This window comes from Cryptomeria japonica, unplaced genomic scaffold, assembly GCF_030272615.1.
Source record: "Cryptomeria japonica unplaced genomic scaffold, Sugi_1.0 HiC_scaffold_317, whole genome shotgun sequence".
NCBI lineage: Eukaryota > Viridiplantae > Streptophyta > Pinopsida > Cupressales > Cupressaceae > Cryptomeria > Cryptomeria japonica.
In genome coordinates, this window is record NW_026729139.1 from 107,759 (window position 1) to 178,238 (window position 70,480).

The 70,480-nt window shown below is 34.0% G+C and overlaps 1 protein-coding gene across 1 annotated transcript; it reads left to right on the top strand.

Annotated features, from left to right (window-relative positions):
• Positions 1-50,937: 50,937 nt before the first annotated feature.
• On the top strand, positions 50,938-57,698 carry LOC131044996 (putative leucine-rich repeat receptor-like serine/threonine-protein kinase At2g14440). Its single transcript, XM_059215873.1, has 15 exons — positions 50,938-51,508; positions 54,217-54,744; positions 54,920-55,055; positions 55,143-55,215; positions 55,291-55,358; positions 55,468-55,539; positions 55,681-55,749; positions 55,978-55,991; positions 56,086-56,100; positions 56,303-56,451; positions 56,629-56,752; positions 56,832-56,900; positions 56,994-57,180; positions 57,264-57,372; positions 57,450-57,698. The coding sequence occupies exons 1-15, from the start codon at positions 50,938-50,940 to the stop codon at positions 57,696-57,698; spliced, it is 2,433 nt and encodes an 810-aa protein (XP_059071856.1).
• Positions 57,699-70,480: the final 12,782 nt, after the last annotated feature.

A 70,480-nucleotide genomic window follows, 5' to 3' on the forward strand; every position in this document is an offset into this window, starting at 1 on the left:
GAAGAGATCAAACCCACCACCCAAACAAAGAAAAAAGTAGTATAAGTGAAAAATTGTCTAAAGAAACATACACTACATTTAAATGAGTTCAAGAGCCAAGGATACAAAACCTATGATTTAGAGAAGCACAAACACAACACCCACAATCTAAATTTAAACTAGAATAAGATATTTAGACACTATTAATATTGATGAATAAAAGACCACTCTTGATAGGATGAAATACTAGCATTATCACATGAACTCATCAACTCTTATCGTAAGGGTTTGTAAAAACCCTTTCACACCTTAAAAAACCAAAATATTGACCTACCTCCTTAACCTATACTGTCAGCCTTAATTCTATCCTTCACAATATGGACATTAGAACCAACACCCTTAACTCAAAGCCAAGAAAGAAGAACCTAGATTGTACTAGAATAACCATATCAACGAAATCCTCCATAGCAGTATTGCTCATATGAATTAACATTTTAAAAAATTAAAATAAAATTAAAAAAGATGGCTCTTAATATTTTCCAAATACCAATGGGAAAAACTGGTAGGGAAATTTAAGGAAAAGTTAACACAGTTTCAGTTTTTATGAGGCAATAAAATGAAACCTTGGGCATTCGTGTTTGTTTCGATGTCTTGTTCATTTAGAAGTTAGTTTATAATGTTCCTTAAATGCAGTTGATAGGAAAAATTATAATTTTTCAATAGCACGGAAAAGGAAATTAAATATTTTATTCTTAATCATGACTAAGTCATCGTATATTCCTTCGGCCTTCATCATTTTTCTTGTCTTTGCTTCCCATTCAAAATGATTTTACTTTTCTTTGCCCGCATTTCAGCAGAGAAAATCAATGACGATATTTTAGGTTAACGTAAAATAAATATATTTTATTTCCTCGATTTCAGCAGAGTAAAATATGTAAAATTGAAACAGTTGAACACTGGAATTTGGTGAGAATCTATTTTCATTTTGTTTTTTATTTATTTAAAAATGACTTTACTTTCTGATTTGAACAGTGAAGTATGAATCTATTTTTTTTATTTTTTTTCAAAATCAAAATAAAGAAAAACATTGGTAATGATTAGTAGAAATTTCTACCCCCTCTTTATTCAATGGGTCGTGCTCTTTCTAAATCATTTTTCTTTTTTTAAGTGGGTGTATTTCTTTTCTTCTTTCTTTAATGACATGTCTAATCTTATTCTAAACATTGCATTTTTTTTTATGGTTTTATCAAATATCTTTCAGTAAGTTAATTTTTAAAATTATTGTATTTTTACGAAATACTTTTTAAACAAGTTAATTGCATCTTTTATCACATATTTTCTAAATTAGTATAAAATTTCATATTTTGTCAAATATTTTTAAATGAGTTATGTGATAAAAATTGTGATTTTATCAAATAGCTTTGAACAAATCAGTTTGTGAAAAAAGTATGCTCTATCAAATACATTTGAATAAATTATTGTTAAAATAAACTATAATTCTTTCAACTATTTTTGAACAAATTAATATGGGAAAAAATGTTGCTCTATCAACTACCTTTGAACAAGTTAATTTGTGAAAAAAATTCATAATCCTATCAATTATATTTGAACAAATTAATGTGAGAAAAAATGGCATTCTATCAAATACCTAGTTAACAAGAAAATAGGATGCTTATCTAACTTCAACTCCACCCTACAAATGAACACTAATGCATTTATTTTTCTTCTTATGTGAAAGTCATTTTAAATTGAATAATCTTACATTTACATAATTTATTTTTAGTTTTTAATGCTCCACATCTCCTTCGCACCTTACAAATTCAAAATACCCTTTATTTGTGAATTTTAACAATTTTCGTTACCCACTCCTCATCTTTGTTGAACCTACATGTTTCAAGGAAGTATCTAATCATATTCCTTTAAACAAAGTTAGAGTTTAAAGAGTTCTAATTCTCATTGCAATCCCCAAATCATGGTTTCTCACTCTATGTATTCTTAAGAACCATGTGTATTATTTGTTTGGGCTTTCAATTTATAAAAAGTCATTTATTTGTTTGGGATTTCAACTTATAAAAAGTCATTTATTTGTTTGGGCTTTCAACTTATAAAAAGTCATAGCATGGATGGTTAAACATTCAAATAATTTTTTCAATTTTTCATTTTATTTTACAAATGATCATTTTTGTGCATTTGCTCTAGTTCTTGTAGTTCTTTTTTTTCTTTCACATGTTAATGTATTCTATTCACCTTTTTTGAAATTTTTAATTGTTTTTCTCATTTATTTTGTTCAAAGCACAAATATTCTAGTAATTTATCATTTTCAACATTGGGTGCAAGCCAATCCTTAATCTCCGCTACTTATTCAATATAGGATTTTTTAAACCAAGAACTAATAAATAGTTTTTACATGGCACAACCTCATCTTTGATCTCTACATAAACATGAGAGTTTCATAGTTTTCTAGCAAAAGAAAATAAATTGCATGATGTAACTCAAATTTTGTCCTTTATGTATAATGGTGGACCATGAAAATACAAAATTTATTCGATACTTCAAACCCAAAATTTTACCTAATACAAAAATTATTGGATTTTTAGAGTTTCACAACATAATACAAATACTTGCAAAATATATTTAAAACATCGAACTTCGTACCGAACTACATTGTCAAGATTATTAGATTCTAGAACATATTTAAACTAGTTGAAACTTCAATTTCATATTCTAAGTCTTATCACCATAATATAGATCTAAACAATAATAACAATTAAAATAATAACAATAATAATAATCATTTTTAAAAATTTTAAAATGGCACACTTTCGAGGCGCAGGAGCAGGAGTTGACGCGAGAGCAGGTTCAGGTTTGAATTTGAATGACTCTGGTTCTGGGAGTCTAGGGGATTCCCCTGTGACTCGCCCCACAAAATCGGCCCCTGATCCTTTGGATGGGGCCTCAAATGATACATGGGATGGTGGTACCATGCAAAATACTGCCAATGGTAAATCTGTCATTTTTGACAAACCTGGTGAGGTTGAGAGCCCCAATAATAAGATTCCCTCTATGGAATGCAACAAGAAATGGGCTTCTCTTTTTGCAACTAAGCTTAAGGGTAAGGCCATTTTGCCGGTACCGCATAAAGTTGACCAGGATTCTAGTGCTTGCTCCATCTCTATCCCGGACTGTATTGTGGATCAGAATATGGCTCACACGAACTTAGTCTTGGTTGGAAACTTTGTTGGACCATGCCATAATATTGAGGCTATTAGATCCTGGGTGTCTAGGAAATAGAAAGGTAAGGGTCAAATTGATGTTGTGGCTATGGTTGGTGGCTTCTTCTCCTTTTCATTCGCTTGTGAAGAAGACTTTTGATTTGTTTTGGCGGGAGGTCCCTGGATGCGAGGCAAAGCCTCGCTGGCCCTTAAAAAGTGGGAACCAAGTTTTAATCCTAAAGATTGGGAATATAATGAAGCCCCTATCTTGGTCAGACTGCCAGGTTTACCCATGGAATTCTGGGGAGAAGAAATATTTGCAGGTATTGCAGCCTATTTTGGTGAGCTAATCTCAGTCGACCCAATGACTGCAGTAAAAAGATGACTCATTTATGTCAGACTGTGTATCAATGTTAAACAATCTACAAGCCTACCTTTTGAGATAGATATTTTCTCTAAGTTGGGTAGATGGGTGTAGAAAGTGGAGTCGGGTTTCCATCGCAGATGGAGCTTAGAGAACGTTACCAAAAATGGGGATGGGATCCCCCTCTCATGCTAAATTATAATAATCTCATGGAATATATGGGGTTTAAATCACCCCCACAAGAATGACCTGCTATCCAATTTGGTTAGAGATCATAAACCAAATATTTACCTTGTCCAAGAAACTAAAATGCCTGGTAGAAAAGTGGAAAAAATTAAATTGGCGATTTTTGGAGATTGTGATATTCACTGTGTGGATGCAAATGGTGCTTCAGGCGGTATTTCCACCCTTTGGAATCTGAGACTACTATGTGGTAAGGTGGTCCTCTCTTCTCCTAATCACATTGTTACTAGATTCTTTAATCTTAAAGATGGATCCTCCTATATTATTTCAAACATCTATGCTCCTAATGGGAGATCTGCAAGGAAAGTCCTTTGGTCTTCCATTTTCCATGCTAGATTGCTCTTCCTTAATGAGAAATGGGTTCTTCTGGGCGATTTCAACACCCCACTCTCAAATTTGGATAAATCTGGGGGTATGCCTATCTCTATTGATAGTAGACAAGACTTGGCTGACATGATCAACTCTTTGAGCCTTTTGGATCTAGACCTTATTGGTGCTAAATTCACCTGGTCCAACAAACACAGTGGGGAGGATCTCATTCTAGTTAAGCTTGATAGGGGCCTTGTATATCCTGATTGGATTCAGAATGCTTCATGTAGACTCAATGCCTTGCCCCGTGTTGTATTAGACCACTTCCCTATTTGCCTTTCGGTGACTTACTTGTCTAGCAGAAAGGCGTATCCCTTTAGATTTGAGAAAATGTGGTTGATGGCCCCTGACATCCAAGATAAAATTATGAAGTGGTGGAATATTGATATCCAGGTTGTACGGCCATGTTTCATATAGCCAAGAAGTTATATAATGTCAAGTCCAATATTCAACGTTTGAACAAGTCCTCTTTTGGCAATATCTTCAAAATTAAAGATCAACTCAAACTGGATCTTGAGGAGGTTCAAAAGCATACAAAAGTTTTCAGGTTTGATAAAGATGTCTCGAACAAATAAATTGAGATTTTAACTAAATTGCGTGATATTATTTCCAAAGAAGAGGAATTTTGGAAAGAGAGATCTAGAGATTTATGGCTTAAAAGTGGTGACAAAAACACTAAGTTCTTTCATATGACGACCCTTAAGCACATGGCTCCTAATAGAATAAATAAAATTCAGATTGGCCAGAGATGGGTTGATAAGCATGAAGAGATTTGCCAGGAAGCCATCAATTTTTTCTCTAATCTCCTTTCTGTGAATGATCCTCTTGACCCTCTAGCTCAAAATGAAATCTTGCAGGAGGTCCCCACCATTATCTCTCAGGATATGGACTTGGAGCTTACCAGAATCCCTTCTCTTGATGAATTTCACAATGCGGTCTTCTCTTTTGAAGGTAAAAAAGTCCCTGGCCTTGATGGCTTCCCTCTATTTTTCTTTCAAAATTTTTGGCAGATTATTTGCTCTGATGTGACCTTGTTGTAGCTCAAGAATTTTTTGGTTCCTGCTCTCTCCTGAAGGAGTTGAATGTCACCTTCCTTGTCCTCATCCCCAAGAAATTTGATGCCTTCTCTTTTTCAGGATGTTAGACCTATTAGTCTCTGCAATTCTTTATATAAAATTTTCACCAAAATCCTGGTGCTCAGACTTAAGAATTCCATCCCTTCTTTAATTTCTAAGCATCAAAATGGGTTTGTTCCTGGGAGGCAGATCTTGGATTCTGTTATTGTGGTGCATGAGAACATCCACTCCCTATCTATCAATAAAAAATATGGCTTTTTTCTAAAATTGGACCTATTGAAAGCTTTTGATAGAGTCAACTAGAGTTTTCTTCTCTGAATCCTTAGGGTGTTTGGATTCGGAGATAACTTCATCCAAATCATTGAACAATGTGTGTCCACCCCCAAATTTTCAATGTTGATTAATGGATCTGCCTCTAGTTGATTATTTGATGATTTCTCTATAGATTGGGTGGAGAGATAAAAAAACATCATGATTGATTTCTTAGAAAAATTTGCTTTGAAAAGTAATAATATCACTTTGGCAAGGATATCCAAGATTGATGTTAAAAATAGGCCTTCTATTCTAGACAAATATTTGCAACTGGAAGGTTTTTAATGTTGATGATGATTTATTGAATTTTCTTCATTGCATAGATGAGTATGAGACTCTATAAATTGATTTCAATGCTTTTGTCGAAGTTGTAGATGGTAAAGAAATTTTATTTGTAAATGAAATACTACAGCTAAAAATTAATAAAATCCCAAAGAGGTTTGTAGCATTGGAAAGAATGTTCAATGGTAATGATGGTCAAGCAATGAAACTTTCTCTTGTCAGAAAACAAGATTTAGAGGAGGTAAATTTAGTGAATAAGTCATCTCCTAAAAAAGTATACATTGGAAATAAAATCAGTTTGAAGATATGAGCAATGCTCATAGCATTATTGAGGAAATATAAGCACATTTTTGCTTGGCCATATGATGACCTGACAACTTACAGAGAGGATTTATTTCAGCACAAGATTCCTCTCATTCCTAAGGAAAAACCTTCTAGATACAAGTAGAGACATATTAACCTAGTGTTAAGGCCAAAGATGCAAGAGGAACTCATGAAACTAAGGGATGGTGGGATAATTAAGCCAATTATACATTCCAATTGGGTCTCTAATTTAGTCCCTATCAAAAAGAAGAACAAAGATATAAGTTTGTGTGTTGATTTAAAAAATTGAATATGTCTTTGTTGAAAGACAGTTACCCACTCCCAAATATGGAAGCCATGTTACAAAAGGTGACAAGATGTGAATTATTGTCAATGATGGATGGCTTTTCTAGGTAGAATCAAGCAAAGGTTAAAGAGTCTAAGCAATACAAGATCGCATTCACGACCCCTTGGGGAATATATGTGTAAGTAAGAATGCCATTCTAGTTAATAAATGATGGTGATACATTTCAAAGAGCTATGGATGTGGCATTCTGAGATCTTATTTATATCATCATGGTAGTTTATCAAGATGATTTAACTACATTTTCTAAGTGAGAAAACAATCATTGCTTTCATCTTGAGAAAATATTTACCAAGGCTCTAGAGTATGGGATTTCTCTAAATCCTAAGAAGTGTAACTTTTTTTTTACTAAAGGTAAAGTCTTGGGTCACATTGTTTCAAAATGAGTCTAAGTAGACCTAGAAAGAGTAGAAACAATAGATAAAATACCCATCCCTAAGACTACAAAATTTATTCAGTTCTTTTTTGGCCCAATTAATTTTGTTAGAAGAATCATCTCTAACTTTGTTGAAATTGTAAAGTCTATTTCCAAGATGTTGAAAAAGGGAACCAAAATTGATTCCTTTTTAGCCATCTAAAGATAAATTAAGGAGGCTTTCTCTAGTATTTAAATCTCCAGACTTTAGAAAACCTAAGTTAAAAATCCTTCCGTTCACATCATTTCACACAATTGTACCTGTTATGCTTCAGAAAAATGATGAAAGATATGAGCAGCCTATAGAATTTTATAGCAAATCTCTCTAGGCTACAGAGATGAAGTGTGATATAGCAAAGAAATATGTATATGCGTATGCTATTGTAATGGATATCTTTTCTCAATCAATGGTAACAAGAAGAAGGTGTAGATGGATTAATAAAATCTATTAGTTTAATATTGACATTTAGATCACTAAATTGGTTAAGGGGCAAGGATTAGCAAAGTTATGGTAGAGGAAAATTTGGAAGCTTCGTACGTGAATAATCTTTCTACCTTGGTAGATAGCTTTTGTAGTTCATAGAATACTTCCTAGTATACAAATGTGTTATATTTTTTGAAGCATATGAAATGCTCAAAATATCTAACAGACTATTAGAAGGTAACATTGAAACTTCTGGCTCAGAAACATTTTTTTATTAATGGAGATTTGTTTTGGAAAGACTGTGATGACCTATCTGGATAAATTTCCTTGATAAGAATCAAGATGAAGTCATATTAAAATACATAAATGCAAGAGTATGTAGAGGCCATTTCACTACCAAAACCACTACTCACAAAGTTCTTAGGGTAGGTTATTATTGGCCCACTTAATTTGTTAATTCTTACACATATATGTGAGTAAATGTGAGCCTTATCAAAAACAATTCAAGGAAGTTGATGTATTCAAGTGCACTACCTCTTAGGACTATGTAGGTTGAAGCCCCTTTTCATCAATGGGGAAGTGATTTTATAGGTGAAATGGTTGAGAAATCCAGTGGTGTTTTTTACATGGATATTGGTAGCAATAGATTATTTCACTAAATGGATTGAAGTGATCCCAACAAAGAGGCTACCAGTAAAGTTATTATTGATTTCCTAATGAAAAATATAATAATTAGATTTGGAACACCAATCAAGTTAATCATTGATGCTATGTGTTTCAGATCTAAAGAATTTTCTAAATCTTGTGATTCTTATGGTATAAGAGTTTATTATTACTCACCATATCATCCACGGGGAAATGGGTAGGCCAAATCAAGTGATAAGAGCATATTGAAGATCACTAAGAGGACACTTGAGAAAATTAAGAAGGCTTGAGACTCAAAACTTACAATGGTATTCTAGGCTAATAGAATTACAATCAAGAAAGCAATAAGGAAGCCACCATTTGAGTTAGTAGATGGGACACAAGCTAGATTACTTGTAAACAACTTGTTGTTAGCATACAAGTTCATTTAAGAGAATGATTGGGATATACTCAAGCCAATGGAGAAAAGAATTGAACAACTAATGAAGTTAGATGAAGTCAAGAATTATACTCAGAAAAGAAATACAAAGTTGCAACAACAAAGCAAATATTTGTTTGAAAAGAGAGATTTTGACAAAAAATTCAACATTGATGATCTGGTGTTGATGTGGAATGCAAGAGGATAGGAAAACGGTATGTATGGGAAATTTGAAACTCTTTAGTTGAGCCCTTTTGTTGTTGCTTTGAACAATGCAGATGACTCACACTTTCCAAAAATTATGGAACGTGAAATTCAAGAATTTCTAGTGCATGGAAAATTCCTTAAGAATTTTTTTGCCTAAAATTTTCTTTCCATGCATGGTATTTTAGTGTAAATTTTGTATAAATTCCTTTTGTTTGTTGTTAGGTCTGTACCCCAAGAGATTCTACATTCTCATCTTGACCTAGGTGATCAAGCGTTGCCAACTAGAGTCATTGTTGGGACTATCAAAATTTGTAGACAATTTTTCCAGGTCAATTATTTGGCTCTCATATGCTTGAGTTGGGGTTTTAAAATTTTACCCAACTGTTAGGGGTTTTGCCTCATATAGAGTTCTCACTTCCATGTTTTTATGATCATTTGTTGAGTTGTTGGTCTGGTGACTTGGGCTATTAGTCATGATTTTGAGTCTATATCTTGTCATTTGTTTACCAACCCATTTATATTAGGATTTAAGAAATTCACTATTCATAACAGCTCCATGGGCTTAATGTTTGATGTTGTTCTAGATTTTCCCTAATTCCTAGGAAAAATTGCCCCATGACACTTTATTAAATCAAAGCAATGCTTATGTGCACAAATATTTACTTAAGTTTCCCCATGCCCCCATGTTTTTTACTCTAGTCAAATTATGGATTGTGGACTAGTGGGATCATACCCTGCTATCCCAGGAGGTATGTGATGTCAGTAAAGGAAAGGCCGCAAGCTATAAAGATAAGTTGAAGACAAAGGTAATGTATCCCCATAGCTTTGTAGGTGAAATACTAGTTAAACATAACCTACAGGTTGGCAAAATCAATGGCATGAAATATGTAGTGGTTGAAGGCTAGTGTACCCTATCATCCTGCATGGACAAAATAATGTAGCTTTATGAACTGTGGGCTAGTGGGTTGTTAAAGTATTCACCCCGATACCCCATGTAAATTGGCAACAAGTAAAAGAGGGACCATGAGATAGAGGGAAAGAGGAACTAAACGGTAAAAGTTTTCTGCTACCCCACAGGCCTTGACTATAGTCAAGGAATGGGTTGTGGGCTACTGCGACTAAGAAATATAGAGGGAAATTTTCCTTGCTATCTCACTTGAAGAAAACATAAAGCATAACTATGGTGCAAGCCCACAAGACATGTCATTTAGAAGAAAGAAAGTATGCACTGAATGATTGATCACCATGACATCCACTCAACTGTAGTCAAGATGAACAGTAATCGTTTGATAGAGAATCAATGGTGAAATTTGAAATCGATGTATTTACCACTTTTTGACATTCACATGAACTAAATTAATGGTGATTAAAGGATGTATGAAGACATATATATAAGTTCTATTTTTTTACTTGGGCATTCTCAATTTTCTTTTCGACAACTTCAATGTGAAGAGATGGTGAGTGAAGAAGAGCATTGTGCACCAGTGGAGTAGGGTTTTTAAGTGCCAAAAATCCCAATAATTGGACTCTATTTCCTACCTTATTTTCAGATAAATCTTGTACTATGGGAATAAAGTAGAGTTAAAATTATTAAAACCCTAGTGTAGTTCACTGTAATCACTCAAAAAAAATATCCTACTATTGAGAAAGCACTTGCTCAAGGTGAAAGCTCAAAATCAAGGAGGAATAAGACTGCTTCTTCTAAGAAACCTATAAATTCACCCCCACCTACTGCAAAAAACCCTCCTCAACCTACTAAAGACCCCAATCAATCCACTCAAGTCCCAAAAACTAAAAAAGAAAGCTAGAGGAGATGTTAGAGGTCTTAACTAGGACATGCACAAAAGTTTACAAGGGTTTGCTATGGAGGACAGTAAAAGGAAATTTTTCACTAACCGATGTTCAGGGTGTAGGAATTCCATTATAGACAGCAGAGAATAGGATATTTTTTAATACTTTTATGGGAATAGGGATAAGGATGTGCTAGTATCAAGTCACTGGACATTAGATATTAGAAAATTAGTGGTCCCTTATGTCTTCATTGAACCACAATTTGTTATTTTCTTAGCTAGGAGGTATCATGCAAAGACATACACAATAAGAACACCAAAGGGACTAATTATGGCAGATTTAAGTGGTGAAGCCATTATTTCTTTTTTTGGTTTAAATAGGTCCGAGGATTTAAAGAAAATTGATTTAGAAAAATTAGAATAAGAATACAAGGAAAGAAGAGTGATATCGAGTAGCTTTTATTATCAGATCAAATTAGAAAACAAGAAGATCTTGTGTTTATTGTAGACTTTGATAGTGTAAGACAAGTAAGGGGAATTGGATATAACCCCACACTAAAAGAATTGGCACAATGAACAAAGGTACCGAGAAATAATAAGCCAAAGTTGATTCATGGTGTTAAAGAAATGGTGGGAAAGGTAGCGACAAGAACCTTGAAAGATACATAGATGCATTAGAGGTAGCCACTATCTCACCACATTATATAATTTTTTCTTAAGCTAGAGAAGAGGACCAACAAAAGAGAATAGATGATTTAATGAAAAGACATGTATATTTGAATGAGTCATACAATAAGGCTTATATGGAAAACATAAGATTGAAGAAAGCCTTAGGAATCATTGATAAACCTCCTACTCCTGAAGGCACTATAGCTATTTACCATCCTCCAATAATGAATCAGGATGAGTCTTCTACAAATGAAGTAAGCATATTGAGTTATAAGCTCAATCACTATGCACAAAAATTAGATGTCATTGATGAAGCATTGCACAATGCTATAAGAATTGCAATGGAAAAGGTCGTAGATGTCATGATAAGATTTTTGAATCATATGTTTTGAAAGATACTAAGTAAGATTGAAGAAGTGCATAAATAATATCATGCCCTCGTATAGGCAGAGCAACAATTTAAAGAAATGATAACATTTTTTAAACCACTTTTTGAAAGGTAGCAGACCAAAGTTCACATATTGAATACTTTAGTTCTAGCCACACAATATGCACCAACATCTCCTTCTTAGATATGACATACTAATAAGATGATTACTCTATTAGTTGAGGAATTACCTTTTATTTAAACAAAAGAACAATAAATAAAGAGAAAATTGGAGTTATTCTGGTCCTTGACACACTGGTCTATCCTAGATATACACAATAAATGATGGAAATTTGAGTGAATTTGAAGATTGGATAAATGAGTTTGAAATGTGTGTGCCACTAATTATTTCCATGGTACATGATGGAAGCAAATTATAGATGGGTGTCTTTAATGGCACCGCGAATAAAATCATAGAGGTGAATGCAGGATACATCAAATTAATCAACAACACTAGAGCCATCCTTGATGATAGAACCATGGAAATCCTGGCTAAGGTATGTCAACTCCAAAAATTCTAATGGCCTAATGAGTTAACAGTTTTGGAGTGGGAAAACCAATATTGCACATACATAGAGCATGAAGGGAGAGACACTATGCAAGGAGAAATAAACTATATTCTAGATACAACTCAACTATATATAGAAATAACTTGATAGATCATGAAAATCATGGGTACCTTACAAAAATTCAAAGCAACTAGTTGTTTCTACAATATAGATTCCTCGGTCAAGCAAATTTCAATGCCTTGGTCATTACACAAGGCTCATTTTCAATTATTCCTAATTTTCTTATTTTTTAATTTAAGCACTTTGCACATCAACACTTACCACCTCATCAACAACCTTTTTCTCTAGTGTAGTGAACAAATATGACACATTAGTATGCTACGTCAGCAAGCCCATGCAACAACAGTTTTGTGTAAGAATATGGTTATCTTTGTATTTCCCTTAAGGACACAAATATTTTTTGTCATATATGAAGATGTAATAGTACCATGGCATATTCGTGTTTTAATGAATCAAATTTTGACACATATGCAATTTGGTCCGAAGCTTGTTTTGCTCCCTTCCTTTTTACAAAAGGAATTTCAAGGCCATTTACAAAGGGTTTTGAAATGTTTGAGTAATAAAATGTTGTTCATTTGCAAGAACTGAGTATTTTCCATGAATGTCAGCCATTTTAAATGAATTAATAGAAATTACTCCAAATTATCTCCCATTCTATTTTCTTTTTATATGCACATTTTTTTCCATTAAAGATGTAGTGATTTATCTCTATAAGTCTAGTTGTAGATGTGGAATATATTTGTAGGTTTCTTTTAAAGAGAGGATTAAATTTTGTAAATGTGTTTTAGCTATTTAGAGAATACAATGGTGATTAATAAGTAGAGTTTGGAGTGATTTGCAAGTTTATATTCATGTTAGGCATGAGTACATATAAGGCATGAATGGTTGAATTATCACATAAATGTGAAATGCTTGTAGTTGTTTCTACTTTGACTATGTTACCCAAAATTAGGCACCAGTCTTTGAAGGTTTGATTGAGTTTCAGATACCATTCCAATAATATTGATTTTATTTTCCCTTTTTTGTTAGTAGGAGTAGGATTAGAGTTAGAATTTACTCTTAATTGTGCAAATTTGTGTTAAATAATCATAGATCTAGCCAATTCAAAGTTTAATGTAGGTTGCCTAATTGAAATTAATTGAAAGTCATTTGTTTTTTTTTGTGATGTTCATTGTAATTTGGTTCATATCCTTAAATATTGCAAAGGGTAACCCCCCTAATTTTTGCAGAGCTTGAATAGTAGGATATCCTTCAACATCTAGGTTGACATCTCATTTTTTGGCCACTGATCCGGAGGTCTATTGATTGAAGTAGGATACCTTATATGAATTCTTCATGCAATAAATTGGAAACACCACCACACCCAATTAATGAAATCAAAAGAGACCCATTACAAGAATTTGAAACAAAAGGTATCGAAGTTTGAATTATGTTTTAACAATTGAAGTATGCAGAAAATTTTGTAAGACTATGATGGCTCAAAGTAAGTATTAAAATAAGCTAATCCAAAGGTCTAATATACAAGATTGTAAAATAGTATCAAAGAATCAATTATACCAAAATATACTTTCTATTGATAATAGCACTACAAAAGTATATGAGACTTTGTATAGAGAGATGACAGGAAGTTTGAACTTCTTAACCACAAAAGAACCTAATATTATATATTGAATTTGGATGCTTAGATAATTCATGTCTAGACCTCTTGAGACTAATTAAAAAGTAGCAACAATAGTTATTTGATAACTATACCGATATACTAGAAATTTGGATGTCAATTTAAGAGAATATTCAAATTTTTTATTGGGTCTAGGTGATCCTAGGATACACTTTATTTTTCCAAGAAGATATCCTACAAAAGACTTACAAGAATTCTATAGTCATCTATCTTGACAAATAATTAAAAAACACATCAATAAATAGACACCATGCACAAGGAGATAGTCAATCAAGGTTGAATATACCTTGAATAAATCGATCTCTAAATTTAATAAATTTTATTATAAACTTGTTATAAACCCAAACAATTAGGATACCTAGATTAAAATACCACGATATGAAAACTATGAACCTTTTTTTTTTTTTTCATATTTCTTCTCTTTGCTATGATTTATTCCAATACCAAAAAAAAATTCTCTAATATCTTCCTCTTCAAAAATAATGACCAAGGTAGATATAATCATGAAAAGAAGGCATGCAAGATGTAAGAAAGTTGTGGCACATCAGAACACCCTAATTGGGAGCTCAACTGACCCTCAAACAACAAGTGTCCTCTACAACTCTATTCTACAAATTAAGAGGTGTGAAAGAACATTCCTTTGATGCTCACCATATCTAAACTTGATTATTTGTGGGTTTTAGTGTCATATTGAGCGGAATCACCCATGAAATACATTATAAATTATTAATCTAAGAATCATGTTCTAACAAAAAGCCTCTTACTACAAATAAATAAGGTATAGGGACTACTTTTCATCCTTAGTTCATACCAAAATGTATTTAAGACATTTGTATAGGTCCCTTTAATCAATATTTGGTGTTTTTAGGTATTAGTGAGCAATAATGATGCTCAAGAAAAGAGGGGCATGTTGGTGAATGAAAAATCACAATGAACTTGATGCATGAGCATTTAGGTCCATAGGCAATCTTGCATCACCCAAAACAATTTTAGTTCACTGCTAGTTTTTTATTAGACTAAGTGGGGAAGAGCTCCAAGACATTACATATCAGACAATGTACAATAGAAAGAAAGAAAAAAGAGTAGGGTTATAACTAAGCAACCCAAAGTAAAAATTAACACAACTAAAATACAACAAATTCTTAGAAATCAGACATGGGGCAAAGACATGGGCCTAGGAGAAAATTTAGAGGTCTCTACAAAGTAAGAGAATTATATGTTTTCTTTTTGCAAACAACAACCCACTAAGAATATTTGACAAGACAAGAAAAAGGCTAAGTATTGTTCGAGCCAACCAAAGCTACCACATAGTCAAAAAGGGGAGCATCAAAGCCCAAGATGGGAACCTGGTAGTTAGGTGAAAGAGAATCTAGGACCAAATAAGGGATGAGTCTTGTACTCAAAAGAACCCTAAAAGTATCCGACAAGAGATCAGCAACATGCACAACAAACAAATAAATAACAACCAAAGGACAAACCTTAGCAGCCTGAGGAGTAGGTGACTTTGTAGGAACCACTAGGGCCAAAATATCATGAGTTGAAGAATCTAGGGGAATCAGTGAGGAGGGTTCCATTTCAAAAAAAGAGCCTGAGTTTGAAATCACAGGAAATAGTTTGTGATGACATCTATCTACATCCTTCCACCGGGTAGGAGAAGACCATGGACAAGAACCACAACCTTGGATAGGAAGAGGCTAGGTGCCTCATCGCAAAGCAATGACAACATCTGAATGGGAGCCCTTCACAGTCCAAGAATTGCCTCCACTTGATCTATTTGAACATAAGAGAGATCTCAACAAGAAGGGGTTTAGAGAGATCAAGATCCACTAAAATTCATGCAAATGAAGTATAGAAGAAGACACTAGTATTAGGGTCAACCTTGATAAGGTGGCCTAGTTTGTTATTCATGGATTCATAAGCAACAATGCAACAAAAATGAAACAAAGGTTAGGAAGATAGACCTAAGTAGGAGAGACATAACAAAGTCCACCAAGGGATTAAAAGATGGAGTCCAAAAAGATATTGACAAAGCCTGAGTGTCCCATTTCCAATGGCCCATAGAGAGGATAAAACCCCTATCATCTGTGTTATCAAAGTAGATGATAGAAAACTCACAAGAGAAAAGATAGATTTCCAACTTACTAGAGAAGAAAGGGTTCCACTAAGCCAAAATCTAGGAGTGAAATGAATGGAGCGCTGCCCACATTTGGTTGAATCTACCAATTGGCATAATTTATTTGTAGTAGGAAATACAGTCAAGAACCTCCTTGCCCAGAGTCACTTCTGGAACAAAGGAGGCTTGTGGAAAGAATTTTGTTAAAGGAGTCGAAGGACTACACTAGGTTTTTCAAAGCAAATCAACAAAAAAAATTTAATGCAACAAGTTTACCGAAGCACTAGCTTATAGGGCAACCAAGTGGATGTGCGACTGGGAAGGAGAATTGGAAATTTTGAAAACAATATTGCAGGTAGGGGAGTCTTCACAAATAGGGGAATTGTTGCAGGTGGCAACAAGCAGGAGCGTCAAGTTTGAATTTCACAGTGGAGAGGCCATGGTCGGGACCCATTGCAGGAGTATCATAATGCCAGTTCACTAGTTTTGGAGTGGATTTTAGTTTTTTTTGTAGTTTCAAGCATCTCTCTATAGCAAGAATCTACATAGTTGATAAAAATTGCAAAATTCAAGTTTCTATATTTGTACAATTTCATTACCAAGGGAAAATCTTCAATAAAAAATTCATTATTTAAAATTGGTGAAAGTTGGGCTCAAATATTTTTGCAAGGATAATACTAGGGAGAATTATGAAAAGAAAATTAAGTAGATTTTCAAGTGCATGATAGAAAGGGCAGAGAAATATGATAAGTAGACTTTGTAGGAAAAAACATAAAAAATCAGGTGAATAAGACCTTGAAAAAGGTTTAGTTCAAATGAGTCTCAACAAAGGGTTGATGATGTCATTATGATAGTTATCAATGAGAAGGTTCACAAAAAATACAAGTGATCCAATTACTTAAGTTTAAAAGTTGTAGTTCAACTAGGAAATTTGCATATATTCATAATTTAAATAGAACTTATGGGAAAACCCAACTTGAAAATAATTTGCAAGAAAGGTTATTTGAACTACATATGGGTTAATCAAAAGGATAAAACTTGCAAAGGCATAACATTCTTATCTTAGAAAATTTAATAAAAAACTCTAGAAGAAACTAGGCCTAACATTTTTTGTTCTACCCAATAGTGTTGAGAATTTTGGCAAGGGATCATCTAGATTGGATGTATTAGATCAATTATCAACAAATGGGTAAATATGGCCAAATGTAGGCTTATGACATATATAATAATGAAAAATGGAACACAAAAAAATGTAGTTCCAACAATGTCATAGAATATTTGACGATATTTTTGCTTAAGCCTCTAAAACACAACATTCATTAGTTCCCCAAGTGTGGTGATTTTTTGGTGATTATTTTGAGAATTTTGTTTAGGTTGTCCTTGAGGGACTAAAATTATGTTGACATCATGAGATGTTGTTGTACTTTTATTGATTTTTTTATGTGTTTATTACTTGTACATGTTTAGTATTAATGACATCATTACTAACAATATTCTTATTTTCAACCAAAAATTATGGCTTGTCAATGAAGTATTTATCATTAGTTTCCTTGTATATATTGACTAAGCCTTTACCTATAAAATATTGATGAGTTGTTTTTTAGGTATTGACCAAGGAATGTCGCTAATAAGACCTCTCCACCATTGAAAGTATGTTGCAAAAATCGTACCATTTATATTGTTTGGAATTATAGTGATCTAGGATATTGATCTCATGTTTAACTTTATAGGATAGATGAGAAAAAAAAACTCTATATAAATCCACAAAGATTGAGATGGAACCTCGAGAAAGATGGATGAACCTATCAAGGGCTTTTCCTACTAGGGTATGGAGAAAAAATTGAGGCAAGTATTTATCATTGCATTCTACTTCCTAGCTTGCCATGAAGAATTAGTTAATATGATCTTAGGAGTCTCATATTCCTTTGTACTTATCACATTTGGATGTTTCAAAATATTGGCAGAAAGGCATAATATTCATGGATCAATCAAATAGATAATGATACATCTGTGCAAATGTATTGTGTTTCTTTTTTTTTCCTCCAATGTCATTTACTTTTTTCACAAAGTTCTTCGAACATCTTTATACCTTCATGACCTATTAAGAGGGCATTATCACATCGTCATTTTTTATTTTATTTTAATGTTATTTTGAAGAAGGGAAAAATGTAGACACCTAATATCAACACTTTATTGATTTTTTTATTAAACCTAAATCACCTATCATTTTCCATAATAATCCACCATTTCAAGCACTTCCATTAATTAAATAATATATTATTATTTACATAGTATTCCCTCATCACTAATGTTGATCAAAATATTGCATTATTTAATTAATATGCATTACCACATATATTAATTAAATTTCTTCCACTAAAAAATCACCATTTCTTTCAAAAAATTAATATTTTCCTAAAAAATTGCTTTCATGTTAAACTAAATAAATGTCCTACATTTATTTAATTTTGATTTATGTGCACACCATTTATTGATTTCAATTTTAAAATCAAACATAGACAAGTGAAACCTTGAAAGTTGTCCACTCGTCTCCACTTATCCAACTATATGTACAATAGTTCATCTCTTCATTCTTGACAGACAAATTTTAACCTCAGCCCTTGATCTTTTCAAGAAATCTCAACAATTCATCCATTAATCAAAAGTCCTATAAATCTAACGCAATCCTAAGCCATTTTTCAGTATCAATCAACTTAATACAATTAAATCCTAACTATTTATGTACTTCAATAGTTGAATCATGCAAGAGAATATCATGGACATATGAAAGGGCAATTCAATAGTATTGCATGCAATTTTATTTAATTTTAATATTCTTTTTATCTAATATTGATTCTTTGTTTTAGCTACAAATTGAAATAGTTGTTTTAACTTTTAAACTTAACTAGTTTTGATAGTTCATGACATATTACAAGAATACATATTCCAATAGATAGTACATTAAAGAAATTCCTCTCTTAGGGATACAAATAACACCAATGTTGTCTATTACACAAGTTTCGAGATAGCAAAAGGTACCATCCCAACCACCCAATCAAATAGTACTAATCGAGTAAAAGCCTTGAAATTGTATAACTTATAGAAGTACTATAAATAAAAACAATACAAAAATAAAATAAAAGTCTAAATAAACATACACTATATTTAGATGAGTTTGAGATGGAAGGAGACAAAACCTATTATTAAGAGGAGCACAAAAACTACACCTCCAATCCAAATGAAAACTAGAATAAGACATTTAGACATTTAGACATTATTAGTATTGATGAAAAAAAGACTACTCTTAATGAGATGAAATGCAAACATAATCACATGAACTCGTCAACTCTAATTGACATTTATAATAACCCAACCAAAATATTAACCACCTCCCCAACCTAAACTATCAACCTTGATTATATCCTTCACAATAGATACATTAGAGCCAACCCCTTAACTCAAAGGCAAAGGAAGAGGACATATATTTCACTAGAATAACCATATCAATGACATATATATTCACATTCTAAAATAAATGTAAATGAAAATTAAACGATGCCTTTTAATATTTCAACAGCACGGAAAAATAAATTAAATATTTTATTCTTAATCATGACTAAGACATCATGTACTCCTTCCGCCTTCATCATTTTTCTTGACTTTGCTTCCCATCCAAATGATTTTACTTTTCTTTGCCCGCATTTGGAGTCGCTATTTTGGGCGACATTTCAGCAGAGAAATCAATGGCGATATTTTAGGTGAGTAAGTCAATTAATGGTGGAATTTTAGTTACTTTTTTACAACAAAAAATACATTAAAAAATGTATATTATTCCCTCAACTTCAGCAGAGTAAAATATGTAAAATTGGCTGGGAAGAAGAAAAAGTTGAATATTGGAATTTTGTGAGAAAAAAGCCTTGCACGGCCGCATTTAATTTTTAAATATTTTCTTTTAATTTTTAATTTTTAAATCATTTTTTCTCTTAAATATTTGAAGTATTTTCTTTTAATCTATAATTAATTTCTATTTAGTGAGAGTATTATTTATTTTTTAAATTGAATACATAAGAATTTTAAAAAATATATATCAATTATTGAAAAATTATAAAATAATAATTTAACTTTCCAAATATCAAATGATCTATTTTCTCATATATAGTTAAAAATTACATTTAAAAGTGAGTAGTTATAAAATGCAAATAAAATAGTTATTATGTATCCATGTCTAGATGTAGTAAGTAATTTAATATCGTTGAAATATGAAAGCATAAAATAATTTATTTTCTATTGAACGTTAAAAATTGCATTTGAAAGTAAAAAGTTATGAGTAAATAGTTAAAGGTTTTGAATAGAATAGTTATTAATAAAAATTTAAAATATGCCTATCCATGTCATATGTAGTAAATAATATGATAATAATAAATTATTCTTCAATAAAAATAAATTTATTTAAATATATATATTTATTTTTGATAAATAAAGCAGCCAAAAACGAGGGGGTTGACCCATAGATACAATTAAGAGAACAGTGGCAGGACCATTGTTCGCATAAAATCAGCAAAGTAGCAGCCTTTTACCTCTATCAAAAACAAAAACCATACTATGAGAGTTTATCAGTGATAAAAAAAATACCAGTCAGAGTATAATTCATATGCCACGCAGGGCTATAAACAGCAAAATATAAACATAAGCCTAAACTGGGCTTATCCAGCCCGCAACTACACAACATAGACAAAAAACTTCTCCACATGCAGACAGTTATTTATTTTTCCCTTGGCTCTTCTTAGGGAGTAGCTTTCTAGTCCATTCCTTCATGAGGAACTTGAACAGGCCTTTGTAGTCGTCGTCCTCCTTACCTTTCCCTTTGGCTGTGGTATCCTGCAACAGGCACAGCATAGTAGCCGAGCATCTCATGACATTCAGTGCAAACTTGTACACATCGTGCATCTTGGACTCTATCGCCTCCAGTCTACTGGTAATCACTTGCACATTGTCAGAGAGGGCCTCTATCTTTTTCTCAAGCTCAGCCAGGTTGGGATCTTCATCCTTCACACTACTAGCCTCTTCAACCACGAGCATTTTTTCAATCCTGAAGGCCGGGGATGGGAAATTGGCTGGCTTCGGATTCATAGAGGAGACGGGGCTTTCAGAAATTTGGGTGGAGCGCACAGAATGGGGGGTCTGTTTGTGTTGGGTCAGGGGCATTTTGACATTCGGAATGGAGTTGCCTATGTCATGCGAGGAGGAGGGGTCTCTCAGGGATTTCTCTGAGGGTTTAGAGGCCAATGTGCTAGAGCAGCGGGGGGTGTTGGCTTCTTCAGTAATGTCCAAATCAGAGTCAATCTCTTGGATTTTGACTCTTTTAGGGGTTCTGACCTCCTCCGAGGAGTGATTCTTGGTTTTCTTGCTGGAGGAACTAAATTTTGGGCACCGAGGGCTTGAATCATTAATGGCCAGAGGTTGGGTCGAGGGGCTAACATTCTGCACAGAAATGGAATGGGGCGAGCAGAGCGCAAGGTGAAAGTTATACAGGCAGAGCATAAGGCCCTGATGCAGGATGCGAAAATATTTCCCTTTCTTCTTAGCTTCAGCTATATCTTTAATGTTAGCATCCATCAAATGCAGTAAAAAGAACGGAATGGAAATGAGGTCTTTGTTCCTCAAATGGTTCAAGAACGGGAGATGGTAGTAGTAGAAAATGTCATACCTGCCCTCCAGCGTAAAATACTTCATCATGATGTAGCAGACTTCATCCCACGGGTGAGGAAGCTCCTCCCTGTTGAATCCCCCAGCCCTCTTGATAGGGTTCTCACCTTGGCGGAAAAATTGGTTGAGGCTGGTAGAATCTGCAATGCGGCTCTGCTTTTTCCATTTTCTGCCCTCCATTGAAAGGCCCGTCGCTTGAGAAATGACCTCTTCGTTGACTTTGAAAGAGATTCCCCCCATGGTCACCCTTCTGTCCTCCCAGGAAGTCACGAAATGTTTCAAGAGTCTCTCGTCGTTGCCCTTCATATTTTCCTTAAATTTGTCAATACCGCCTTCAGTGCACACAAACCAGGTAGCGAGTTTGGCTTTGAACTCATCCACTTTGTTGGGTTCTAGTCTGAGCCTATCCCCCCCCCCATTTTTTAATCCTCCGGTTTCACAGTTTGAGAATGACAAAAAACCAGAACACAGAGCCAAAGCAAACTCAAGATGGAATGGTTGAGAAAAGAGTGTCGGACTTGAAATAAATGATCATAATAATCAGATTGATTATTATCCCTTAAGATCCCATAGATATCGATGGCCAAAGAAATACTCAGAATGTGTGAGCCTTCACTCGGGTCAATGTGAGTTGACAGATCCCCAACGCCACCTTTACCGTCGCCAGTTGGCTCTGTCCGAGTAATAATTAGAGGGTAATCATTCCCGATGTCAGTACTTTCATCATAAATCCATCCCATGTGGTAGTGGTGACTTAGCCTGCCCTTGATACGTGGTCGTCTAGGGTAGAAATTGGCGGGATCTCCGCGCCAATTTAAAAATTGCAAAAAGGTTTCCTTCATCATTGAGTGGATGGGACAGTCCTTTCTTGGATAAAGGCCTTTTCCTTTTCCAAGATTTCCTTAATGGTGATTGGCAGTAGATTGGGGTCCCTCCAACATCGTAAGCCATTCTACAGCCTTCCTTCAGCCGCCATGGAATCGGAGGCTCTGTTTCCTTCTCTGAAGATGTGGCACATAGTGAAGTCCTCCATTTTGACCAAAAAGCACCTGATGTCCCTCAGAATAGGTTCCACTCTCCATCCCACTGAAGCATTTCCTTTGGTAGAATCAATAATGATTTGAGAATCTTCTTCAATTTCTAGGTGTTTTATTCCTATAGATTTAGCCATTTTCAGACCCCAAAGGAGGGTCATTCCTTTAGCTTGAGTGACCGTATTATCCCTTAGGTTGCCAGCATAGGCTACAACCATGTTCCCTAGATGATCCCTGATGACTCCACCACCTACCTAACAGTTGCATTGAGTAGAGCCATCAAAATTCAGTTTAAACCAGTGAAGCCTGGGGGTTGACCATCTAGTCATTCGTCTCTTTTTCTCTGTGTTGTTGTTGAAGCGATCAAAGCTAGGAAGAGCTTCCAGCAAACATTGATCTTCTTGTTCGCCTCATTGGGAGGATAGGGGGGAATTTCCATTTTGTAACTTCTAGATTTTTAGTAATCCTCTTAAAGAAAATGTGAGCCACAGAGTCCGGGGGGGTCTCAGTGTCTCTAAAAAATATGTTATTTCTTTCTTTCCACAAGGCACAGCAAATGTGCAGTGGAATTTGTTTCCAAAGTTGAATGATGAGGGGATGATGGGAGGGGGGGTCCAATCAAAAGTGAAATTTTTTATATTCTTCTAGAAGACCCAACAGAGACCGCATTTCTGAAGAGCAATAGACCAAATATGAGCTGGAAAGGGACAGAGAACAAAAAGGTGGTCAATAGATTACTCATCAGCTTTACACAAACTGCATCTATTAGGGAGATGGAATCCCCTCTTTTTTAGGTTATCAAGCGTGAGGATTTTACCATGCATGAGGGCCCACCAGAAGAAATTAATTTTAGGGATTAGCTGAGGATTCCAAACTTTCTTCCAGCATTTTACGTCCATAGGGTACTTAAGGAGCTGAGTGTAAGCAGATTTGACCAAGAAATAGCCTAATTGTGTCTCTTTTCAGATGAAGCTATCTTCATTCAAAGCCAGGGGGATTCTGGTTTTCGACAATATGAGTTGCAGATCCTGAGCCAGGGGGACCAAATTAGGTCTATTGCTATAGATGAGAACAATGTCCTTCCAGCCCCTTCCTGGGACCAAATAATCCGTAGCATAATCCCCCAAGATACCTTTAAGGTGATTCATGATTTGATGGAAGCGAGTGTTGAGGAAGGCCTGTCCTCCATCCAAAAATCCTCCCAGAATCTCACCTTTTTACCATCTCCCAGCTGCCACTTTAGACCTTCTCTAACCATCACTCCATTCTTCAGGATGTTGTTCCACAACTTGGAACCTTGGGGAAGGTTAGTTGTATTCAAATTATAAAAGAAATGCTCCCGATCCAAGTACTTAGCTTTGATGATGTTGCACCAGTCTGCCTCACCTTTAGCCAGGGTCCATCCAATCTTGGCAATTAGCGCCTTATTGAGGGCATTAATCTTTCTTATGCTCAAACATCCCAGAGATTTGGGTAGACACACAGTATCCCAATTGACCAAAGCAAGGCATTTTTTTTCCTCTAAGCCAATCCATAAAAAGTTTCTTTGGATTTTTTCAAGTTTTTCTCCCATGGTCCCTGATATTTTAAACATGGAGAGGAAGTATACTGAAATTCCCTGTAGGGAGGCTGTGAGAAGCTGGAGCTTCCACACACTACTAAGGAATTTCCCTTTCCATCCCGCAATTTTTTTCTGTATTCGTTCCAAGATAGAGTTCCAGAAGGTGGGGGTGACTTCCTTGATCGTGAGGGGGAGACCCAGGTAGGTCCTTGGGAGAGTTGCCACTTTACATCTGAGGATGGAGAGAATTTTGAGTTGGAGGTCATTTGGAGTGTTGAAGAAGTAGATATTACTCTTCTCATAGTTGATGCATTGTCCCGATGCCTTGGCGTAGTCCGTCGGTAGGATCTTCCATCCTTTAGCCTCCATGACAGAAGTCCTACCAAAAAGGAAAGTGTCATCCATGAACTGTTGAATATTAGAGGGGGGGAGCATGGAGGCTGCTTTGAATCCTTGGAGCCTACCATTGGTGACCAGATGGGTCATATTTATGTTTAAGACTTCAGCTATCATGATAAACAGATAATGGGGTAAAGGATCGCCCTGTCAGATATCTTTCTCAGCTTTGAAGCATCCCCTAGGAGTCCCATTAATCAGTACTAAGAATTGAACCATGGTCACACATTCTCAAATCATATTCATCATTTTTTGGTTAAATCCCAGTTTTAGAAGCACTTTGAAAAGAAACTTCCAATTAACCTTATCATAAGCTTTTGATATATCAAGTTTAAAGGCCATACCTAGAAATTTGCTCCTATCCATGGAGTGGATTATCTCATGAGTCGCAATGGTAGCATCCAAAATTTGGCATCCCGGGATGAAGCCTTTCTGAGACGGACTGATAATTTTTTCTAGGAAGGGTTTAATCCTATTCACAAGGACCTTGGAGAGAATTATATAAATGATATTGCAGAGGCTTATGGGTCGATACTCCTTCAAGTAGCTGGGAGTAGTTGCCTTAGGGATGAGGACAATGAAGGTGTTGTTGATCTTTTTCAGCAGTCTCCCCATTTTGAAGAAATCTTGAGCAGCTTTGGTGACATCGTAACTAACAATGTCCCAAAAGTCCTAGAAGAACGTTGGGGGGAAACCATCCAGGCCCGGTGTCCTATAGGCTCCCATAGAAAAGACGGCCTCATCGGTCGAGATGGGAGCCAAAATTTATCGGTTGTCATCCTCATTGATGGCCATTGGCAGCGTACTAACAAGAGAGTCCTAGAGCAGAGAATCCCTTCCACTATCTGCATACAGTCTGGTGAAAAATTCCACCGCATTTTGTCCAAGCAAAGAGTCCTCAGAGATCTCCTGGCCAGTTTCATCCTTAATACTTTTGATATAGTTCCTCCTCTTGTGGATAGAAGTCGATCTGTGGAAGAAAGCAGAATTTATGTCCCCTTCTTTCAACCACTGGATCCTGGATCTTTGCTTCCAGTACACTTCTTCCCTGGAGAGGGTATCTTTCCAGCGCTTGTGGCAATCTTCCTCCTCCTTCAAAATGGGGTCTGGGGGGTTACCGATAGCCATAATATTATGAAGTTGTTCCAGTCTGGCTCCCAGGTCCTTTCTTTTGAAGATATCTCCAAATGTGGTCCTATTCCACCCTTTGATTTCCCTGCTAATTAACTTTAGTTTCTCCATAATTCAGAACATGGCAGTCCCTTGGATCGAGGTGGTCCACCAGCATCTTACCATTTCCCTGAAGTCTAGGTGGGAAGCCCACATGATCTCATAGCAAAAGGGGGGGACCCTGGTAGGGTCTGTCTTTCCAATGGAGAAGAAGGGAGTTGTGGTCAGACACAGTGCTTAAGGGTTTTCAGGTAAGATCTATTTCCAATGTCCCAATTGGTGGAAATCAGGCATCTATTTCCAATGTCCCAATTGGTAGATCAATATCCATAAGGCTTGTAGCATTGATGAAACTGGCTAGGTCGCCCATGTTGTTAGAGAAATCTTCCAAACCACCACACTTTTCAGAGGGGTAGAGGGGGGATTCAAAATATCCCGCAAGCATAAACTGGTCCTTCTGGTTAGTCATAATGATATTAGAAATTTCCTCTCACAAGAGCCGTCTCCCCGATCTTGAGTTGGGAGCATAGATATTGAACATCTACCAGCATTGTTCCCCATAATGAAGGGAAACCACTAGGAAATTTTGGGAGCTAGCGAAAAGCTTGCCTTTCATTTTAATGGGATCCCAGAGGGTAGCAATACCACCAAAAGCACCCAAGGCATCAACATACAGATAGTCCGCTCCAGGCCAAAGTTTACCAGCAACCGCAACAAAAGTTTAAAAGGGAATCTTGACTTCTTGAATGAGGCAAATGTCAATTTTCATCTCAAGAATGAGTTGTTTTATGGTGAACTACTTTTGGGGGTTGTTCAAACCCCTTATGTTCCAAGAGAGGAACTTCATTTCTTGCTTTTCTTAAGTCCATCTAGGGTCAGTTTTCTGCCCTTTGCAATGTCCCTTGCCATAACCTTGTGCCTCGGGACTCTTTCTAAGGGTCTGCATACTTTTTTTTTGTTACCCCCCACATCTGCTTTCTTGGCCTTAACTTTCTTCTTCCGGGTTATCCATTCTTCACTATCCATCCAGGGGGAGTCCAGGGTGGACACTTTCAATGAAGTTACTAGGGAGTTTCCAGGGTGTGCATCTCTATCCCTTGTTATAGGGGGGAGAGGGGTTGAAGAGGTGGGTAAGCTATTTTCAGTCAAAAGAGGCTTGGCCAAAGTCGAGTTGAGGGCTAACTTCTACGGGATCTCCCCCTCTTCTAGGGGAAGGCTTGATTTTTTCACTGGGTCTGCTGGGGATTTTAAGATCTCAAGGATCTTGTTTGTGTGCGGGTAATCTTCAGAAATTTCATTTGCAGTAGTCAACTCAAGGGGAGTCGAGGATGATGGGTCACTAGGGTTGATGGGTTTGGCCCAGACGGCTTTATTTTTGAGCTTGGGTTCCGCAACCACGGGGGATTTACAATCAGTAAATGAATGCCCCTAGTTATTGCATTTCTGGCAATACAAGTTGGCTTTTTCGTACACAATACCCTGGGACCATTTTCCCCATTTTGATTTTAGGGAGATAAAGTTTGGGAGAGCCTTGTTAATAGTGACATTGACACAAAAACAAGCATACACCAACCTAGATTTGTTGAGAGTGATCAAGTCTACTGCAACAAAGCTGCCAAATGAGTTTCCTATCCAGCAGAAGATTTGTTCATCCAATAATTCCAAAGGGAGTCCAGGAAGCCTAACCCAAACTGGAGCCATGCGGTTTAGCTCTGCGGAGGGGTCAAAACTAGGCTTCCATTTAGCCATGGTTGGGAAATGCTTTCCATAATCCCAAGACCCCGATAGAACATATATTAGATCCTTGTCAGTGTTGAACTTGAAAAGAAAGAGTCCCCCTGGCATAGCTAAAACCTCCAAGCTTCCTTTAAGCTTCCAACGAGATTTTGCCCATCGCCTGACCATGTCAATAGATGGTCAGAAGGAGAAGAAACGACCAACTATTGTTAGGTGAAGGGAAGAGGTGATTTTGTCCATCAGGTTGTCCAGGAGTTTGATCTTCGTTCCATCTTCCATTTGGGAGAAGGTGGCCAAAGCATCTTTAGGGGTTGACTTTGTTGACCCAAGAAGGGCATTCTTTCAACTAGACTTGGGATTCTCCTTCACAAGATCCACATCCGCTTGTCCGGTAGAAGTTTCCAGTCCGGGATGGGGTATATTCCTTTCATCCCCTTTCAGACCAGTATCAGTCAAACCTAGTGAAGTGGAAGGGGTGTGAAGGCTGACATTTTCTTCCGTATGGTCTTCAGACTCTGGGGACCCCGCAGCCGGCTCAATAGCATGCGCACCGACTGTAGAATTGGGTGTTGGGTCCAGCGGAGGAGGGGGGAACTCCCCAGAGGGGGCGGTCATCCGGGGACACAGGTTCAAACGCGAAGAAGGCGGGAGAGTTGCAGATGGAAGGCGAGAAAAAATTACAAATCTTTGTTAGGATAAGCCAAAGATAAAATATCATAATCTATAGAAATCTAAATATTTATATTTGTTATTTTATATTGTCAATTAGATATAATAATGATATATTGAGTAATTTTTGAATATATATTAAAATTGAATGTTTTCTATATTTAAATTTTATAAGCATATATATATGTTCTATTGAAAAATATAATTTGAAATTTTCATATCTTTATTTTCAATTATTTATACATTTTCTTTTTAGGATGTATTGCTAAATGATAAATTTTGAAAATGAAGATCAACAAAAGAATATTGAAGAGAATATTCTTGAAATTATATGGTACAATGTGAACAAATGGCTAATGCACAAAGAGAAGAAGTGAATAGTCCTCAAAATGAAGTGAAAAAAAGATAATAACAAAGACAATATGCTCAAAGTTATCAAGGAATGATTAACAAACAATTAGTAATAATAAAAATATTGAGATTAATTTCAAAACCTTAGAAATGATATTTTGAGGTTGACTAGATAAAATTTCTACACCAAGTTGTGCTACATTTGTCAATAAATGTATCTTTCAATAAATGTTGTACAGGTATGTAAAGGCCCTATTTGTAATTGATGTCAACAAGAGAATAATGAACATTGATTTTTAGTATTAAACATGGATCTTGATCAACAACCATTAAAACTTGCAAACTTAAATAAATAGAGGAAATTTTGATAGTATGTAACAACCTAATTCTTCAAGTTATATATGCAATTGGAAGTCAATACAAATAAAAAGGACACACCATAAGTTTTCCACAAGAAATAAGAAAAAAGGCTAAAATTTTACCACATCAAATAAAATATTTACCAATTATTATTGTTTGAAAGAAGGATCAACTTGGAACAAATTATAATTATATAGTCAATAGATAGAGTATACAAAGAACTTAAATATAAAATAAAAAATGATAAGTTCTAAAGAGATGGTCAATTTGATGAAAATACACTAAGTGAACTTAAACATGCAATTTAGATGAAAATATTTTTGACCAATTAAACTCTATTCATATGGAGTTTGATTTATATGAAAATTAATAAGTATTTGTGGGTCCAATAGTGGAGGTGGATGAAGGAAACATTATTAATCACACTACATCAATGGCCTCTAAATTACCAAATGCTTGAAGAGAGAAGAAACCAATCCATGAATGGATAAATAATACTACAATAGATCCTTGATCACTAATTGATTTCCCAATAATTGGAGCATCTCTAGGAAATAAGTATTGTCACTAAATTATTACCCAATATGTCTTTTCTAATAGTATTCCGAGATGGACTATGTGATTGGATAGAACAATAGATTAGGAGAGCCCATCTGCATGAGTTTGTTAAGCATTTATTTTGATATGGAGATCATCATTTTCGACAACACCCATGATTTTTATATTATGTGATGAATATGATTATGTGACATCGAGCTCAAAATTCATCTATTGTGTTTATCAAAAAGACCTTGCAAGATATGCCAATCACAATTAATGAGTTACAAGAACATATGGAAAATATATTGCACTCACATCTAGTTGACAGTATGATGCATTTTGGTACAACACTAAGGGGTAGAAGATCTTTTTGGGGAAAAAGTCAATTTGAATTAACTGACCTCTTGAATCAAACTAGAACACCAATGATTTTCTTTACTTTGAGTGCAACAAATTTGTAATGGCCAGATTCACATTTACTAATATTGGGTGACACATCCACCTAATCCACAAGAACAAAAAGAAGTGACAAGAACAAACATTATTGGCTACCCACTTATTGTGGCATATTACATCCACCTCCAATATACAATGTTTTGAAAGGAAATTCTACAAAAGGGAATGAAAGTAAAAGATTATTGGTCAAGATATGAATGACAATATAGAGAATCATCACATGTGCATGGATTCGTATGGTTAAAGGCATCATGATTTGCACAAAAAAATAATACTTTATTCAAATTAAAAAATTGATAGTTTAATACTTTACATGTGACACTATAGATGCTACTTGCTTAGATATCTTAAATATATCTATCTAAAACACGTTGAAAGCTATTAGTCTCAAGGCACCTATCTATTCTCAATAACAATTTAAATATAGACACCTCAAGACTACTATTACTTGACGTAATTTAGGTAGATGTATTTAACATATCTAAACTAATTTAATATCTTTTAACAATACTTATCAATCGAACAAATATTTTAAATGAAATATTTCTCTAGTTACACAAACACCCACTTTTAATATCAATATTCAATCAAATACCTCTAAACAAATTAATATAAATATTTATTTTCATAGATGAGCATGGATCATGTCAATTAAATTTTGATCTTTACCTTACTTTTCACATCTTTTATTTTGAAAAACCAAGAGTCACAAATAAAATCTTGTCCTAACAGAAAACAAATACCATGTTGGATGATTGAAAATAAAAATTAAAATATATTCTATGTAATTTATTGGAAAAAAGGCAAAAAAAGATCTCTCTTGCGCATTCACATGAACTGAATTATGATACAAACAAAAAATCTTTTGAGTAAATAAGAAAAACTACGTGTAACGTGCAAATTCATTCCAAAGAGGTTGGAGTACATGTACACCATCCTAGATAATATATGTTATCTTCGCAATTATGATACTAGGATTATATAAAGGTAACATTAATGTGGCTCAATTAAGTAACTTGTATGTGAACGTGACAGTGGGAACAATGGATGGAATATTTCCTTTGGACCACTGTGAGTTGCCTACATTTTTAGTTCTTCCCCATAGGAACTATAGCGGAGGCCTCTCCCATTGACCCCCTGATTAATCCCATTGCAATCAACCAATCAAAAATCACGTTTTTGCAAATATTTTTTGCATTCTCTAATCTAAACCCGCATATTATTTAGGTGAAATATTACTGGCAAGTTTGTTGTGTGAGAAAAATAACAAGTGCAGAAAATTTGTAAAGAAGAACAATAGCACATAACACACAGATTTACGTGGAAAAACCTAGTAAAAATATACCAGAAAAAAACCATGGGCAAATTTTGTCTTTCGTATTGATTCTTGGGACATATAGAGTTACAACAATCTCAAAGCCATTTAGGCCTTATTTTCAAAGGAGGAAGAGCTACTCTATATATATACAAATTTGAGAAACAATGCAATAATTAAGTTCTCAAATTTGCCACCTCTAACTCTTCAAATGCCACCACTATAGTCATATTATTGACTAAGCCTATATGTGGCTCTCAATCATCTACAAGGTTGACAGATATAGAGTCCAACTTGATTCTCCTATGAATCACTTAATAATTTACTAAGTCAACACAACCAAGTTGCAGAGTCCTAGTTGGAGATAACTTACTAAAAATAGTAAGTAGAGTCACACAACTACATGTATGACACATATAGGAGCAAACTCCTAATTGAAGATAACTTGTAGGACACATATGGAAGCAAAGTCCTAATTGAATTCACATTCCAACATGTTAGAGCCTACTTATTAGAGTTGCTAGCTATTTGTAGGGGGTTTGCTTAGTTCTCAACGGGAGAGAACACCCATCTTCAGAGGGCCACCTAAATAGAATGTTCAGAAAATGCAGTTGGTCAAAAGATATGGCCGTCAAAAAGGGCCTGCAGGTTAAAAGGAACCTTCACTTATTCCTATGATTTCTATTACTATTTTTTTAATATATTTATGTGGTAATTAGTCATTTTAACTTTTAAGGTTTGGCTGGGGAAAAACACTCTTTAATTAAAGCTTTAGGTGACTCTAAGTTGAGACATTTCTACAAGTTTCAGTTTACTTGAGTAGATCCTAATAAGCACCGCACATTGTTGTTTTATTTTTGTCTCACTAAATTTAGGATATTCTTATAATGCAATGCGAGTGCGCTTGGATTGCATTCTTAATATTTTAAAACTTTGGTTATGCTTAAGTTTACTCCCAATCATTAGGCCACATTCTACCTGTTTGTTGGTTGTTGGCCTTATTATGGCCAGGGGGACTTGAAATTCAACTTACACCTCTATTACCATCATACTACAAACCCTCAAATCTCGACCGTTCATTTTTTTATGATAAACCTTTTTACCATCTATGGTTTAGTTGATATTTTTTATTTATATCTTAGGTGGTAAAAGGTTTGTGGAATTTCAAGAATGAGATAATTCAAATCATTAAGCATCTACTCCTAGTCCCAAGAATAGCATTCCACAAGCAGAATGTGATCCAGGGTGTTGGTATACATCCCTTTTAGAATTTCAACCAAGAAAAGAAGTTTTTAAATTTTAATCTACTTTTCTAATACAAAGATCAGTATGAACTATCCTCAAATTAACTATGTACATGATAATAAATTTACCGCTTGATGTTCCCAAGCAACCAATGTTTTGAATTTTGCCCAGTGCATTTGTTGTTCATATCAATAAGATCTTATGTTTGACCCTCCATATATGCAAACACGGTCATATATAATTTAAGCCCTTGCTGACTATGTTAGCCTTATTATCCATGTGTTTTGATGGTCTTAGCCTAATCACTTAATAAACCTTGCACAATGGCATATTAGGCACAATTATGCTCACCTAAGGAATGCTTGAGGCCTAGTACCCTGTTTATATGTTGCACACTATTAATCTGGCTTTAATAAAGCATAAAAATCATTCATAAATATTCATGGAAAAATCATTACATATTGGTTTTTGCAAACCTTTTCTATATCCATTCATGAGCTAAAAGTTGTGTTACAAGTGTTTACAAAGGATTCCATGTAGACATTTATTCTTAGTGCCAACTGAATATATTATAGGATTGCTTTAAATCTAACTCAAGTTGTTCCTAGTTTTAATATATCTTTGGTTTATACAACTCCATCTTGGATTCTTCTAGAAGCATGGAGGCAAAAAGAAATCTAATTACTTTTCGTAAAACCTAGCCAATCATTTTTTATTTTGTAATAAACATAAAGCACAGACAAAGCTAACCTAAGGACTTTAATGTCTCAGCAACCTCATCTTCGAGGTTGCACATCTCCTGGGCCACCTTTTTCAGATCTTGGATCTCTTGAGGTGAAGAATCTACTTTTCTCTGCAGATTGGCTCTAGTCCTCCTCGAGGGGCTAGAGTCCTCTTTCTTACTTTTTTCTTTGTCTACATCCAAGTCCACAACTAGCGAGCCTTGCTGATTTTTTTCCAAATTCTCAATCATGGTGCTCAAGGTAGTAGCATTTTGCTTCACAAATCTATGACTATGCTTCATGATGGTGTTCATGGTTTCCCTGATTTTGCCAATTTCCCCTTCCAGATGCTTAATCTTTTTCTCGTTTTCCTTCTTCATCTTGTCCATGAGCTCAACTATTCTTTGAAGGTACTCAGCCATTGACATCTTCTCTTCCTCAGTCCACAAAACCCCATCAGCATTCTGAGGCACACCTTTAGCTTCCATCTCATCCAGTTTGCTAGTGACAACCCTGTTCTTTATGCTAAGGTCCTTTATTTCATGAAAACCCCACTTAATAATCATGAGATAATTAATAACACCATTTCTAGAAATTGCTAGTATGTCATCAGGAAATTCCCAGTCAAGCTTGAAGTAGTGGTCTTCAGATTTGAGATTTCCAAGGAATCTGGGTCTATTCTCTCTATCAGTGGTAGGGTAAGAGGTATATGAGCCCTCAGTGGTTTTTGGGGCAGCATAATTATCCTCCGGAGAATACTTAGAATAAGAAACCATTTTTTTCTTGGGGGGTTCCTTCTCAGGTTGTTTTTCAATTCCTGAGAAGTGCCAATGGGGGTTTTCACAAAGAAATATTTTTTACCCAAGGGCTTTCTCTGAAGGGTTTTCTTATACACCTTCTTGGGGAGGGAGAATCTTTCTCTTTCCACTTAGTGTCTAATTTATCTTTATCCTTGGACACACTAATATCAATATCATAACCTTCCAAGGATGTTAGATGGGCTAGCATGTTTCCAAAATGATCATGAATAAGCTTAACATGGCCAACATATAGGACCGGATTCTTCCTAGGGGGATTTCTATGTTCCTCAACAAAATGATTCAAAGAGCTAAACAAGTAGTGAGGAAAGGAAACCCTCACCATGTGTCGAAATGATTGAGGAAGGTGAAATGGTAACCATAGTCTCTGGTAAATCTATCAACCACCGTAATGTATTGCATGATAATTCTAAACACCTCCCTCTATAGCTTCTTAACAAATCCAGCATAATAATAAGTGTTAGCAATTTTGACTAGCGCCTCTCTTTCCTCATCAGTCTTGGGAAATCTGGTGACTGCTTCATCTAGAAACTTTCTATCACAAAAGAACTTCACTCCCTCTATAGAGAGCCCAATGGTTTCCCCAATGAGATTCTCGTCAACCTTTACCTTCCTTTATGAGAGAATAATTTCCCCATCCTTCTACTGTTTCACAAAATACTTTGTAATTTCTGAGTCAAGACCATGGAGCTTCTTGAGGAATGGCTCCAACCCACCCCTCTCAATATGCCTCCATACATTCAAAAAAATTTATGCTTCTCACAACTAGTCGACTCAAACCTCTTTCTGCTTCCCCTCATCATAGAAATCACCTTACTTTTGTTGATTGCAAGGCAAATGAATAGAACAAAGAGCCAGTAGCAGAACCAAAGTACCCATAATACGTGCCAACCCTCACAACCCATACATATAATTAAGGAACCACCACCATATCAAATGATGTCATTGTATCTAGCTCTATTTCTCTTAATCATTATTAAATGCAACAGTTTTCCCATGAGTGACATCATAGTCAATTAAGGCTCTTACGTCATCTCCCATTTTATTATAATCCTGCCACGTCTGTTGCCCCTTTTTCTTTACCACCTTATTGGAAAAATAGTTGGCCACCTTATTAGCTTCCCTGAAAACATGGGAAATTCTAACCTTATCAAAGTTGGATAAAATAGAAATAGCTTCTTCTATCCAACCTTCAATCTAGATATTTTTGAAGTTCATTCTATTTACAAGGTCAATTACCTGGAAAGCTCCAATGGCTTTGGCTAAGTGATTGGAGTGTGAACCCAAGGAGAGTGCCATAGCTGAAATAAACTTGCCATTATAATCCCTTAACACTCCCCACTCCCAGGCGACCCTGGATTTCCCTTGGCTGCCCTATCAAAATTTTCTTTTATCTAGCCCCTAGGGGGGTGAATCCAACAAGCACCTTGACAGTTCTTTTTTCTCTGGTCTAGAAGCCTTAGAAGCATCACCTTTAATATTCCAATCTTTTGCAATCTTGAGGTCCTAGTCAGAATAGATCAGAGCCTCCATCTTATTCTCATTACAAGGGATATTATTGATGTTTTTCATGATTAGCCTATGTAGTACCCCTACTCATTTGAACTCTTTAGACTCATACTTTATTATTGTTTGTTTTCAGTGGATAAATTACCATGATGTGTTATTCAGATTTTTATGACATTATTTCATGATTTATCTGGATATGAGATGCATAATTTATTTGCAGTATTTCAGTACTTGTGATTTATGGTATTTTATAGATTATTGCTATGTACTGACATTTTACTTTATTTATGAAATGTGGAATTATATGTTGTGTGTTTGCAAGTGTATTGGATGCAAGGGGACGATTTTCCTTCACTCATTTTGGTGAGACAGGGAACGTCATGATTCTCCTTCATGAGTGTGTATGTTGTGTCTTCTATATTGTATATCTGCATGTGTGGTTCGGTGATGCAGATTATTATAGGTACAAGTACCGGGTAGGTACGGGGTATCATCTCCACCTGACTTCAGAGGTCTGAGCATGCCTTATATTTTCTGATGGAAGTGGAGGAGATAGTAGTTGATCCTATTTTACTCAGTTACACTCATGTGAGTGTCCTCAATTGGTCATCTTGTTAGTTTGTTTGGCCTTCGTATTTTGTCATTTGATCTTTTTATAAGTATTTGCTTGAGATTTGTTTAGTTTGAGTGTTTTAGTGGATTTAATTAATTAATTAATTAGGTTTATGGAATTGTCTCATAGTTGAATTGTTTATGTATTGAGATTATAAATTTAGTTAATTAAAAGAAATTATTAAATTAAGTTGCAAGCTGCATGATATTAGAAATATATTTTTATTTAAATTTTTGTGGAAAAATAAATTAAATTAATTGTATTTATTATTTCCTAGAATTTTAAATAAATAAAAGAATAACTAAATAAATGAATAAATAAATAAATGAATAAATAAATAAATAAAAGAATAAAAGAATAAATAAATAAATGAATAAAAGAATTAATTAGAATTAAAGTATTGCTTTAATTCTTTATTTAGAAAATTAATTAATTTGCATGAGAAAAGAAAAGAAAGAATAATGATTTTTAATTATTGCATGTTAGTTTATCTTTTGTTATAAAATTAGAAAATAAAATAAAAATTACTATTATTCTAAATTTAGGTTTTTTGTGAAAAAGCTATTGAACCTAGAATTTTAGTTTAAATAGGGGAATAGGCCTTTATTTTAGTCACACAAGAACAAGTCAAGAATTTTAGGTGAAGAAATTTATTGGAAGTTTATTGAAAGGATTAGGGCTCTTCTACAGATTTCTTCCAGGAAAGCTATACCAGGTTGGATGGTTTCTTAGTTGTGTGTTTTTAGTAAATATTTCTATTTTTCTTTGCTTGATGTGTGTAAAATAATTATCAAATCCAAAACCCTCTTCTGGTGAATTCGAGTTTTTGTTTTAGAATTCATGCCTGATGTGTATTTCTAGTTTGTGGAAAGGATTTAATTTGGAGAAAATTAGGAAAAATTATTATGAAAAAAAAATAGTCAAGATCCTCATGATTGCGTGAAAAATTGCAAAAGTTGAGAGAAATAGTATTTACTAGGTAAATTATTCTCTCTTGTTTAAATAGTCTTTTAAATAATGGCGTCTCTGTGAAATTATATGATTACTTTAGAAATAAATTTAATTGAGGATTAAATTTATTGGATTATCTAAAATTTTAAAAAATATATATAATTAGAATAAAATTTTGTGAAATGAATTTTATTGATATGGAGAAATTTATGTTTTTGCTGTCAAAAATTTTTAGTAAATGGGGAATTTATTTTTAAGGTTTTAAAAAAATATATATATTAAAAATATATATATATATAAAATAAAAAAATATTAAAAATAAATAAATATAAAAAAAATAATATTAAAAAAATAATAATATTTAAAAAAAAATTAAAAAAAATAATAATACTAAAAAAATGTGGGGAGGCTATGCCTCTACCCACGCAGCAACTACCTTTGGGTAGTTAGTTTGTTTGTTTTTTTAAAAGTTTAATTTAATTTTAATTTTTAATTTTTATTTATTATTTTATTTGTTATTTAGTTTTAAAAAAATAAAAAATAAAAAAAATAATATTTAAATAATTATAATGTGTTAATATATATATATATATATTTGTTTTATTTTTAATTATCAATTTAAAGATTTTTGTTATATGAATAAAGAATTTAGAATTTAGTAATTTTAGAAAGAAAAAAAAGTTAATAATTTTAAATTCGATATTCATGTTGGAAATGCATTAGGAGATTAATTCATATGTGAATTTATTTAACTTTATTCGACAAATGACAAGTTTATGTATTAAATAGTTGTAAATTCTTGTTATCTAGAAATTCTTAAATTGCATGTTATCTATGCTTTTGGCTGTTTTTAAGGAAAGATTGCTTGTAATAGGATCTTGCGTATATTGTGTTCTTAGTCAAGCTTAATTTCATTGCAATTTTGGTTGGTTTGTCGTTGTGTCCTATGTTATTATTTCTCCTTGGTCAGGTGTTGTTGTATAACCTTATTGATGTGAGTCATTGTGTGTTTTGTCCAAGTGGTCAATCTTGGGTTATTGATTGTGTATCCTTCACCTGTGCTTTGTCAGGATTAGTTATGGATGTTTGTTTCACCATAGAGTTCTCGTAGAGAGACCTTTCCTGTTAGTGTCCTAGGAGAGAGAGTGGCTTTCAAGTGAGGGCCGTGCCCAAAGTGGATAACAAGATAACCCGTCGAAAGTTAGTTAAAAAGTGATAACATAATAATATATTGGGGGGGAGTGAGATAAATATTAATTAAGATAAGTGTACCTCGTGCATAGGTATAGTGCTAGTACAGGGCTCATAATGCTACGAGAAGGCCTGGAATGGCAAACTTACCACCTTGTCTTCATGAAAGGATTGGTAGGGTCTGCATGAGACTTACTTGGAACCGGAGGCTTAGGAGAGGTTACCAAGAGAAACCCGAGGATGGGGGGCGGGACCTATGGAGGTTGTACCATGGTAACCATCAAGCTATGTGATGACACTCTCTTCTTAGAGTCACTTGTGTTTTGTGAGTTGAGTCACATGGATGTTTGCAGAGTCTTGTAGTCCTTTTGTACTTGTCTTACTTTGCTTGCTTGAGGGTTTTCTACTATCTCCTAGCATGGTGGGGTGGTTCCATTTCAGGATCACATGGTCGGGTGGTAATGCCACTTCCCATCTGATGTTCTGGATTGTATCTTCAGGTGAGGAAAGGATTTGCTGGTGTTTCTTGGTTCGTGGTTTATGTACCAGCTCTTGTTCAAGATCATTGTTTAGTTGAGACCTTGTGGTCATTTTATCAGACTTTTATGTAACCTTGATATTGTATCTTTGTAATCAGTGCTATTATTGGAAGCCATGTATTTATGGATATTGTAATATTATTATGTCAATGAAATGAATGTTATTGTTTTGATCTTATGTTTAAATGGTTTATGGAAATTGGATACATTGGAATACTTTTATTTCTTTATTATGAAATTTGGATGTATGGGTAGTTTTAAAACTTAAGTTTTCAATTTATCTAATTAAATGGATTAACTATGGTGTTAATATAATCTATGAAATTAATCTTTGTTGGTTACCCTTAGGACAACATATGGTAGACTTCCGTTGTGTTGTTAAACGTGCAATGGTTTTAGTTAGTGCTCTTAGTCTTTAATAAAAAAAAATTATTTCACCCTTTAGTTGCCTAGTTGTGTTGTTTTCCTTTAGGGTTCCTGGCGAGGTATTACAGCCTATATGTTTTCTCATACACAATATACTCTAGATCCTCCTTGTCCCTAAAGATTCTATTATTTCACTCCTTCCACACACTCAAAGCAATATAGGGGAAGGTAAAGGATCACAATCTATGGATAGTAGGATTCAAGGAGGGACTATTCCATTGAATAAAAAGGTCCTCAATAGAGATAAAAATCTTCCCCAAATAGAAGCCACATATGGATAATGAAGGAACAAATGATTAGTCATTTTCACTTCTTCCCTATATAGGTAGCATCGATTCAAGATCTGGAAATCACACTTGCAGAGATTATCAATTGTGAGCACTTTATTCTGGAGAAGAATCCAAAAGAATATGTTGACCTTAGGAGTCAGGTGTTTAATTCAAGCTTTAGCCCAAAAGGGAGGGGGGTGGGAGAAAGGGACAACAAAGATATAGCCAAAGTGATTGAGTAGCTACCAAAAGGGTTAGCCGTCCAAATTAATAAATCATCATGATGACTCAAACCCATTCTAACCGTCATCGGAGAAGATTGAATCGGCATAAGGTTCATATTGATCTAGAAAAGATTCACCCAGCCACCATCCCTCCAATAGTCCTTAACATGGGTCTCAAAAAATGCCTTACAAGTATCAAACCACCCATTGAATCTTTCATTTGAAATTAAGGGCTCCTTCAATAACCATCTATCTTCACAAAACCTAGTCTGGTTCCCTTTTTTGATGCTCCAATCAACTCCCAAATCAATAATTTTTCTTCCTCTAACCATATCATTCTAGAGAATCAAACCACACAACAGATTTGGAGAATCAAGAAAAGTTTTAAGAGATCCAGTATTGGCCATATATTTTCTCTTTAAAATACTATTCCATTCTCCATTAGAAGAGAAATCTCTCCAAATTTTCTTAGCAAGGAGAACCTTATTCATAGTTCTAATCTTCCTAAGACCCAAACCTCTTAGATTTTTTAGGTCTAAAAACAAAATCCCAACCAATAAGCGGGATTCTTTTTCTTTCTTCCACACCAGACCAAAGAAAGTGTTTCTAGATTTTTTCAATGGCATCTGCATATTTGGAAGGGATTTTAAAAATACTTAAGGCATAGATTGGAAGATTCTATAGATTTTCTTTGAGAAGTTGAACTTACCTGCTTGGCTAAGAAGAGAACCTATCCATCCAACTAGCTTTTTGTTGAACCTATCAACCAAAGAGTTCCAAAAGGATTCAGGAGGCTTAAGACCCAAGGGTAGACCAAGATAAATTGATGTTAAAGATTTCACTTTGCATCCAAGAATTCTATCAATTTTACTCTGCCTAGGCTCTAGAGTGTTGAAGAAAAATAAAGAGCTTTTTTGTATATTAACCATCTAACCAAACACCATCCCATAATCATCCAAGGATTTTTTAATATTCCTAGCTTCAGCCAATGTAGATCTCCCCATCAGAATAGTATCATCCACAAATTTCAATCACCATCAAATTTCAATTGAATGTTTGCTAGGATAGCGTTGTTGGTACAGGTATTGTAAACTTTCTCTTTCACTGAAAACAATTTTACATTTCTTTGTTACAAGTATTTCAAATACCTTTCTAACCCATGCTTACTTGAAATAATGTTCAAATCTGAGGCTATGGTTCTTTTGAGAATTGATTAGTTTGTGAATTTTCTATAGGCTTTAGCTATGTAGAAAATGAAACACTACTATCTAAAATCAATGCACAAGTGGAAGCTAACCTGTTAACCTTTTTGAAATAGTTCTTTAAGAATAGTACTTTGTAGGAGATCCCTGTATTCATTTTTGGAGAATCATATGGAGGAAAACCTTCAAGTATGGTGTGCCTAGCTTTAAGCTTATGTGGATTATGTGGTAAGCTTAGTATTTATAGTCAACCTAATAAATGATACTATTATTCACATTCAATTCATATATGATCATGCCTAACACAACTCTATTGATTGAAATTATTATTCACTTCCAATTCAACTAAAAACCCATCTAATAAATATCTATTGATTACTAGCTTTCATGGGGACCTTTGCTTAAAGATGTGTCATGTTTGGAGTTGGATGATGTCAAAAATGTCACAAGGTGTAGCTCAATACATTGTGCTCTTAGTGCACAAACTTTCCTCTCCTATTTTAGTAAATTGAAATGGTCCCAGCAAGTTGAAAACACATAAGCTAGAAATGCAACTGTTTTTCATGAATTGACCTAGGAACATGCAAAGTTCCCATCCATCTCTTCTTTCTTGACATTAGCTAGTTCTTTAGTGAAATAGGATTTCTTTGAAAATAAAGGAACAAATTTTTAGTGGAAAATATCTAGACACTACAACTTCTTGGTCAGAATTGGAGAGTGTTATTGACTCGGCTAGTAACAATGTGGTATGTGTACTCTCGAGACCATAAGAATGAAAACTTACTTCTATTGCACTACATGGAAGATGAAACACAATTTGTAGTGGAGCATGCGATGTGATTTTTTCTGATTTTGGTATTTGTAGGAACAATTTTGTTTGATTTCTTCCACAATCAAATGTAAACCCAAATATTGGGAAGGATTTAAATTACTGATGCATTGAATGAATTTTTTTATTTTTGGAAGTAAAGATCATAGTGGAGACCATTATTAAAGCCACCTAGATTTAAAATCTACATGTTGATATTCATAATTTTGATGGTCATACCAATGATTTGATAAATATTTTCCACAAAGTAATTAGTGTTCATATTGGTTAATTAGCAATCATTTTGCATGGAAATTGTGTTGAATATTTTCCCACAAATTGTATGGAAGAATATGAATTTTCAACAAATAATTGTCTAAATTTCATTATGATCATATTGTTGTACGATGTTACAGATAAATTTTCTAATTTGAACGATTTATATGATTATTCTAAACCACAAGAAATTTAGTGATGCCACAAATTAACACTTGTAATTAATTTTTATGTTTAAATGGGGTAATGTTGTAATGTTTCTTTTTGTTTCTCTTACTGACTTTATGCAATGCGGGTCTAGTATCACCCAACAATTGAAAGGGAATTATAGAGATCTTGGCTAGGGAGTATTTTGAATATGGACAAAGGTGTGCATTTTGGACTAGGGTTTCTTAGAATGGCCAAGGCAAGTCTCAACAATGTCTGCTTCACAAATGGAACTAAGATAGACAGATTCAACTCCTACCAAATTTGCCAGATTCAAACAATACCAATTGGGCATGCTTGGTAGTTGTTGAATCTATTTAACATAATAGATTGAGGAGCTGCAACTGGTCATAATGGAAGTGAAGTTGGTCTAATGCTAAAATGGTTTATTGACTAGAGATCTCTGCAACTATTTGATGACGTTGTGCAAGCACTAAAATGTAAATTATGAAATATTTTATTCTTAATCATGTTCTAAGACATCGTTTTTCTTATTTTTGCTTCCCATTTACATTTCTTTGCCCACATTTGCAATGACTATTTTTGGTGGGCTGACTTAAACAAAACACTAAGCATTGACTTAGTACATGCTATTGAATGGGCAATGTCTATCCAACACTCATATTTTACTATTGACCGTATTTAATAATTAGTTGAAAAATAAATGATTGTTATATTTTAATTATTAATTAATTAACATAGTCCATGATACAATATGAGTGCTGCATAGACAAAGGTTATCGAATGTGAGCCCACCTTTAAATTTTATTTCTGTTTAGTTTGATCATTTCATTTGATATGTCCGTGTTTATCTGACAACGAAAACGAACCTCTACTAATAGTATTTTTTCCCATTCTAAATGACAATGCAAATGTAGGTACCTATGCTATATTTTTACACCGAGAGGCGTTCCTACAGCTGCAGCAGGGGGGAGTGAAGGCATCCGTGTATACACTAAAGAAAACTAAAAAAGAAACCAAAGTAACTGACATCTTATGGAATGTGAATTGTTTTGTATTCCGGCAGTTACAAACATCATTCCTTACTGTCACATAGAATTTGAATCTATTCAAATGCTAAGCGATTCACAAAGCTTATATTATGCACATCCCATTTCCTCTTTTTCTAAGCTAAATCCATTTCAATTGTGAAAAGCATCGCAGTCTCCATATTCTGGCACTTATTTGTTGCAAAATACACAAGAGTAGATCCAAATACATATTCAAATCAAGAAGGTGGAGAAGACTGTGTTGAACATTATAGTCTCAGGCCACATGAAGACACGCTTAGGAAGCCACCTCTTCTCAGGCCACATGCTTTTGCATGGCATATCAAGCATGTTTGTATTCATATAATTTGTTTTACAGAAATAATTTTTTGTAAGGCAGGATTTAGAAAACCATTGAAATTTTTCTTTGTGCCTTAATTGTTATGGGTTTAATTCTATAGTGGGAAAATTTGGAAAAGAATTCTGTAGTGATACTGTGGTGCTCTGTTAGGATTATTGTAATGTGGGACCAATGTGATTTTTTTGGATGAATATAGTGAACTTCGAAATATATTATTAGTATTGTTTTTGTTTTTTGTTTTTGTATTTTTAAATTTTATTTGTTATTTTTAGATAGCGACAGATTTGTATTCGATAGAGAAAACTATACAGTACACACTTTAAAAGTAATTGAACCAGTATATGGAAGCATTCGTTGGACAAAAGATAAAGGAGGTACTCCTGTAACCTCCAAGAAGGGCATCCATGGTCTCTATCAGGTGTGAATCCATTATAAATAATACAAATAAGTCAATATTGAATCCAAGTCTCTATTGATTCAAATGTATGGATACATATTATTTTTTGGTATTCCTTTGTATAGTGGTAAAAAAATATGTTTATTGAGTGTCTTTGCAATCAGATAGCATATCATAATTATAATTATTTGAACTATTACTAATTTTTGACTGTTTTTTCAAGGATCCGACTGTTCCCTTTCTTTGAACAGTTCAGGTAATAGACAAGCCATCCCAACATCATAGCTTTGAGAATGAATCAACTTCAAGAAGTTTGATGTTTCTACATATTCATTGAAGCATATTCAATGATGGTGTTTTAAGTAGATTATTATCTATTTTATACTATCAAGATTTTATATCATATATTTAATATAAATTAATTGTAAATCATATTAATAATGGTTCCAATTGAATCTATGAATACAATTTGCTAATTTGAATATATTGTAAAGTTGGACATTTTTTTGGTGGTCAATTTTCTTGTCGATAAATATGTCTATCTCATATAGATTAACAATAGAAAATCAATGTCAATTAATATTTTTACAATGCATTCAAAATTTTCTCTCATAAGAGATCCAAATGAATTATACAATACTTATAAATTTTACCACTTGTGTAGTAGCAAGGATAGATAGAAAGGTTGATTAAGATTCTTTCATGATTTTAGGACTTTAAGTTTATTTTTGTGAAAAGTTTGATTGATAAGAACTTACCAATTGCTTACAAGGTTTGAGCTCAATATATTCAATTACCACCATCTTAGTCATGGATATGCACATGTAACTTATTTTGAATATTTCATAAAATTTATATAAATTATAGTATATACTATTTTGTAAAATTTCATGTTTTTGGGTTTAAAAATGAAAATTTGTTTTAATAGATTTATTAAAATTTTAAATTTATTTTTGGTTTTGTATTTTCTTAAATTATTATATCCATTTGAAATTAATTAAAACACATTGTAAATTTACAAATATGTGACTCACTAAACTTGGGGTTCTATCTTTAATACCAAGGTTCTATCCCTATCCCAAACCTTGAATCTAATTCTAATCTTATTGATGATCCAAACCCTAACCCTAATCATAATTCTATCCCTAACCCTTCTCAAACCCTAACCATAACCTTAATCATAATTATTATTTTCCTAATCTATATATAAATGAATCCAAGCATTATAGCACAATAGTAACCCTAATTCTAGCCTAACCATAACCCTAAGTAAATCTAACCATAACCGTAAATATACTTGAATCATAATTCTAATTAAGCTATAACTTGAGCTATATTTAAACCCTAAAACTAAAGTTACAATCTTAACCATAACCCTAAACCCTAACCCTAACAATAATACTTAGTTTTAACCCTAAAACCTAATCCTAACCATAACCATAACCCTAACCCTAACCCAAACCCATACCCAAACCCTAACCCTAACCAAAACCCAAAACATATCCTTAATCCTAAGAGTAAATCCTATCCATAATCCTAATCCTAACCCTAAACCCTAACTCAAACCATTACCCTAACCCTATCCTTAATCTTAAACCCTAACATTAACCGTAATCCTCACCCTAACCCTAAGCCTAAACCTAACTCAAACCATGATATTAATAATGACCCTAGCTCGAATCCTAACCCTAACCTTGACCCAAACCCTAATCTTAACCTTGACCCTAGCTTGATGTAAACCCTAACCCTAACCATAATCCTAACTATGACCCTAAGCCTAAGCCTAACCATCATCCTAAACCTAACCTTAATGCCAAACATGATGTAAACAATAAACTTAACCATAATCCTAATCATAATCCTAACCCCAACCCTAATCCTAACTCTAACCTAACCATAATCCTAAACCCTAACCTTGACAACAATCCTGCCCTATATGTAACCCTAATTCAAATTGAGATTTTATCATAATCTATTCCTAACCTTAGCCTAGCTCAAACCCTAATCCTAATAGAACATTAATACCAATTTAACCCTAACCTTAATGTAATTGAACCATAACCCTAATTTTAACCCTAACTTTGATGTAAACCCTAAACATAATTGTAACCCTAACACTAAACCCTAACCATAAACTTAAGTTCCTTAACAGTAAACCTTAACCCTAACCATAATCCTATTTTGAACGTCAACCATAACCCTCAAGTAACCTTGATTGTAAATCCAACCTATGATTGACATTATCCCCAATCTTTATGCTAACATAACCCATAACCCTAATTGAATTCTAATGCTAACCTTCAAACAAAGCTCTATTAATTTAGTTGTAATGCTAACCTTAATCCTAATTAAACCCTATCCCTAACCCTAATACTGATTCTAATTGAACCTGAATCTTTACCGCAAGCATTATCCTACAATAATAACTCTAATCGTTACTAAAACCACTTACAATTATTATTTTATCTATAATACTATTACACCCTCTAATCCGGACCCTAACTCTATAATGACCCTAAACCTAACTTTATATCTAACCCTAACCCTAACAACCCTAATCCTAACCCAAACCCTAACTCTTATAGCTATCATCACATACTATCTTTCATTGCAATCTTAAGCCTAACCCTAACCCTAATCCTAATTTTAATTCTAACCCTAACCCTAATTTAAATTATAATCACTATTTATAATCTTTAAACCTTACCCTAATTATAATCACTAATACTAACCCTAAACCTAACCCTAATTATAACCCTTACACTAATTATAATTATAAGCCTAACCCTAACCCTAATTCTAACCCTCACCCTAATTCTAACCCTCACCCTAATTCTAACCCTAACCCTAACTCTAATTTTAATTATAATCAATAATTATAATCTTTAACGCTAACGCTAATTATAATTATAACCCTAACCCTAACCCTAATTCTAACCTTAACCCTAACCCTAACCTAACTGTAACCCTAAACCCTAAACCTAACAATAATACTTAGTCTTAACCCTAAAACCTAATCCTAACCATAACCCTAACAACATGCTTTATCCTTGAATCCTAACCCTTCTTGAGTCATAACATGAACTGTAACCTTAATTTAGTTGTAATGCTAACCCTAATCCTAATTAAACCCTATCCCTAACCCTAATACTGATTCTAATTGAACTTGAACTTGAACTTGAACCCTTACCCCAAGCATTATCCTACAATAATAACTATAATCGTTAACTAAAACCAATTATAACTATTATTTTATCTATAATACTATAACTCCCTCTAATCTAGACCCTAACCCTAACAACCCTAATCTTGACCCAAACCCTAACTCTCATAGCTATCATAATAGACTATCTTTCTATGCAATCTTAACCCTAACCCTAACCCTAATCCTAATTATTATTCTAGACCTAACTCTAACCCTAATCCTAATTTTAATTATAATCTTTAAACTTTACGCTAATTATAATCACTAAGACTAACCCCAATACTAACCCTAAATCTAACAATGATCCTATACAAAAACCAAAACTTGATGGTAACCCTAACCATGATATACACCCTAACTGTTATCATATTCCTAACCCTAACCATGATATAAACCTTAACCCTGACCATAATACTAACCTTAATCCTAATCCAAAATATAACCACAAACTAAATCCTAATTCTAACCATACCCTCAGTTATAATTGTAACCCTGACACTAAACCCTAACCTTAACCATAAATTTAACCCTAATATTAAACCGTAACCATAACCCTAACCCTAACCATGATCCTAATTGTAATCCTAAACCTTAATGCTAACCATAATCCTAAACCAAAACCAAACCCTAGAACGTTGATGCTAACCCTAACCATGATATAAACCCTAAACATTATCATAACCCTAACCCTAATCATAAATCTAACCTGAACCATGATGTAAACCTTAACCCTAACCATAACACTAACCTTAACCCTAATGCTAACCATAACCATAATACTCGCAATTAAATAAAGATTTATATTATCATTAAATAAAGTTTAATATATCTTAGATTTTAGTATTTGCTTTGATCTTGCAACACATATATATTATATAAAATAGTCTAAATAGATATTTAAAATTTCATATATCTCTACGTAATAATATAATAATATTGTAATATAATTTATTTTAGAACAAACAAATATAAAATAATAATAATAATAATTGTAATAATAATATTACATATTATTGCAACAAACATTAATAATATAATATTATATAGTTCTATTTTGATTTTTTTTATTGTTTCCCATGTTGCGTCGTGATTGCTACTAGCTTACATATATTTGATTTTAATCAAATATATATACAATACGCCGAGAGATATCCTTATCGAGGCGCCTATTTTTATCATGTACCTGAACTCTAATAGGCGCCTCGATAAGGATATCTCTTGGCGTATGATATATGTAAGCTAGTTTATTTATTTTTTTAGAGAATGTAGAGTCTCCTATTCAAGCCAATGAGCGAAATGCAAATATACAACTTTTTAAAAAGTAAAACACTAAATATTTTTCATTAAATTGAAACTTCCATTTTGTCTTTTTTCATACGTTTTTCATGCATAACCTTTTTCATGCAATTATTAGTATGCAAATAATATAATTTTTTTTAATTTTAAATATTTTAAGGGTGGTTTACATTTTTTTCAAATATATATACAATAAATTAATTTAAATATTAAATTTTGTATTTTGATTTTTAAATTTTTTTAACAAATTTAAATATGAAAGTTTATTGTTTTTAACAAAATTTGTTAATTTAAATGATATTTTTCTTATATAATTTTTTATATATTCAAAAAAATTTAAGAGATCATTAAAAATATATTAATATTATTATTTAAATCATTTTTTTATTTTTTTTTGTATCTTTATAATTTAAATTTTATGTTTAGAATTTAAGATTTATTTTTTAAATTTTAAAAAGTAATGAATGTAATATTAAAGATGAAAACAATAAAGCTTCAAATAATTTAAAAATATTAATTTAATTTTAGATAATGAAGAGTTGGGTTGATTATAGTATTAAACTAAATATACAAAATGTATAGATAATAAAATAAGAATATTTAACTGAAAATATCATAATTTATTCTCTATTTCTCATTTGGGATATGACTGTATTAATTTAATTTAATGAGGTTATAAGAAAATTATTAATAGATTAATTTAGTATGTTAGGGTTAGTGTTAGAGGTGTGATTATTAAAATTAGATACAAAATTAAGATTTTGGTTAAATAGTCTAAATTTATTATGAATTTCAGGGCTGGAGATGTGATTTAATTGAAATTATGATAAGAATTTCTTTCATATTATAAATTTAATCTTAATATTCTTTTATTAAATATATTAATAATATATGTGTTATATTGAATAATTAGATATAATAGTTAATGTCTTATATTAATATTATATGAGTATGATAATATTTTTATGTTATAATATAATTCTAATTTTAAAATATTATATTCAATATTTAAAATTTTAATTTGAACCTTAAATGCTAAAAAACCTTTAAAAAAATTATCACTCATAAATTTCAATATAATAATATTTATAATGAATGGACTTGAAAGAGCACCACCCTTTGTATTAAAATATCAAATTTTTTAAAATAATATATTATTATAGGATTATTATTAATATATTTAAATTAAATTTCCCTTTTATGTTTGTTAATTTCAAATTAGTTGGCCTTTGGTCCTACTTTGTGCAGCGTCATCTTTTGAGGACTTTCTGAAAAGGTATTATCATTGGAAATCCGACGGTCAGATCTAATTCTATGGTCACTGGAATTTGTAGTGGTGGTGTTGGTGGTTCTTTTAGGATCCTTTTAGTTTTTGTTACTATCTTGGTGGGCCTAAGGCCTGATCTTTGTATTTCTGTGATTTCTTGAATAAATCTTTACTCCTTTTTTTCAAAAAAATATATTTAAATTAAATTATATTATTGTTAGTGTATTATGTTGATATTATATTATTTTATTATAATTAATATATTATTGTATTTTATTAATGTTATTATCAATATTATTTGTAATGTTTTAACTATGACTAATTATCTATGAATATATAAATTGGAGAACGCTTGGAGGAAACCCTTCGACCTGCGTTGTCCCTGGTCCTAGAGGTAGGCCTTCTACCACCATTGTCCCTAGTCCTAAAGGTTGCCCTTCGGCCTGCGTTGTCCCTGGTCATGGAGGTCCTAGAGGTGGCCCTTCGGCCTGCGTTGTCCCTGGAGGTAGCCCTTGTGCTGTTAGTGGGGTTGTTAACAGTTCGTATGTGGATCGATTGGTTAAGGAGACTCGGTCATTCCCTGTTTGTCGCTTCATTGTTGTTAACTTGGATGATGAAATGATTAATGAAATAGATCTAGTGGCCTCTAATCTATCTTCTCATGTGGTTATCTATCGATTTAAAGGCTTTTGGCCTAGTCTTTGAAGGCTTTATGATTGGGTCTCTAAACAATGGGAGCCCCTTATTTCAGACTTGGTGCAGATTTTTCCTTTGGCCAAGGGTTTCTTTGTTGCTAAGTTTGAAAATGTAGCTGACAGAAAGATTATTCTTTGCAATCATTGTTTTATTTGGGAGAACCATTACCATGGCATGAGGACTTTGTTCCTTTGTCTGAATGCTTTTGTAAGATGTCAATCTGGGTTAGACTCCCTAACTTCCCTCTTCACTTTTGGGTGGATCCACTTCTTGAGGTAGTGGGGGATGCTTTGGGAGATTTTTTGATGATAGATGATGAGTCCTCTGATATCCTTCATTCTATCTACGCTCGTATCTTGGTGGACATTGATGCTTCTAAGGGGTTGCTTGGGGAGATTAAACTATCGACTCCCAACGGTTTCTAGATCCAACCTCTAGATTATGAAGGCATTCCCTTCAGATGCAAAAGGTGCTTCAAGATAGGTTATGTAGTGGCTAAATGTGATTTACACAAATTTAAAGCAAAGAAGCCTCCGTCTTGGTGGATTGGGGCTTCCTCCCACCATTACACGATGTTAAAGGGCTCTTCTCAGATGGGTACGGGGCCTGATATTTCTCCTAAAAATGTTGTTGAAGATTCTCCTCCTACCTCTAGTGAGATGGTTCGTTTGAATCCAATCAACGGTTCGGAGTTGTCAAATGTTGTTGGATATGCCCTTGTTGTTGGTTTTGACAGGTCAGAGGGTGTTGTTCATGTGTCTAGGGAGGTTGTTGGAGTGGTCCATGTGCCTGTTATTTTTTCCAGGGGTGTTTCTGACCCAGGTTCTTCTATGCCCGCTGGAGCTTCGTTGCTTGCTGGCTATCCCTTAGTCGGTGGTTCAGAGGTGTCAAATGTTGTTGGATCTGCCCTTGTTGCTGGTTTTGATAGGTTTGAGGGTGTTGTTCATGTGTCAAGGGAGGTTGTTGGAGTGGTCTATGTGCCTATTGTTGTTTCTAGGGGTGTTTCTGGCCCAAGTCCTGCTCTGCCTGTTGGAGCTTCGTTGCTTGTTGGCTATCCCTCAACTGCTGATTTTCCTGTGTTAAATTCATTGGAGTGGAAAGATGAGGTTGCTAAAGTTGAAGATGGTTGGATAACGGTAAAAGGTAAATGGTCTAAGAGGTCCTCGCCTGCTTTTGACATGAACCTTCGATCCCACATGAAGGGTCCCAAAGGGAAATCCTAAGTGTGGGGGTCATCTTAACCCTTGTGGGTAGTTGTGCTCTATTTGTTTTGGGGTGCCTGTAGTTCCTCAGGCAGCTTGTCTCTTTGGGGTTTATACCCTTTCTTTATCTGGTAGGCTTGTTGGTTTTCTATGTCTATTCTTTTTCACAACTTCGTTGTTGGAAGCTGTTGGGTCAGTTGTGCTGGTTTTTTGTTGTGGTTTTCATTTTTAATATCTTTGCACAACTTGCTTTGTTGGGATCTAGATCCTAGTACAATCTTTTGAATTTCGGGTCCCTTCAAAATCTATTTTCCCTTATTCAAAAACATTTATTTATTTTTTTACAAATATAAAATTTTAAATAACAAATTTTTATTTTTACTTTCAATCTAGAAACCCTACCTCCATATTTTTATTATAATATAATTATTTATTTTGTTATTTTTATATATTAAATTTAAAGAAAAGAAAAAAGAAAAAAGAAAAAAAATTATTTTCTACCAAACCTAGTTGATAAACGCCTCCAACAAATTTTATATAGTTTGACAAAATATATATATAATTTCTCATCTTGAATTCTTTTAAAAATATATTTTTATTAAATTCACATATTACTTTACTTGTATTACCTGTTAAAGATGTTAAAGCAGAAATATAAAATGGAGTGAATAAGCCCTCACAGTAGCTCTGAATAGATCATGTCACCCCGAGCCCGAGGTACAATAGAAATGGTCCAACTAAACCGAAACGGAATTTAAAGTTGGGTCCACATAAGACAGCATACACTAAGTCAATGCTTAGTGTGTGTTGTTTAAGGCTGGCCATTTTTGGCGACATTTCAGGAGAGAAAATCAATGGCGATTATTTAGGAGAGGAAGTCAATTAATGGTGGAATTTTAGTTACTTGTTAAATACGGGAAATCAGCAGAGTAACATATGTATTCCTTTTTCTCCTTTCTTTGATGACATTTTTTCATTTTTAAATGTAATATTTCTCTACTTATTCAATCAAATAGCTGTCAACGAGTTAAAATAAACATTTATTTTCATGGATGAGCATGGATCTTCGATGTCAAATCTTTTCATTTTAGAAACGTTAAATCTTTTCCCCAAAGAAAAAAAATTTCACGTTGGATGATTGAAAATAAAATATAATATATTCTGCGTAATTCTTGGAAAATGATATAGTTCTCCCTTGCACATTGACATGAACAACGGATGGAATATTTTCTTTAGGACCCAGTGTAAGCAATAAAAAACCCAACTTTTATAATATAACTCAAAATGTCGATGCCCCACCTTAGTATGCATGAGAGTTGCTGGCTATTAGAAATTAGGATCTAAGGATACTAATCATTATAAACAAGATTATAAAGTAAATGAAATATGAAACATACATGCAAAATGTACACATTACACAAGATATACATGGGAAAACCCTTTCGGGTAAAAAACCCCATAAAGCATCATTTAATTAAAACACTTACAAATATAGTCTATAATAAAATAGACATGAACCTGGGGACACTCCTCTAATACTTCCACATGGCCAATAATACCTCATGTGCATAGTGATACAACTCACCATAAAGCTCCAAATTCACACACCTCTCAAATGAGAGAGAACCTCCTTAAATATAGGAGGAAGGGTGACTTCACTAGTCACACCTTTTCAATAACCCCCACTCATAAATAATTAATAGTCTAATAGTTATTAGATTATAATTATTTCAAATGGGATATGCTTATAAAGCATATAATATATAAGGTTTTATAACCTTATATTAGAACATTATATATAAATTTTATAAGAATGTGATCCCTAATAACATTATGTTCTAACACTAGCACTCTTTCTCATTGATTCGCTTCCTGCTTGCAATCTCCATTGATCATCATGAAGTTCAAAAGTTTAACCTTGTTAGCGCTCACTGTTTTCATTGGATTATTCAGTTCCTGCACACTCGGAGATCCAGATGGTAGGTTGTATATATATTATTTCAATAAAATTTTACTGTGATTGCAAAACAAGGTCTGTAGTTTTTGCTCTTGCATTTTATGAAGGATTTCTAAGTATTAATTGTGGCGCTTCACATAATGACACGAATGGAGAGCTCGACTGGATTACAGATTCCTTGTTCATCAAATTCAGAAACACCTCCATTATGCCTCCATTCACTCTTATCAATACCCCCTACCAATATCAGTCAATGGCCTATTTTACAAATATGGAGGCAAATAAATATTGCTACTTACTGCCCGTGAGGTCTCATCTACAATATCTAGTAAGGGTCAGTTTTATTTTGAAAGGATTTGACGATCTTCGTTTAGCAAGCACCTTCGATTTGTATATAGAGGGAATCAAGTGGGCAAAAGTGAACCTGACGAATTTGCAAATGTATCGCCCTATCTTTTACGAAATCGTCCTTACCCCCAAAAGGGATAGTATGAGTTTATGCCTGGCTAGAAATTCAGAGACGCAAGAAAGTTATTATGTTTTCATTTCAACCATTGAGTTAAGGCCACTACAATCTGCAATGTATAAAACTTTCACTGATTTCAACTACAGCGCTTTGCTTCCCTTCTATCGTATCAGTTTTGGCAACTATCATGAGATAAGGTAAGCTTAACAACAATTTTGTTTGGCAGTTACTTTTGAATCTGTTCTGTCCACTTTATCTAATGCAATGTCGTCGTCGTGGTACAGGTTTCCCGACGACCAGTATGATCGCCTGTGGGAACCTCTTCAGGTCACGTTCAGAACACATATGAGCACAAATGACTCCTTTTTTGGGAGCATAAGAAACCAGCCACCTGTATCTGTACTAAAGACTGCTATTACGTCCTTTTTAGGGGAAGATCAGTTGCTTGTTTCGAGCTGGCATATTCTTCCCCAGGGCATTTATTATTTTGCTGTTTACTTGTGCAACATCAATAAGACAAGTCTTTCAGGGAATAACACATTTCAGATCTTCATTGGCAATGTTCAAATTGCAGAAATAGTCGTTCCTGAGTATATGTACTGTTTGTCACCAGAAAGTCGTCTAGAGTTTAGCACAACTGAGTCTATAGACATAAGAATACGTTCACAAGTAGGATCCCACATGAGGCCGTTCATAAATGCAGCTGAGGCATATCAAATAGTAAAAATCACCAATATGACACACGCCGGAGATGGTACGTTTATTTCTCCATCTGCTTCATTATATTTAGCTTATTACCTAACAGGGATATGCTAGTTTCTGCTTGCCTCATTATACCATATTATTTTTATCATATTTTTATACTACATTGTTTCCCAACAATTTCTCCTAGAAATATCGCCTAATGTTTTAGTAAACATGTGACACAGTACTCGCAATTAGAAAAATAGCAGATACAGTGAATGTTCCAGATGATTGGACAACAGGAGATCCATGTTTACCTTCAGGTTTACCATTAACCAGTGTTATATGCAATGAGGAAGATCCTCCACGAGTGATTATTGTGTAAAATTCTTTCCTTAAAAATCATAGGAGTTCATTAAAACTTTTAGCAATGAATACATTAGCCCACATAACTTCAACTCTTTTCAGGAATTTAACAAACAAAGGTCTCACTGGCAACATACCTCCAAGCATAGCCAACTTAACAGCATTAAAACAGTTGGTAAGACAAACTTTCAAAAAAATTAGACATTCTATTTCGCAAATAAGTGACTAATAAGTTATATTATTTTTTTAGCTGTTAGGCAACAATAATTTTTCAGGTTTTATTCCAGACCTCAGCACACTGATGAACCTTACGTCATTGTAAGAAATCTTTCACTATCTTCTATCAAAATCCTTATACTTATATACACAGTTGAATGAGAAAGGCTGTTTATATGTGTTGATATTTGATTTCCTTGGCATGCTGAAGGCAACTGCAAAATAATCAACTGACTGGAGATATTCCGAGTTCATTAGAGAAGCTTCCCATGTTAAATGAGCTGTATATTCACTCATAACTTCTTTATCTTTTCTTAGAACTATTTTATTTATGTTTCGATACTTTAGTTAAAGGTAATATTTAATTAATCAATTTTGTTTCGATACTTTAGTTAAAGGTAATTAATCAGTTTATGTTGTTTAGGTTTTTGCAGAACAACAAATTAGATGGAGATGTGCCACCTGGTTTAGTTAAGCCTGGTTTAAAACTCCAGTATGAGGACATCCTTTCTTGTCTTATTGCCTTGTATAACAAAAGGATAATTATTCAAATAATTTTTATGCTTTAACCTTTGGTATCTTAGTTCTTAGTTGTTTATATTAGATAAACAGATAAAAGTATATTAAATTAGAAATTGAAATAATTTTATTAAGATTTCTAAATAACAATAATTTATTTGTCTTAATGTTTGACATTTTAATTGTTCGGTCTGCACTGCAGAGTTCTTCCTCAAAGTAAGTTTCTACAGGACAAGAAAAACAAAGAAAAAGGTAGGATTATAGGACCCGCTATTGGCTGTTCGGTTCTGTTAATCTTTTTGATATTCAGGATTTATCAATGGAGGTGCAAATATAATCAAGGATGTCTCACCATAAACAGTTCTACTATGCAACCTCAGCATTCATGTACAGGTCTTTTTTGAATCCTTGTCACTTGAAAACGGTTTATTTAAAATTAAGAATTATTATTTTAGATCTTGTATCTCGTATCTTTTAAGTATTCAGTCATGTTGGAAACCTTTGTTCTATCTTCTCTTTCGAAACAGATAAAGATGATCCAAATGAATTTCAAAAAGTGGTGGTAGAATATAGTGAAGAAGATATTAAAGCAGCTACAAACAACTATTCTACGATCATTGGTAAGGGAGGCTTTGGCACTGTGTTTTATGGTCAACTATCAGGAAACGATGTTGCAGTGAAGATACTTTCAACTGATTCATGTCAAGGAAAACAAGAATTTTGAAATGACGTTCTTCCTTTCTTCAAAAATATTGAATGCATCATTTAAGACAAGAATTTTATTTACCCCTCGTACTCCTATTTCATCACAAGTTGCCTTTTTAACACACGGTGCTTTTGTTCTTGGCTCCAGGTAACTCTCCTTTCAAGGGTACACCACAAGAATCTTGTAAATCTTCTTGGGTATTGTAGACAGCCTATAGTTGCCTTAGTACACAAATTTATGGAATATGGAACATTGACGAACCATATACACGGTATAGTTTATTTCATGGTGGTCTCAATAAAATTAATGTAAACAAATTTTAACAAAAAGACTTACTATTCTATTTACAGGCTCTGCTAAACGAGAGAGACCACTTGATTGGCAAACTAGGATTAATATTGCTCTACAAGCTGCTGAGGGTAAATTGTACAAGTCATAGGTTTCAGTTTTTTAAATGTTTATTGTATGTAAAATTACTTCTACACATTACAAATTTCTTACGTGGTTTGCAGGTTTGCTATACCTTCATGAGGGTTGTAGCCCTCCTATCATACACAGAGATGTTAAATGCACTAATATACTTTTGGATAAAAATATGTCTGCCAAGATTACTGACTTTGGTTTATCAAAGCTACTGCAAAACTCTCGAAGCCATGTAACAACAGAAGTCAAGGGCACCCTCGGCTATCTTGATCCCGAGTATTTTCATACTTCACAATTATAGTATCTTTTTAACATTTATCAAATAATTTACAGTACACTAATTTTCAAACTTGATGCAGATATTATGGAATGTCGTCATTAAATGAAAAGAGTGATGTCTATAGTTTTGGTGTAGTTTTATTGGAGATTATTTCTGGAGTACCACCCAAGGAGGGAATTGTTGAATCGGTAAACATTTAAAATATAATCTATTTTATTTTTATCATTAATAATAATATGGAATTCTCATTTTCTTCATTATACAGGCTAAAAGGTTGCTTTCATGTGGGGGAATAGCATACATGATGGATTCTTTGTTGGGTGGCCGATATAGTTTAGAATCTGCATGGAGAGTTGCAGAGGTTGCGTACAATTGTGTGGAACCAAGACCAGTAAATAGACCCACTATGAATACTGTTGTGAAAGAGCTAGCAGAAGCGAAGGCACTTGTATCACATGATGGCATTAAACCTACATCTTTAAAAGTACTTGATGACGTGCCTGAAGCTCGCTAGCCATACCATTGTGAATCTGCTTCACTAGTTGAAACATGCCCACATAGCAGTGTATATCTTTTCAAATGTGAACATTCTAGTAATTATCACATTAAGTGGTTAAGGATAAGCTAATGAAGATCCAAAACATAATATTATTTAACTTAATCTTCAATATAGTATTAAGTGGTTATAGTTATTTAAATTGTTGGGTTCTTCTTATATTTAAAGAAAAAGTGATAGTATATTTAAATCTATAATATTAGAGTACTTAATTTGAATGATTTTCTAGTGTATAATGTTCATATTTTTCTAATATCTTATTATCATATTAGATTTCAGATTTCAATTGTTCATCCATTAAATCTAAGTTATTCTTAAAGCCGTTTCCAAGAATCAATCAATTGGATGCAATTAAATGCTACCTATTTTGGTACTTAGACAATTTAATCCTGCAAAAGAATATCATTGACACATCGAAGAGTAATTCAATGGTATTGGGTACAATTTTGTTTCTTTTTAAATAGACTTTTTATCTAATATTGATGCTTTATTTTAGCTATAAATTTAAATAGGTTGTTTTAAAATTAACAAGTTTTGATGTATATGTATCCAAATTGATATTGCATAAAAGAAATTTCTTTGTTAGGCAGTGTTGTTTATTACACATGTTCCAAGACCATGAAGAGATCAAACCCACCACCCAAACAAAGAAAAAAATAGTATAAGTAAAAAATTGTCTAAAGAAACATACACTACCTTTAAATGAGTTCAAGAGCCAAGGATACAAAACCTATGATTTAGAGGAGCACAAACACTACACCCACAATCTAAATTTAAACTAGAATAAGATATTTAGACATTCTTAATATTGATGAATTAAATACCACTCTTGATAGGATGAAATGCTAGCATTATCACATGAACTCATCAACTCTTATCGCGAGGGTTTGTAAAAACCCTTTCACACCTTAAAAAACCAAAATATTGACCTACCTCCTTAACCTATACTGTCAGCCTTAATTCTATCCTTCACAATATCGACATTAGAACCAACACCCTTAACTCAAAGCCAAGGGAGAAGAACTTAGATTGTACTAGAAAAACCATATCAACGAAATCCTCCATACCAGTATTGCTCATATAAATTAACATTTAAAAAAATTAAAATTAAATTAAAATGATTTTATACATATTTTCTAAATTAGTATAAAATTCATATTTTGTCAAATATTTTTAAATGAGTTATGTGATAAAAATTGTGATTTTATCAAATAGCTTTGAACAAATCAATTTGTGAAAAAAGTACGGCTCTATCAAATAGATTTGAACCAATTATTGTTAAAATAAACTATAATTCTTTCAACTATCTTTGAACAAATTAATATGGGAAAAAATGTTGCTCTATCAACTACCTTTGAACAAGTTAATTTGTGAAAAAATTCACAATCCTATCAATTATATTTGAGCAAGTTAATGTGAGAGAAAATGGCATTCTATCAAATACCTAGTTAACAAGAAAATAGGATGCTTATCTAACTTCAACTCCACCCTACAAATTAACACTAATTCATTTATTTTTCTTCTTGTGTGAAAGTCATTTTAAATTGAATAATCTTACATTTACATAATTTATTTTTAATGTTCAATGCTCCACATCTCCTTCGCACCTTACAAATTAAAAATACCCTTTATTTGTGAATTTTAACATTTTTTGTTAACCACTCCTCATCTTTGTTGAACCTACATGTTTCAAGGAACTATCTAATCATATTCCTTTAAACAAAGTTAGAGTTTAAAGAGTTCTAATTCTCATTGCAATCTCCAAACCATGGTTTCTCACTCTATGTATTCTTAAGAACCATGTGTATTATTTGTTTGGGCTTTCAACTTATAAAAAGTCATTTATTTGTTTGGGATTTCAACTTATAAAAAGTCATAGCATGTGATGGTTAAACATTCAAATAATTTTTTCACTTTTTCATTTTATTTTATAAATGATCATTTTTGTGCATTTGCTCTAGTTCTTGTAGTTCTTTATTTTCTTTCACATGTTAATGTGTTCTATTCACCTTTTTTGAAAATTTTAATTGTTTTTCTTATTTATTTTGTTCAAAGCACAAATCTTCTAGTAATTTATTATTTTCAACATTGGTTGCAAGCCAATCCTTAATCTCCACTACTTATTCAATATAGGATTTTTTAAACCAAGAATTAATAAATAGTTTATACATGGCATAACCTCATCTTCTATCTCTACATAAACATGAGAGTTTCATAGTTTTCTAGGAAAAGAAAATAAATTGCATGATGTAACTCAAATTTTGTCCTTTATGTATAATGGTGGACCATGAAAATACAAAATTTATTTGATACTTCAATCCCAAAATTTTACCTAATTTCAAAATGGCGCACTTTCCAGGAGCAGGTTCATGTTTGAATTTGAATGACTCTAGTTGTGGGAGTCCAGGAGATTCCCCTATGACTCGCCCCACAAAATCAGTCCCTGATCATTTGGATGGGGCCTCAAATGATACATGGGATGGTGGTACCATGCAAAATGTTGCCAATGGTAAATCTATCATTTCCGACAAACCTGGTGAGGTTGAGGGCCCAAATAATAAGATTCCCTTTGTGGAATGCAACAAGAAATGGGCTTCTTCTTTTGCAACTAAGCCTAAGGGTAAGGCCATTTCACCGGTACTGCATAAATTTGACCAGGATTCTGGCACTTGCTCCATCTTTATCTCGGACTATATTGTGGATCAGAATATGGCAAACATGAACTTAGTCTTGGTTGGAAAAATTTTTGGACCACGCCCTAATATTGAGGTTGTTAGATCCTGGGTGTCTAGGAAATAGAAAGGTAAGGGTCAAATTGATGTTGTGGCTATGGCTGGTGGCTTCTTGTCCTTTTCATCTGCCTATGAAGAAGACTTTTGATCTATTTTGTTGGGAGGTCCCTCGATGCTAGGCAAAGCCTCACTGAACCTTAAAAAGTGGGAACCAAGTTTTAATCCTAAAGATTGGGATTGTAATGGAGCCCCTATCTGGGTCAGACTGCCAGGTTTACCCATGGAATTCTAGGGAGAAGAAATATTTGTGGATATTACAACCTATTTTGGTGAGCTAATCTCAGTCGACCCAATGACTGCAACTAAAAGACATCTGGTTTATGCCAGACTGTGTGTCAATGTTAAATAGTCTACAAACCTACCTTCTGAGATAGATCTTTTCTCTAAGTTGGGCAGATGGGTGCAGAAAGTGGAGTATGAATCCATCCATTTTGTGTGTTTCCATTCTAAAAATATGGCTCACTAGGTCAAGCAGTGTTCGTCGAAGCCAAAGAAGGAATGGAGAAAGAGGAATGATATGCCACAATTAGAGAAGACGGATGCCCTTCCCGCAAAGCCTCCTTTGAAAGATTTGAGCAATGATTTGGATGGATCTATTCCCTCTATTCCTACCCCGATTGTGGGGGTTGGGATGTTGCCTAGATCTGACTTCTCTTCAAAAGTTCTTGCTGCCCTTGACCTGAACCACTCGCCCCCTAAGGAGAATAATGGGGAATCCCCTACTGTGGATACCCCCTGTGATGAAGAGATGTTTAATGCTACTAGGTCTACCCTGATAGTTCTGATACTTAATATAAGTACAGATCCAATAGCCAACAAGATGAGAGGGGGGGGTGAATCATACAAACTTAATCATCCATAAAAACATCAGATTCAACCTCGGTAACATATATATCAGTCATATAACCAAAAACTGTCAAACATGCAAACTCAAAAGCATATGAACAATATAAACCTCATAACACCAGATTTAACGTGGAAACCCAAATAGGGAAAAACCACTATGGGATTTCGAACCCACTAAGAAATATACTCTTCTAGAGTATGCTCAGTTAAAAGCAAATCCTGTTAAAGATTACAAACACATTGCTAGATGTTACCCGGTTAAGGGATTTCCCTCAGATCCATTAGGATCTTCACTTTGTTAGAAGTGACCCTGTCAAAGGATTTCAAACACTCAATCAGAATGTCACCTTGCTAGAGGATTTACATATAAGACTGTTAAGTCCACTCGGTTAAGAGATTTCCTATCACTTTCACAAAATAACAGTAATAAAGATATGTCTACAACTTCACATCTATAAATGCTAAAGCAAATTCCTATTTTTTCAATACAATTTAGACATAGAACTAATCTTGTCTATCTACTGGGCATCTACACTCTGTTATTCTAATAGGTCTTCAATCTTCTATGCTCAGTAATCACTGTGCAGCATCCCTGTGCATACACTTGTCCGCATACATTATTTATCAATAGTTTCCTATTTATAAACAATCTTCTAACCACTCAATCTCATTGATCACATTTCCCATGATCAATCATAGCCATCAGATCTTCAATCTTGTCCAGGTTCAATGTATCTTTTGATCTGAAAATGTTTTACCCCACCTTGGAACTTGCATTGTCACCTTGGAACTTGTGTTAGGGTATTGTGGTTCAATCTGAGTTGTAGATCTTCATGTCGACTTCCATTGCCTTAGATTCATTAACAAACTTCTTCCATGGCTTACCAATCATTGATCCGCTCGAGCTCATCAGCTTCTTTCATTAAATATCACATGTAAACATTTAATGCATTTTGTTATAGCTCGGTTGTAACTCGGTGAATACTAAACTTCACTCGGTAGACATTCTGCCTTCATTAACTGATAGCAATAACCTTAGGGTTTACCGACTAGGTTCCTTAGGGTTTACTGACTAGGTTCCTTAGGGTTTACCAGCTAGGTTCTTTCCCTGATAACATAGTATAGTATTAACCTTTACATTTTACAACATATGTATGATGTTAAAACAATCTAAAACATCATGATCTCATCATTGTCTGACTCGGTAGTAGTTGCCCATTGAATAACTTATCCCCTGATTCATTATATTCTTTCCTGTGTCTTTTACCAACTTCTTTATAATCTTCATATCATACTTCTCAAGATATGGCAACATCATACTAAATTAGAAAATCAATTTCTTGACATCAATGACAAAATAATAATATCAAGATAGTAAAACATCTTTAATCAGTTATGTCCATAATCATCAACAACCTTCTCAATATCCTTATTGAAATTTCAACAATCTTTCATTGTCTGTTATAATGTAATATTGCCAACAATCTCCCCCTTTGGCATTGATGGCAAAACCAATTGATTTGACCTTTAAAAGATTCGGATTGTTGTGATTATGAAATGCTTGAAATGCTCTCCCCCATACATTAGACATCTCTTCTATTTTCAGTCTTCTCCCATATATTAGTCTTCTCCCCCTTTGGTAGGTCTTCTCCCCCTTTGACAACAATGCCAAAAAAAGAAAAGAAGTATAACATAATTTCTTTCTGTAAGAAGTTATTTCCTGTTGTTGTGTATCAACTGAGTCTCGGTCAGAGCATTTGTCTTCAATTCCTGTTCCCTGTATCATTCTCTGTATTAGTCCAGTATTAATTCTAGTACACTTTTAGAAAACATTCTAAAGTGTATAACTCCAGCATCAACTCCCCAAAAGATATTTAATGGAGTCATTGAATTGATACTTTCACCAAACTCGGTTAGTGAATGGAAGATAGGGGTAGGACCCCTAACTTACTTCTGAGATATTCAAAAGTGTCCTTTGGTAGTGGCTTGGTGAAGATATCTAGTATTTGCTCCTTTGTGCTAACATATTCCAACACCACTTTCTTCTCTTGAGCTTCTTCTCTAAGATAATGATATTTGATAGATATGTGCTTTGTCTTAGAGTGCATAACAGGATTCTTTGAAATATTAATGGCACTAGTATTGTCATAGAATATAGTTACTGGCTCAGTAACTTTCTCATTTATACCTTCCAACAGTTGTTTGATCCATGCAATGTTGGTGCAATCCAGTGCTGCAGCAACGTATTCAGCTTTTGTTGTTGACTGAGAAACACATCCTTGTTTCTTGCTAAGCCAACTCACTAGTCTTTCTCCTAAGAAGAAAGCTCCTCCACTTGTGCTTTTCCTGTCATCAATGTTGGTTGCCCAATCAGCATCAATATAAACTTTTAAATCAAAATCATTTCCTTTCTGATATACTAAGCCATAATCTTCAGTGCCTTTTAAGTATTTGAAAATTCTTTTGATTGTTATCATGTGTGTTTCCTTAGGATCTGCAGAAAATCTTGCAACAATACTTACTGCATGTGCTATGTCTGGTCTGTTGTGAACAACATATTGCAACTTTCCAATCATAGATCGGTAAAGTGTCTCATTAACAGATGCAGATTCATCATTCTTTGATAATTTACAGTTGGTAGTCATGGGAGTACTTACTGGTTTTGAATCCTCCATTCCAAATTTCTTCAAGATTTCCTTTGTATACTTGAATTGAGTAATGAAAATCTCATTTTTCATTGGCAGTATCTGTAAACCTATAAAATACTTTATCTCACCAATTAATGACATCTCAAATTCTTTTCTCATTTCATTTCCAAAGTTCTTGCATAAAGAGTCATTTCCACAAAATATAATATCATCAACAAATATGGCTAAGATCAGTATTCCTTTTTCATCATTCTTCATGTACATATTGTTGTTCTCACTTGTCCTTATAAAACCAATCTTAATCAAATAAGAGTGCAATCTTTCATACCATGCTCTAGGTGCTTGTTTCAGACCATATAAAGCTTTGTTCAATTTACATACCTGATCTCTATTATTGTCTTCAACAAATCCTTCAGGTTGTTCAATGAAAACTTCTCCTTCTAATATTCCATTTAGAAATGCAGATTTGACATCCATTTGATATACCTTGAAGTTCTTGAAAGTAGCATATGCCAACAATGTTCTTACTCCTTCAAGTCTAGCAACAGGTGCAAAAGTCTCACCATAATCAATTCCTTCTTCTTGGGCATAACCTTTGCAAACTAGTCTTGCTTTATTTTGAATGATTTCCCCTCTTTCATTTAGCTTGTTTTTGAAGATCCACTTTGTATCGATTACATTTTTGTCCTTCGGTCTTGGGACCAGTGTCCATGTGTCATTCTTCTTGATTTGATCAATCTCTTATGTCATAGCATTTATCAAATCTTCACTGTTAAATGCCTCTTTCACTACTCTCGGTTCAAATTCAAATATCAAGCATGTGTTCTATCTTAGTTTGTTCCTTGTCATCACTGGATCATCCTTATCTCCTATAATCTGACTTGGTGCATAATGTCTTCTGACATACTTGGCTAATACAGGCTCGGTAGGCTCTGTATGATCTTCTTCATCACTCGGTAACTGGATATTTTCTTCATTTTCTTCAACAGTTTTCTCGGTAAGACTTCTCGGTTGCACATAGACAAATCCATCATAGTCTTTTGGTTCTTTGGAATTTCTTTCATCATTTTTTTCTGCAATTCATCAATTTTCACATTTGCACTTTCTACTATTTTGTTAGATGATTTGATCAGACATTTAAATGCTTTGCTTCTAGAAGAATAACCTAGAAATGTTCCTTCTTCACTTTTCTAATCAAACTTGTCATTTCTATCATCTTAATGAACATAGCATTTACTTCCAAAGATTTTAAAATAACTTACATTAGGTTTCTTGCCATACCAGATTTCATAAGGTGTCTTCAAAGTACCTTTCTTCAATTGAACTTGGTTCAAGGTGTAAACAGCTGTGCTTATTGCTTCTCTCCAAAATGTTTGTGGAACCTTCTTCTCAATCATCAGTGTCCTAGCACAATCCACAATAGATCTGTTTCTTCTTTCAGCTATTCCATTCTGTTGTGGAGTTCTCGGTGCAGAGACTTGTCTTTTTATACCATGATCATTGCAAAATAGGTTGAACTCATCAGATGTGAACTCTCCTCCTCTATCTGATCTAAGACATTTCAGTTGTCTTCCTGTTTCATTTTCAACTCTAGCCTTGTACCATTTAAACATTTGAAAGGCTTCTGATTTTTCTTTTAAAAACATTACTGACATCATCCTTGAATAATCATCCACAAATAGTATGAAATAATTATCACCATAATAACTTTGAACTTTCATAGGACCACAAAGATCAGTGTGCACAAGATCTAAAATTCCCTTAGAAGTGTAGGACTTACTTGTAAAGCTAGATCTTGTCATCTTACCCATCTAGCATACTCGGCACATAGCATTCTCAGGTTTTTCAAGACTCAGTAGACCTCTTACTTCGTGCTTCTTACTTATTTTGATCAGATTATCAAAATTAACATGACAAAACCTTTTATGCCATAACCAAGTATCATCAATCTTTGCATACAAACACTTATTGTAAGTTGAATCAAGGTGAAATGTATTACCTTTTGTTTGTGTCCCGGTAGCAGCTAACTTTCCATTCTTGTCATGAACTTTGACAATTCCTTTCTGAAATTCTATTCGGTAACCGATGTTATTTAGTTGTGCTACACTCAACGAATTGTATTTCAAACCTTCAACCCAATAAACATCATTGCATCTTGCATTATCAAGAAGTGTTATAGATCCTTTACCTCTTATCAGACATGGTGCATCATTACCAAATCTAATATAGCCTCCATCATAACTTCTAACATAACAAACTTGTGTTTATCTCCTGTCATATGATGTGAGCATCCACTATCTATAATCCAAGAATCATTAGTGTTTATGTGAGATATTAGGGCTTTTTCTACATACCTTTCTTCATCTGATCCATCCTTGATAGCCACATAAACAACTTCTTCTGTATCAGTCTCATCTGATTTATCATTGTTAGATTCCTCATCAGCTATTAAGCATGTCTTTCTATCTCTTCTTCTGAAGTCTCAGTGTCCTCTATAATGATTATCTTTCTGTCTGTCATCTCGGTAATCTCTCTTTTCAGTAAAATCTTTGTCAGGACAGTTAGAATCCATATGTCCAATCTTATCACAATTGAAACATTTCAAAGGTAGTTTTCCTTTATACTTACCTTTTCCTCTTGGTAACCTTTTGGCCAATAGTGCTTCAAACTCTTCTTGCTTTCTGATTTCTTCATACAGTTTGTGTACTTCTTCCATGTTCTTCTGAAATCTTTCACTTGCTCCATTGTGATCTCCTTCAGAGTACTTATACTTTCTTTCATTGTAATCATTAGATTCATTCAGATGAAAAGAACTAAATGCAGATTCAACTTTGTTTACCGATGACACACTATTATCAAAATTACTTAACTCAAATGCATGTAGCTTACCAATAGTAGCATCCAAAGAAACTGGCATATTGGGTACAGACCTCAATTCATTGATTGCAGAGACTCGGATTGCATAGGCAGGTAGAAGGGTTCTTAACAACTTACTTGTTACATCCTTTTCTTCAATAGTTCCTCCTGCTCCTTTGATTTGATTTACAATCTCCTTTAGTCTTGTATTGTACTAGGTTATGTTCTCACCTTCATTCATCCTCATAGATTCAAGTTGTCCTCTTAAACTATCTACTTTTTCTCTTTGAACATGTTCATCTCCTCCATATACAGATATGAGCTTAGTCCACATTGCCTTTGCATCAGTACATCCTTCTAGATCATTAAACTCTGAATCGGTCAATGCAGATGTTATTTCAATCATTGCTTGAATATGTTCTTGCTTCGCCTTTATCTCTTCCATTGTCAATGGATAGGTGCTCGGTGCAACAAAGTCATTCTCTAGATAATATATAGCATATTCTCCAACTCTTGATAGATGTAGCTTCATCCTTTTCTGCCATGTAGAGAAACTTGACTTGTTCAACTTCGGTGCATCCCTCTTATACATCTTTGGATCTTTAGCTCAAGTGCCTTTAAACTTTAGTTTCAAAATCCAAAGCTCTGATACCAATTGATAGTTCTGATACTTAATATAAGTACATATCCAATAGCCAACAAGATGAGAGGGGGGGGTGAATCATACAAACTTAATCATCCATAAAAACATCAAATTCAACCTCGGTAACATATATATCAGTCATATAACCAAAAACTGTCAAACATGCAAACTCAAAAGCATATGAACAATATAAACCTCATAACACTAGATTTAACGTGGAAACCCAAATAGGGAAAAACCACTGTGGGATTTCAGACCCACTAAGAAATATACTCTTCTAGAGTATGCTCGGTTAAAAGCAAATCCTGTTAAAGATTACAAACACATTGCTAGATGTGACCCGATTAAGGGATTTCCCTCAGATCCGTTACGATCTTCACTTTGTTAGAAGTGACCTTGTCAAAGGATTTCAAACACTCAATCAAAATGTCACCTTTCTAGAGGATTTACATATAAGACTTTTAAGTCCACTCGGTTAAGAGATTTCTTGTCACTTTCACAAAATAATAGTAATAAAGATATGTCTACAACTTCACATCTACAAATGCTAAAGCAGATTCCTATTTATTCAATACAATTTAGACATAGAACTAATCTTGTCTATCTACTGGGCATCTACACTATGTTATTATAACAGGTCTTCAATCTTATGTGCTCGGTAATCACTGTGTAGCATCCCTGTGCATACACTTGCCCGCATACATTGTTTATCAACAGTTTTCTTTTTATAAACAATCTTCTAACTGCGCAATCCCATTGATCACATTTCCCATGATCAATCATAGCCATCAGATCTTCAATCTTGTCCAGGTTCAATGTATCTTTCGATCTGAAAATGTTTTACCCCACCTTGGAACTTGCATTGTCACCTTGGAACTTGTGTTAGGGTATTGCGGTTCAATCTGAGCTGTAGATCTTCATGCCGACTTTCCATTGCCTTAGATTCGTTAACAAACTTCTTCCACCGATTACCAATCATTGATCCACTCCAGCTCATCAGCTTCTTTCATTAAATATCACATGTAAACATTTAATACATTCTGTTATAGCTCGGTTGTAACTCGGTGAATACTAAACTTCACTCGGTAGACATTCTGCCTTCATTAACCGATAGCGATAACCTTAGGGTTTACCGACTAGGTTCTTTGCCTGATAACATAGTATAGTATTAACCTTTACATTTTACAACATATGTATGATGTTAAAACAATCTAAAACATCATGATCTCATCATTGTCTGACTCGGTAGTAGTTGCCCATTGAATAACTTATCCCCTCATTCATCATATTCTTTCGTTTGTCTTTTACCGACTTCTTTATAATCTTCATATCATACTTCTCAAGATATGGCAACATCATACTGAATTAGAAAATCAATTTCTTGACATCAATGACAAAATAATAATATCAAGATAGTAAAACATCTTTAATCAGTTATGTCCATAATCATCAACAACCTTCTCAATATCCTTATTGAAATGTCAACAATCTTTCATTGTCTGTTATAATGTAATATTGCCAACACTTCCCAAGATATTCCCATTCAACTGGTTGTTGATATATATAACTCTATTGAAACGAAACCCCTAACCTCTCCCATACTGGAATCATCCCTCGAGGACTCGGCTCCATTTATTGAGGTCAAACCCAAAACCAGAAGAAGGAACTCCCCTATTGGCCAAAATACTCTGGTCTCAGGGGGGTCTTAACCAGAAACAGACAAAAAGTGAACTATGGGTTAGACTCAAGGGGGTTTGGGAGACCACCCAATGCAGTTAGCAAAGATAGGCAGAGTCGGGTTTCCATTGTAGATGAAGCTCAGATAACATTACCATAAATGGGGATGGGATCCCCCACTCATGCTAAATTAAAGTTGTCTCATGGAATATAAGGGGTTTAAATCACCCCCACAAGAATGACCTGCTATCCAATTTGGTTAGAGATCATAAACCAAATATGTGCCTTGTCTAAGAAACTAAAATGCCTGGTAGCAAAGTGGAAAAAAATAAATTGGCAATTTTTGGAGATTGTGATGTTCACTGTGTGGATGTAGATGGTGCTTCAGGCGCTATTGCCACCCTTTGGAATCTGAGACTACTATGTGGTAAGGTGGTCCTCTCTTCTCCTTGTCATATTGCTACTAGATTCTTTAATCTTAAAGATGGATCCTCCTGGATTATTTGCAGCATCTATGCTCCTTATGGGAGATCTGCTAGGAAAGCCCTCTGGTCTTCCATTTTCCATGCTAGATCACTCTTCCCTAATGAGAAATGGGTTCTTCTGGGTGATTTCAACACCCCTCTCAAATTTGGATAAATCTGGGGGTATGCCTATCTTTATTGATAGTAGACAAAACTTGGCTGACATGATCAACTCTTTGAGCCTTTTGGATCTAGACCTTATTGGTGCTAAATTCACTTGGTCCAACAGATGCAGTGGGGAGGATCTCATTCAGGTTAAGCTTGATAGGGGCCTTGTCTCTCCTTATTGAATTCAGAATGCTTCCTGTAGACTCAATGCCTTGCCCCATGTTGGATCAGAAAACTTCCCTATTTCCCTTCCGGTGACTCTGTTGTCTGGCAGAAAGGCATATCCCTTCAGATTTGAGAAAATGTGGCTGATGGACCCTGACATCCAAGATAAAATTATGGAGTGGTGGAATATTGATATCCAGGGTATGGCCATGTTTCATATAGCCAAGAAGCTATATAATGTCAAGTCCAATATTCAATGTTGGAACAAGTCCTCTTTTTGCAATATCTTCAAAATTAAACATCAACTCAAACTGGATCTTGAGGAGGTTCAAAAGCATACACAAGTTTTTGGGTTTGATAAAGATGTCTCGAATAAAGAAATTGAAATTTTAACTAAATTGCATGATATTATTTCCATAGAAGAGGAATTTTGGAAATAGAGATCTAGAGATTTATGGCTTAAAAGAGGTGACAAAAACAC

Excerpts from the sequence above, each read along its gene's own strand:
- LOC131044996 (XM_059215873.1), top strand. The coding sequence starts at position 50,938 with ATGTTAAAGGGCTCTTCTCAGATGGGTACGGGGCCTGATATTTCTCCT. Across the intron at positions 56,901-56,993 it reads TGCTCTACAAGCTGCTGAGG|GTTTGCTATACCTTCATGAG; the intron begins GTAAATTGTACA and ends CGTGGTTTGCAG. Across the intron at positions 57,373-57,449 it reads AGGAGGGAATTGTTGAATCG|GCTAAAAGGTTGCTTTCATG; the intron begins GTAAACATTTAA and ends TTCATTATACAG.